The sequence below is a fragment of the Rhodamnia argentea genome, chromosome 9 (genome assembly GCF_020921035.1).
Source record: "Rhodamnia argentea isolate NSW1041297 chromosome 9, ASM2092103v1, whole genome shotgun sequence".
Lineage (NCBI taxonomy): Eukaryota > Viridiplantae > Streptophyta > Magnoliopsida > Myrtales > Myrtaceae > Rhodamnia > Rhodamnia argentea.
This window is the reverse complement of record NC_063158.1, coordinates 21,488,288-21,560,376: the sequence shown is the minus strand read 5'-3', so window position 1 is coordinate 21,560,376 and position 72,089 is coordinate 21,488,288. Positions and strand designations below refer to the sequence as shown.

General features: G+C 38.2%; 5 protein-coding genes across 5 annotated transcripts; 2 read left to right on the top strand and 3 right to left on the bottom strand.

The window, feature by feature from the left end:
- Positions 1-6,109: 6,109 nt before the first annotated feature.
- LOC115752943 (senescence-specific cysteine protease SAG12-like) lies at positions 6,110-7,728 on the bottom strand. The gene is made up of 2 exons (XM_030691382.2): positions 7,177-7,728; positions 6,110-6,951 (listed from the first exon to the last, which is right to left on the bottom strand). The coding sequence occupies exons 1-2, from the start codon at positions 7,616-7,618 to the stop codon at positions 6,359-6,361; spliced, it is 1,035 nt and encodes a 344-aa protein (XP_030547242.1). The 5' UTR covers positions 7,619-7,728; the 3' UTR covers positions 6,110-6,358.
- Positions 7,729-24,104: 16,376 nt separating this feature from the next.
- LOC115752975 (senescence-specific cysteine protease SAG39-like) lies at positions 24,105-25,738 on the bottom strand. Its single transcript, XM_030691416.2, has 3 exons — positions 25,645-25,738; positions 24,876-25,352; positions 24,105-24,760 (listed from the first exon to the last, which is right to left on the bottom strand). The coding sequence occupies exons 1-3, from the start codon at positions 25,736-25,738 to the stop codon at positions 24,171-24,173; spliced, it is 1,161 nt and encodes a 386-aa protein (XP_030547276.2). The 3' UTR covers positions 24,105-24,170.
- A 6,618-nt stretch (positions 25,739-32,356) lies between these two features.
- LOC115752955 lies at positions 32,357-34,954 on the bottom strand. The gene is made up of 2 exons (XM_030691389.2): positions 34,874-34,954; positions 32,357-32,776 (listed from the first exon to the last, which is right to left on the bottom strand). Exons 1-2 carry the CDS (start codon positions 34,952-34,954, stop codon positions 32,357-32,359), a joined length of 501 nt encoding a protein of 166 aa, XP_030547249.2.
- Positions 34,955-49,530: 14,576 nt separating this feature from the next.
- Positions 49,531-53,724, top strand: LOC115752954 (heavy metal-associated isoprenylated plant protein 31-like). The gene is made up of 4 exons (XM_030691388.2): positions 49,531-49,820; positions 50,939-50,951; positions 52,347-52,422; positions 53,399-53,724. The coding sequence occupies exons 1-4, from the start codon at positions 49,531-49,533 to the stop codon at positions 53,722-53,724; spliced, it is 705 nt and encodes a 234-aa protein (XP_030547248.2).
- A 14,357-nt stretch (positions 53,725-68,081) lies between these two features.
- Positions 68,082-68,900, top strand: LOC115752960 (heavy metal-associated isoprenylated plant protein 28-like). Its single transcript, XM_030691394.1, has 3 exons — positions 68,082-68,139; positions 68,268-68,343; positions 68,440-68,900. The coding sequence occupies exons 1-3, from the start codon at positions 68,134-68,136 to the stop codon at positions 68,814-68,816; spliced, it is 459 nt and encodes a 152-aa protein (XP_030547254.1). The 5' UTR covers positions 68,082-68,133; the 3' UTR covers positions 68,817-68,900.
- Positions 68,901-72,089: the final 3,189 nt, after the last annotated feature.

Sequence of the window (72,089 nt, the reverse complement as noted above, 5' to 3'; positions counted from 1 at the left end):
TAAATTTATACTACTTCAGCTAACACAAGGACTAGTTCTTCATCTATTTTCATCTACTAAAGCAGTAAACATAAGTTCATCGAATTCTTTCCTATAGATGCCCTCACTCGGAATCAAATCTTGAACCCCATCAAACGCCAAGCTTGTTGATCTAGAGAAATTACTAACAATAATAATATTAGTCACTTCAACTCGGACAAGCCTAATCGTAGTACTGATTATTGTGGAAACAAGCATTGGAACAATAAAATAAACATAACAAGCAAACAAATCTATAACAGATTTCAGTGGTTCGGTTAGGGTGACCAATATCCAAGGGAAGAGCATAAAAAAATCTCGCTATAGATCATGCGATACAATGAAGATTACAAACACACTCTAATAAATTATTTTAAAATAAACTAATGCATAGAAGGAAAGTGGATATGCGAATTTGATACGCCCTATATAAATATGTAATAGATCAATTATTCTCCTAAAATAAGCTATTAATAAATAAGAAAAATTTAAATTGATGTAATCTATAATAAAATGCAATCCTAAGAGGGCAAATCTATGTGTATCGAGAAAATACGCAAACAAATCTAAATTTCCCTAAATGCACCCCGAGAAATGTTTTTGGTTTCTTTAATGAAGATGTAACCCGGAATGCGTGATCCGATTATTTATATTTTTCATTTTATCACATTTGATTTGTGAAAGTATATGTGCAAATATGTCAATTAAATAATAATGCAAAGGAAATGTCCTAAAGGTGCACTAAAACAATTAGTAATGGGATTTTTAATTATTATAACATGTCAAAAGTAATTATTCGAATAAAATGTGAAATCCTATCATAATATGTAAAGATATATGTCGCGACCTAAAAATTGGTATTTTCAGGTTAACGGATTATTAGGTTAATTAGATTAACTAACCTAATTCAGACTCTCCCAAGTCCTACCGAATCGCAACTTAGGTTCAATTACATGCCAAGATTTTAAATTGGAGCCGCCACTAATCTTTTATGGTAGGTAGATTAGAAACCTAAATAAAGTATTAGGGAGAAAATACTTTATTTCATACGAACTAGAGATTAAATGGATTCGGGGACTTGGTTACATTAACTTTTCGATTAATGCCCTTTCGGTACCCGATTTTCATGAAAAATCCTTAGTTTGATGATTTGAATTAATTTTTTTTGGGGTTTTCTTTTATTAAATGCAATGCTAATGCAACCTACCTATATGACATGTGAGATGTAATGACATGGCAAAAATACGTGACATGGCATAATGACGTGGCAAATATGCATGACAAGGAAAATATAATAATGCAAACTAAACTATAATGCTATGCAACGTGGATGGTATTTTTTTGGTATATTTTTGTGTATTTTCGGATTCATGAAAAAATAAAGGTAAAAACTATTCTAATGTGAAGTAACATCTAATTTAACTTAAGAAATTGATTTCTCAAAGCCCAATTTTATTAGACATTATTTTCATGCAAAAAGTGAATAGAAATGTGATTTAGCTTAAGAAAACGTGACATCTTTTTTTGGGATTTTTTAGGAATTTATTTAAACCATGAAAACAATGAAATTTGAACAAAAATAAACAATATTGCCCATAAAACACCTTTAAATCCGAAATTCCGATTTTTATTCACAACATCCCCCGAGATTAGGGTTAGCATGTGAATATATTATAGAATTACCATCGTCCCTATATACATAGGGCAAATCTTGAAATTCTATTTAGGAATTAGCGATCCGCTCCTCGAGATTGAGGATTTGATATCTAATTCACACGTACGGGCACGATCGTACTTCGAGATCGAAGTCATATGTTGCCTTTAATGTACGTTTTCCGAGGGACAAGGCACAATTGGGGAGCATGTGTTATGGGCAGTTTTGTTTAAAGATGTGCAAATATTTGTTGAATTTTTAAAATCCTTAAGGGATTCTGAAATTTTCAAGGAGATAAGCTCCTATCCAAAAAGGATCCACATCTTTTAAAAATTAGAAAGATTATCTTCTGAAATTTTTCAAAGTATATCAGATAATTTCCCGAATTTTAAAGATGCGTTCAATATCTAAAAAAAAAAAAATCAGATTGAATCTTGAGTTATTTGAATATTCCGAAAATATATCAATATTCTACAAGATATGATTGCCTCAAAATCCAGTGTGTTCTTATCCCTAAATGCTCTAATTTTCGAATTTTCCAAGGATCATCAGATTATACGTAAATGCTCAAGATAAAGATTGTGGTTAAGATCCTTCGAAATCCGAACCGCAAGATAATTAAAATCCAGAAATATATATCGACCGAAGATAACATGCTCAATATATTCTCAATTTCGAAAAAAAAGTTAAGTGATCAGATTCACCAAATAAACAAATCAAACAAGCAATCTTCAGCATATCGACGAATCAAGCAAAAGGTCGCATATGATCAGAAAATCAAGTGCCAAAAAAGTGATCATCAGCAAACAAACGACACGAGGGACGGCCAAATCGAACGCTAAACGGCAGCGAACCTCAACCCTAAACAGCGGCTGATTTTAACCATGAATAGCAACAAGTTTTTACATTTAACAGTTGTGGCTTCCGTCATTAAACTGCAGCAAGTTCCAGTACTTAACAGCATGCAAAAACATCCTAAACAGCAGGAATTCCTCCCTAAAACAGTAGCCAAAAAAGTGCTAAAACAACGGTGATTTCAACGTGAAAACAACAATGATTTCAGCAAGAAAATTGCAGCGAAACAGCATGCGAATAAAGCGAACAGCAACATTGAACAGAGGCAAAAACAGCAGCAATTTTGTATTGTTAATGGCAATAAAAATCAAACATCAAACCATGGCGAATTTAGCATTAAACAGCATGAAACAGCGATGGTTTTTAGTGTGAAACAACAGCAAAAACAAGATAAAAAACATGCTTGAATCAAGGCTGAAAGTATACGAAGATTACCTTAGTTCGCGAGACAAAACTCGGACCAAATCGATGCAAAAACGCCTATGGACAGCAGCTTCGATCGCGCCTCGTTCTCCTCTTCTTACGCTTGCCTTTTCTCAGCCGTGTGTGCCTTTTCCTTGGTCTCCCTCAATCTCACGTGAATCTCAATTTTCTGAATCCAAAAATCCCCCCTTAACCCTAGGCATAAAGATGTATTTATAGAGAAAACTAGGGCTTTGAGTTGTATGGTTTAAATCGTTAGATCAAAAGCTCCAATTAGATATCGATCGTTAGATCGAAAATTCTGATCTTGAAGAGTCCTATTGGACTTAGACTCTTACAATTTTCGGCCAAATGAATGAGGAGGGAGAAATGAGCTATTTTTCAATGTTTTATGGGCTCGTTTTGTGATTCCGGACTCACCTAGACCTTAACTAATAAAATGGGTAATTAATTAAGGCCTTTTTTGCAATTTTAAGATCTCAAACGGGCTGTTTTGAGTCCAAAATCATAGTAAAAAATTCCGCACCCTCCCTAATGACTTTCGGGTCGATTTTAACTCGGTCGTCCATTGGAATCATGCTTAATTGACTCATCTCTGGACCTACCCGACATGACGAAAAATATGCAATGCACGAAAATTTATTTTTTGTGAGAATTATGAATAACTCTCATTTTTATGAATGATTTTCTAAAAATCAAAATTTAGGTGTCAACAATATACAAAATACATTTAAATATGGATATACTTAGATATGACAATATGAAGTTTTCTAGATATCTAAATATTCCTGATGCAATGGGCATGATGTCGGATCTTTCTAAAAAATTTAATTTTATTTGTTGAAATGTCCCATGTCGCTTGATAATGGGGTTCGTATGTTCTTAATATATATGTGATATTCCTTCACCTTTAGTTTAAGCTTTTAGGTTATACTTTCTAACATGATATCAGAGCTAATTCTTGCTTATTTCATGTGTGCACCTACACTGTCAAAAGAGTAATTCCAATCTATCAAAAGGGTAATAATGATTTTGCAAATAATAGTACTCTAAACAGCTTTTATTGCAATTAGATCACTTAACATTCTCTTCAATTACCAAGGGCACTAAACTTTCATTTGTCTTGGTGAAAATCTTATTTTGATTGAAATCCGATTAATGATATGGCATGACATTGAAGTCACGTCCCGCGTGAAACTTATCCCTTCTTTTGCTACAAATAAAATACAAATCCCGTGATTTGTGGACTTTTTGTGACCGTTTTTATCAATTATTTAGTTGCTTGAGGAATAGGATGATTATGGGGAAAAAAAAACGAAAATAATATAGGGATTCGCATGTTAAAGAAATAAAAGTACTACATATGTCTAAACTATTGCGAAAAATTTTAATTTGATCCGATGAATTTTCTTTTAGTGCAATTGGGTCCCAAAATTGTGTAATTTCTTGTTCTTATCGATCCTCCCATCTTGACGGGGAAAAAATATCGATCCGCCCGGTTCCGCAGACGTGGCCGCAGCACATTTACCGACGGATATATCGCAGCACATCTAGCTACGGATGTATGTAGACTGGCTAAGAGGGGCCACGGCCCCAAAACTTGCAGCCCGCACGTCACCGTACTATCAAATTATCAAATACCAGAAGCCATATTTGTTTCTCTTCGGCCCAAAAAAGATGCCATAGTTTTCTCTCCAAGTCAACAACCTAGCTACAGGACAGCAACATTTCGGATCTCTCTCTATCTCAGCCAATTAGCACCCATTAGTATTAGTTCAATGTTGATAGTTCAGCCACCCTCAGCGGCATCTGGGTTGGTCCCAGCCGCAGCGTCTGTCTAGGCGTCTCTCGCAGCCCCCACAAAACAGAGATAGCAAGATCCTCATCATCGTCTGAGCAGTCGTTGAGACGAAGCGAGGCCACCGTGCATGGCCCGCGCCAGACGCAGCGGCATGGGCCTCTGACTCACCGCCGCTGATCTGCGTTAGGGCCTTGCCTAGATACGAGGCAAAGGCCACGGCCTCGCCTGCCTTGGCTTGCTGCCTGCAGAGGTTAACTCTCTCTCTCTCTCTCTCTCTCTCTCTCTCTCTCTCTCTCTCTCTCTCTCTCTGCTCGCTCTTGCTGAAATGAAGGCGCCGATAGCTTCGGGTTCGTGTGAGCCTAGTGACCGATGTTGGATCCTCTCCGATGCCTGGACAACACTTTCTCTGCCTCCCTCCCGCAGCCGCCAACGGTCCCCTTCTTCCTTTGTTCTTTTCTTCCTTCTCTCTTTGCTTCTGCATCTTCTCTTCAGATTTTACATTACTAATCCATAAACATTTTACAATAATTAAGGAATTTTCAATTCTTTTATCCCCCAATTTCCTATAGTTTGTTTACTGCATCCGTATCAAATGCACTAAGATGTTTTATTTTGTCCTAAAATGCACAGCAGAGGGAAAACATATCTTTGATGTGGACCTTGCAACAATGGCTATGTCCATTTAGTCATCAAGTAATATTAGCACCGAAGCAACTCTTAGCGACGAAAAATGAACGAACAAAAATATTCACATTAGCCACGAAAGTAGTTAGGTATAAATTATTGTCAATTATGAGAACATTTTCTGTCAACTAATTTTCCTAAACGATATATTTAATTCAATATCAAAATATATTTTTTTCAGAAATCTTGCATTTTTCGTGAACAAATGCACCCTAAGTGAAATTGAGTGGAGATAGGAATATCTCTTGACTTACTACAACTCCTTTTTATAGACCTCCCGTGGTGAGGTATTAGACTTATGTTGAATCCCTATAGACAATAATAAGAAGTTCTCTGCAATTTTCTTTCATTGAACTTAGTAGAAGAAGGACATAACATGATTGGTAAATTTGATGAATGACTTAAGGATGAGTTATGATATCGTCCAATTTTATAGTAGTGTGCGGATTTTCTTAGAAAGGATTATTGGAATCCTCTAAACTTAGTCCACCATAATATGGTCCCACTCGTGGTGGTCTGAAGTCTATCAAGCAAAACACATCACAGGAGGACATTTCGTTTTCCATCATTTTTCCCCTGAAAAGGTGTTTCCAACTGAGAGATGATTGGCTGACGTAATATATTGTCTCAACTGACGTTTCTTCAGCTTCATGGCATGCTTGGACACAATTCAAGACTTAAAATCACGCTGACTAAACTATTCCATTCATTATACTGTATAGTACAATCATTTGAATACTTAGTACCAAATTTAATTGGCAGGCCCTTAATTTTGCTAACGGTATAACAGTTTTTTTATGTAGGACACACCATCCCCTAGTGATGTATTATCACTTACACTTGCTTCTTTTACAGGGGCCCTAAGACATCATTTCATATTTTTGAGTGAGGCTAAGAACCTGTACGACTTATATAAGCTAGTATCATGCGGTTGGGTAAGAAGCTTCCATGGCAAGACCACAGAGACCGGTCTTAGAGCTCACGTCCCTCAGGATCCTCATGTACCCGCTCTCGCCCCACCCGGGGCCCCACGAATTCTTCAGCAGCCAATACTTGGTCCCGCCAGAGGACGTGCCATACCCGACTGCTGTGACGGCATGGTCAAGGCTAGTCCCGCACGAGCCCGTGAACACCCCACCCGAGTAGAATTGGAAAGAGAACCCACTCCCCTCGATCGCCACCGAGACCGGCTGGTTCGCCACGGCCTGCAAGAGGGCCTTCTCGTTGTTGGCCGGCACGTCCTGGTATCCGGTGATTGAGGCCGCAATGTTCACTGTCTTGGCAGTGCTGCAGGTCCCGTCGACCCCCCGGTAAGGGTAGTTCACCTCACTCGTGAGGCCGCCCTTGCTTCTGATGAACTGGAAGGCGCTGTCCATGAGGCCGCCCTCGCAACCTTGGTTGATACCGTTGACGTCACAGTCCACGAGTTCTTGCTCCGAGAGTGACACCAGTTTCCCCTTCTTGAGCATGGTAATCCCTTCTATAGCCGCCACGGCAGAGAACGCCCAACAACATCCTGCAGAAGTAGAAAGTAAGTTTCCTCCGTCAGGCACGCAGAAGTTGTTCAAGTTACTGTACAAAATCGAAGACATATGAATATGTATGGCATGAAAGGTGGAAAATGAATGTAACAGTGAAATAGAGATTATATAATAGTGTACTGTTGCGCCCTTTTTTTCTCTCTCAGCTCGAGTACGACATGATAATTTTGATATGACAAGTTTCGAATTTTTGCACTCACCACACTTTCTTTGATCCTTGACAGACGTTACAGCCTTCTTGGTCCGCCAGTCCAAGACGGCCGGAGCGGCTGTGAAGTTCGCGTACTTGAACGATTTCGCATCTGCAGAGGACAGGACACTGGTGGACCTCCTCTTGTAGCCGGTGTAGGAAGCGCGGAACTCCTCGTTGGTTAGGTCCGCGAACTTGTTCACAGCCAATTTATACCCCACTTCCTTATCGTTATTAAAGGCGTTGATGCGATTAACGTTCTGTTTGAATATCTCGTACCGTTTCGCCTTTTCGTCGGAGTCCTTGTAGACGCGCCCGTGGACCGACATCCACTCCTCATGTTGCTTTAACAAGTGTTCCCCTCCGAGAGGGCGACAAAGCGTTTCCGAAACATGGACTATGATGACCAAAAGAGCGGCTATGAGGAATGAGAGTTGGTTTTGTTTGGCCATAGTACTGGTTGGGTTCTGTCTAGGACACAATTGGACTGACTTAGTGAACGTGTCTTTCAATTTGTGCACATCTCCAAAGGGGTGTGATGGGTTTTTATAGACAAAATTGTTGCTCAATTGTTGTCACCCTCACTCTCCCTTGATAATGCCTCAGTGGACCTTGTGCTGCTCCTGCGTGCCTTGAAAGATGTTCTGACTTAGACCCCGCAAGTTGGAATTAGCTTGCTATTGCACGCTCATCATGAATAGCACATATGCAATTGCTCATTGACTGGTGGGTGAGTAATCAAATTATCCGATTCAACATTGTTACGTAGTGCAAAAATATATGGTGCTAAGAGGCTTGTTGGTTTTGTGGTGGTCTCAACTCCTATCCAAAGGGAATCCACCAGTTCTTTCATCCCGTCAATGTTAAGGTACTTGGGCCGATACATGTTAGGATTAGACGCACGAACACAACGAAATAGAAAATAAATCTGAAAAAGAGAAATTGAGTCACAATGTTTATCTCGATTTACTCATAAATTAGGACTACATCCATCATAGGTTTCGACTATAATTAGCATCCCCACCTCTTTATAACCATACTCAATTACAAGAGAAAAATATTATATAGTCACAAGCCCAAACCAAAACTATAAATAAGATACGGGCTCAAACAATAAAAACTATTTGGCGTCCCAAGTGCACTACCCCTTATAACTCCTACTAGGACAGTATGAACTACACCCTAACAATACATACGTATGTGCCTTCATACATGTGTACGTATTGCTGCTTTCGGCTTTTCATAAAATATAATAGCTTGTCGATATACGTAGATATACCTTAGTATCTATGTTTGTCTTCCGATCGTGAGTAAGTCGTTGGGATACATTTTCCTATTGGAAAGAATCGGTTTTTCTTCGGTGAAACAACTAGCTTAGGTCAACATCTGCTAATAAATTTATTATGGATCTGAAGAGTGTGGTTAACTTGAGCATAAAATGGCGCCACGTAAATAATGATACATAACTGAGTGGCTGGTGGTGTGCAACACGGAAGCTATACTTCAACCTGCAAAATCATATTCTATGACTAACATCAACTTTAGACGGCAAGGGGTTGAGTTCCCATTTTGCCTTAAGGATTTTCTTAGCTTGGGAAGAAGTTGTATACACTTCCTCTTGAGCTATTATGTTCAAATGGCTCAAATACTAATTAGTCCGGCTCAAGCTCGAAAATGCTTGACTTGCATAGCTCACAAGCCTAATCGGGTGATTGAATCTTTTCGTATTCTAATTATATCTACGCATTTACAACAATGAAAGAATCGAATGTGATTATTAACTATTTTAGTTTTAGCATATTTCCCTGGTTCGAGGTTCGAGTTCAATTCGAGTTTTAAGCTAGAACTGTTGGCTACTTGAGTCATGGTCGAGCTTGTTGACAACTTATTTAAATCAAGCGTCGAGTCTTGGCTATCCAGTTGAGTCAAGCTCGAGTGTTGAACTGTTGGTGACTCAACCCGATTACATATATGATATCTTTAAAAAAAATTTAACGAAAAGGTCAAAAATCTATTATAGTTGTGTTTATTCAATCTTAAATATTTTAATTAGGCCAATTTAGTTATAAATCTTTTGACGATTTATTAATATAATCCATCTAGCCAATATTGGCTTGAAATTATTGACGTGGATGCCTTCTATCGTATGTGGCAAAACTAGCATAACCGGCATTGATTTCGATAATTTTTATTATTTTTAATAATTCTTCTGAATTTTGTTCCTTTATTTCTTTTTTTCCTCTTTTCTTTTTTTTTCACTTTTCTTTCATATTTTTCTCTTATTTGCCTCTACCGATCTCAAGGGAGGGCTTCATCGCCTCAGCCAAATCTAGAGAGGGCTCGCATACTCCCACTCACCGGCCGCGACATCCTCTCCCTAGTGTTGGTGAGGGTCATCGGGCTTGGCTTATGGTCAGGGAGGGTCAGCTGGCAACTCTTGTCGGCCTCGTTTAAAAATAAAAAATAAAAATGGAAAAAGTTAAAATTCAGAAAAAAAATTTAAAAATTTGTAAAAATTATCCATATTAGCGCCCACATCAGTAATTTCCGATGAAAATTGGCTGGATGACTACATTAACAAATTATCAAAAAATTTAAGACTAAATTGGTCAAATTAAAATGTTTATGATTGAATTGGCACATGTACAATAGGTTTAGAAATTTTTGTTAATTATCCCGATATCTTTCTCTTATTAGTTAGCCCAAAAAGGAAGGAAAAATAGATATGTTGACTAGGGAAAACAACATGGCAATATGCATTAATATTTTGGCCCAATAAATGCTAACGTGGCAGTCTACGTTTAAAATGCAGGTGACGTGTCGATATATTAAATGGAACCAATATCTAGTGGATCTTTAAAAGTTCATAGATTAAATTGGACAAAAAAATGTTCAATGACAATTTTGAAAATTGAAAAAAAGTTCAACAATCACCCGTGTCATTACTACTTTTTTAATCCTCGTAGTATTTTAATGAGGACAAAAGCCCAACTTGAATTGGGAAACGTTGGTCTCGTCAAAATACACCAATAATCTCAATGGCCTAGTGAGACGAAATTCGTATAAGTTGAAATTGGATACCAGTTTCTTCATTCATAGACTGTTGTTACATTTCTGTGTTGGCGTGAGCTGGAATCTCCTAATTTGTAGGGAATTTCATTTTCCCTACTGATTTGTAGAGGATTCTATTTTTCTAATTTGTAAAAACTTGACTTGTAGAATAAGTCCGTCTCATTGTATATACGTGGGTCTGCACATACTTGATGAAATAAGAAGAAAAGAAAAGAAAAAAAGAAGATGAGATACGATGAGGTGTTTGATCGAAGACGTAGACATATTGTCGAACCTCGATAAATTGTGTGTTCTTTATATTCTTTATCTGCTTTCAACTAAAGTAGTAACTTTTGGTCAATGGTGAATTATTATCTCCTGTAGTTTGGTTAAAGGTAAGAATAGTTTCACGCCTTTTGTTTTCTTATCTAAAACTTCTCTAGAAGGGTCTCCAATATTATATCCAAAACGTGCAAGTTAAAGTCGGATTTTGAGGGTGTTTGGTTGGAGAAAAACTCTATAAAAAAGAAAAATTATTTTCGGGAAATCATTTTCTAGGAAAGTAGTTAGTTTTCTTATGTTTGGTGATATGTGACTGAAAACATTTTCTAATGTTTGTATCACATTTGAAAAATGATTTCAATCTCATTACTTTATCTCATGCTAAAAAGGAAGAAATTCGAATTTTAAAATTATTTTTTCACTTTTTTTTCTTTTTTTTTTCTTTCTCCATCCACCACGACCTATTGGCGGTAGCCACGGGAGAGCTTGAGCTCGCCCGTTGCTAGCGTGCATGAGGTCATTGGCTGCTAGCGAGCTCAAGCTCGCCTACCCACATCGGTGGTCGGTTGCCGGCTATCGCTAAGGCCCGACGATCAGTGGAGGAAGAAGAAAAAGAAAAAAAGAAACATAATATTAAAGAATAACGAAACATAAAATTATATATATTATGAAATATAGTAAAATATAAAATAAATTAAAATATTAAAAAATTAGAGATGAGCAGTTCTGGAAAATGTTTTCACATATTTAGATTTAGGAATTTACTTTCCTAATTTTATTCATAAATTATCCATACATCGGAAAGTGTTTTCTATTGACTAAATCATTTTTGGAGAACCAAATGAGTGAAAGTTCGAAAACCAATTTCCGGAAAACAGTCCCTTGATGTAATTCGTAATTGATAGTCAAGGACATGTAATTGATACACTAGCAGATTGGGGTGGAATGTGAATTCTACTTTTTCTTCTTTTTATCGATAGATTGGATGCCTCTCCTCATGAGGAGGGCGTTATATTTTCAATGATCTAAGGGAATTTTATAGAGATCCAGCTATTTAAAGACTCATGAAACATCTCCTAAGCTTCATAAATTAAGCTCAACTCTAGTCGATTAGTCAAATTTTACATTATTCGTCTTTTTATGAACTCAGATAATTTCAAAGTGCAGAACAGTGTAGATGGCATCCTTCCCTTCTGTACGGCATTTCTTACCTAGAGTAACTCATGCCCCCCCGGCTCTACACGTGAAGTCTTACATATTACACGCGAAAGGATTTTTTTTTTCCCTACATTTAACTTTTCTCTCTCTTACTTTTGCTCTACCTTTTTACAGAGCACGGGAATCGAACCATGCACCTACGATACTAGCATCCTCATCTCCCAAATCCATTTATCAGTAAGGCCGTATTGTCCACATGCCTATTGGCGTGAAAGGTGTTTACTCACCTTTAAAGAGTCCATTCTCCTCAACCTAGCTGATAACATAAATAAAATGGAAGTTACTCTCTCTCTCTCTCTCTCTCTCTCTCTCGTGTCACACATTGATGATCTATGTTGGCGTGATTGTGCTATGTGAGGGAGATGTATTCTTCAAATTAAGGGCAAATAAGGCCGTTTTTACAGTTTACTTTAATTAATTGAGAAGGTCTCGAGTTTTGATCAATATTGGCTGAGGATAAATCGGGTAGAATCAGATCTTGGCATTAAGAGAGACATAGTTTCAAGCTTGAAATCTCCTTATTCATAGTTCATTTATCACTCCCGCCCTCTCCGAGGTAGGTCCCAAGTAGGACCTAACCAGGTAAATCCTACCGTGTTTTTCTGTTAATCTCGCATTGCGGTGGATTGCATGATCTTATTGTGCAACAACACATACTCTACTTTCCCTTAATGTTACATGATCATTTAGTTTTGTCACTAATCAAGACTATACAAAAAAGACTAAAATGATCATTCACGATATATTTTTGAGGGGCTAGGATCGTCCATCAGTGTTACTTTACTATCATCTCCGGTGAAAAAAATTGCAAGTCTAACTTCTCATAATCTAAGTGCATCGTAAATCTCCATATTGAGGTGCATACGTGAGTACGTGAAACGAATCCCACATAAGAGATGTTACAAGGTGGGTCAGTTTATATGTTATAGTTGATCCATAATGCATTGGTTTAAACTTTTGAGTGAAGGATGGGCTCAAATTTAGACTATCTATTGAAGATTTCCCCGAATGACGTATTGGGCTACTTCTTGTGTATCCCATATGTGTGGCATTAGAGTCAATGATATTGATTGAATTAGCTAGGTCCAACATGTGTAGAACTGGCTGTCGATGAATATCTGAAAGAAAGAATGTTGGATGTGAATCTTATATCAAGGTGGTAGATGATGTGTTTCTACCGAGTTTGTCTGGGCCAAGGTGATCAACGGGGGAGTCAGGAGGGAAAACTTTTGCTTCTTGTCAAACTCGGCTAGGTCAAGAAGCATATACTAGTTGAGACAATGTTCGTATGGAAGAATACATAAATTAAGGGAAAAAACCTAACATAGGAGACTCACGAGTGAAAGGAAGATTGTTTGAGGTACAAGTGGAGCAATTGACATATTTTAGTTAACCCATAGTTTATTGACGTAGAACTTTCAATGAATGTTGCTAGATGATATTGAGGAATTCAAATTTGATCTCTCCCCCGAAGATCTCTCCGAACGAGTTCCATGGGTCCTTGGTACATCTAGCCAACACTCCCACACGTCAAAACGTTTCACTGCTTCAGGATATTCACATTTCATCCCTTCTAGATGTTGCCGTTGGGCTTCAAATCTCACTTCTTTGTGGAAGAAGGTAGTGGGTAGGGTTGCTTTTAACCCCATATTAGAGCAAAGTTCCTGAAATAATCTATTCACTTGAAACTCGTTTGATAAAATTGAAAACTAAGTGCTGAATAAGTAGAAATAGAACGTTTTCTAATGGGCAATAGAAAATTGATTACTGAATATTGGTAATAATTAGTATTCTTACCATGCATGAAATTCTCATAATTTATTGATAGGTTTTAGTAATATAATTGGCAATATTCTCATTGTCATCAATTCTTTTTTACTCAATGAATTAAGTAACCCTTCTTTACTTATGGTATTACATAAGTTTGTTTTACCCAATTAAGTCTTTTGCGTCTAAATTTTCAAATTAGATTTAACCAAACTAAGTGCTGCATTTTTTTTAAATTCAGAACTTAATTGTATTATCCCGCAGGCCTATCCCTTAAAGACATAGAAAAAAAATTCTAGACCTCAATGACCAGCTAGAGGAGAAGGCCGGCGAGGGTCGCTGGGTGAGGTCGGCCTTGCCATGGCTAGGCGAGCCCCCGCCAGCTAGAGGATAAAGGAAGGTAGAAAAAAGAGAAAGAAAAAGTAAGAAAAGAAAAAGGAAAAATAAATAAGAATTTGAAAAATTACTAAAAAAAATTACAAAAAATTGTCCACATTAAAATGTTATTAAAAATTATTCACGTTAATGCTGGCATCTATGTCAATGATCTCTAGCCAAAATTGATAGGATGGACCAAATTGTAACAAGTGCAAAAGATTTAGAACTCAATTGGCCCAAAAAAAAGAAAGGTATATGATTGAATCGGCATACAGTATGACTCACAACAAGCTTCTAGAGTAGTGGAGGGTGCATGAATTGACTGAACCATACATTGAACATAATAAGTTTCTTTAGGCGTTACAAGTCAACATTAACGAGAATGTCAAGATTTTAACCGGGGGTTTGTGATATCATAAATCGCACATGGTTGGAGAGAGACCATGTTCAATGATTCGTAAGTCAACGCACGTTTCAGCTGATCACCTCTTTGTTTCAGGTGGTTACTCAGATTACACCTTTTAGGGGCATAGTCCTAGGGAATTGGTTTGGTGTCTTTGAGTGGTAATCTGAACGGTTCATCTTCTTCTGCCAACATCCCCCGACTCTGATCCGTCTAATCGACTAGACCGTTCCCATGGTTCGTTCCTTCCCAGTAAAACGCGGCAACTATGCGGAGAAGATCTATTTTCAGTTAACCTGGAGCATTTGGCATTTCGTCGACGAGGCCATTGCAGTCCACGTGAAATGGACAAGAAAAGTTTTAACATCGCTGATAAAATTGTTTATTTTAAATTGAATGGAAGGCTGAACATGGGGATTCTAAAGATGTCATCTATTCAAAATAGGAGATCTTCTTCAGACATGTGGTTGATGATGCATCCATATATCGAGCAATGGTCCTCATTAAACAATGCCCGAAAGACTTCAATGACCACACACTTCTTACACTTCGTATTCATGATGCCCCCTGACGAACGACCGTCTTCTCAGCCATGTCTCTTTTTATTTGGTATTTGTATTTTTTATTTTAACCGTCCTCAATTATTCAATAATGTTACCACATTTCAAGCTGGACAAGAGGCGAAGGAGGATGTCTACTTTTATATTTGTTCATTTGCTTTATTAATAATATGTATGAATAGCTGGAAAAATAGAAATAGAAACACCAGAGTTTGCAAGGGACTTTTAACAAAAAACTCTTTGTTAGCAAGTTCAAAACATGCTGCGGCATACGTTTAGCCGTGAAAAAATTGGCGTACGGACTTACTCTATTCGCAACGAAATATTTTCACGGTGACAAGCCGCAAACATTTTCACATGGATTCTTAGCCACGAAAAGGTTGGTTGCAGTATATAACGATATCTCTCCTAATTTTTCGTGGCGAAAACATATTGGACTTTTAGCCACGGAATATTTTGTCACTACAATTCCGTTTGTTTCGTGAAAAATAACTTTTAGAATAATATTTTTCGAATTTTCTGGCTTTTGGTTTACATAAAATAAACTAGTCAATGAAAATATTTTTCATCAATGAAAAAACACCTTCAAAAGTGGGGAAAATGATATTCTCTCTTTGAAGAAAGGAAATCATTTTCCCTTATCTTTCCTTATGCACCCCTTCATCTTCCTTTTCTTTGTTTGTTTTTAAAAAAGCCACGATTTCAAAACGACATGTCTGAAAGTATGGATTTTTCCAACCTTCAGCCACGAACATTTTTGTGGGCTTATGTCATTCGCCCCGAAATTTTGAGTCGCCAAAATTACGACCATCCACGAAATTTTCGTCGCAAAAGGTTGTTGTCTTAGCCGCAAAACAAAATTCGTCTCTGTTGAACGGTTTTTCGTGTATCTTGTCAGACGTTTCACACCTTTCACCAAGGCCTAACACGGCGGATTTTCAGCCACGATCTATAGGCCACGAAAATTTTCTTGGCAAGAAGACCTTCCCCGTGACAAAATGTCGATCTTCTCGTACAAGACAAATAACCCAAAATCTTAAGCTATAGATGGAGGGAGACCACTTGAATATAAATAGCATTTGAACCCGTTATCATGTGATGTTTGATAATATTTCAACACCCCCTCTCATGTGCAAACCGGATTACAAGCCACATGTGAAATTTAATACAGAAAATTAATATGATAGTCATCTAATAATGGCTCGTATATTCTTCTTCAACCAAAAAATTATACAAAAAGCAAAAAAATACCACAATTATTCTATCTTTTGCTATATTTGTTTTAACTGTCCACACCATCCTTATACCATGGAAAAAATCGCAATTCGAAAATTTATGAGACGATCAAATGGTTATATTAGTAATCCTACGCATATCAAAATTCCATCTTTCCAATTTTAATGCAATACAAGATTCATGATGTCCAAACTATATGAATCTTCAAAGTTTATTTCTGTTTTAACTCGTTCAAAAATGTTATTCACTACTTTTATCACGGGCAACGCGTCTGCTCTTTTGCTGGCACATCAAAATATTCTATTCAGTGCTCTCAGAGTACAACTGTACGATAATGATGTTTTGACGTATATTGGAAGAATCTTTGATTTGAGTCTGAAAATGAAGAAGATAAGAGCAAATAAACTATTTCAAGCGCTTCACTCCTACCACAGAATACACAGATCCTCTCCATTTTCATTTCTCATTGGACACCTATGGCACCTTACCTTTCAAAGATCCCATCAATCGTTTTAAAATGATAGCTTCATGCAGATACCACCAAGGAAGATTCCTCTTATTTTATTTGTCATTTCAAGCGGGAAATAAGATTCCTGGATCAGCAAACTTGGACTTGACCGGCGGGTCCGAATCAAATCATCACTGTTGCTTCATCCGTGCAAGCTTTAGGGAAAGCTCTCGGCCAATGAGACAGAAGAACATCGTCATCCACAGATGAAGAAGGACGCTTTGCTACGTTAAGAAGTTTCACAGAGTTTTGGTTAGCACGTCATTTTTTATGGGGAGGTTCGATAAGTCACTATTTCTTGCCAAATTATTGGTGGCTGCAGGCGTGTGGTGCAGCATTTAGATGTTTGCTTGCTTGCTGCGCTTTTCCTTAGTGCCTGTCCTTTGAGAAGGGCACGGATGGCCTTATCTACTCTTCTGGACCCATCTTAATTTGTTTCATTTCGAGGGTAAAAAAGTCTTCGCTCGAGCCCTCAAGGCTGGCACAGCTTTTATGGCGTCAGGGAATTTTCAGCTTAAAAACCGTATATCAAATTTTTGAAACACGCACGAGCCACGTGCAAACTGGTCTGGATTAGAGCTATTTGCGTATGTCCAAAGCCCGAACTTAACCGTTGAATGAGTTCTGCAAAAAGTTTCGAGAAGAAGAGGAAGAAGTCTTGTTTCGAGAAAGTAAGCTGTGTTAAAAGGATAAAGAGGTCTCCATTTGGAAGTCTTATGTTAATGGTTGTGTGGCATGTACCCTCGTTCCACGATTACTAAAATTGGGAACTTTTGGGAATCGATGCCTTAAGATCTGCATGCATCCTCATCTTCCTCGGATTTACCATGACGTAATGAGGACGTATCATGTACGTCATATATCTATCCACGTTCACATTAAGAACCTATTCTGCAGAATCTAAGGGCCATGGATCTAATGAACCTCTCGCGAATCTTGAGGAGAACCAAGATCAATGTCAGCGACAGCGATCTATCGAAGAGTCGAAGTCTCTACTTGAAAAAAGCGACGACACTCCGATTACGAGAAGAGCCTTGTCACTCTGAAAGATTCCGTTCACAAAATCAGAATACATTTGTCTCCTATGCCATGTTTCGGCTTGCCATACCTGATTATTTATTTAGGTCCCACATATTTCGCGAAAATGAGTTATTTGGTGAAATATTTTTCCTAAAAATATTCGTATGTATCACTTCAAAGAAGTATTCAATAAGATATATTTTCAATACCAACAACAATTTATGTCTAAACATTTGCGTAGACCATAGAAATAATTTTCGTTCACTCATAGAAATACTTTTTTTGGTCTATCCTATATCTAATTCTCCTTTCTTTGACTTTTGGTTTGTCTTATTGTAGAGAGTGGGAGTCGAACCCTACACCTATGATACTAACGTCCTCACCCCCAATCCCTTTACCAGTGGGCCGCACACCTATTGGCAAACCCAAGACATAGGGTGAAGTACACTACAAGTGTCACAAGTTGTGTATGATGCGTACTTTAATGCCAAAATTTTCAAAACTATCACTTAAATGCTAATCCTTTTGAAAAATGCTTACTTGAGTGCCAACTCTAATTTGAAACCTACGTGGCTCACCGGAAATCCAACGTGGCCTTTTTTACTAATAACCGAGCCAATGTGGCTTGTCGGAAGTATAGGTGGACTCTCACGTGGACTTAACGTAAAAATTAGCTAAAAAATTTAACAATTAAATTAAATAGATGGAAAAATGAGCTGAAAATTAAAAAGAAAAAAGAAAAGGGGTTGCTTAGGCGGTGAGGGCTGCCTTTGCCGCCACCACCCCACCATCGCCGGCCTAGTGGGGGATGGCCGACGGGGGTCGCCGAGCCTCAGCCAGTGGCTGGTTACCCCCACCAAAAGCTAGCGAGGCTGGGCCTTGCAGATTTGGGAGAGGTCAAACCTTGCCATCTCTAGATGAGGCCAACCACGGCGATCTGGCCAACCTTAGCCAATTGGTCAAACCTCCACTTCCATCTGGAAATTTTCCAAGCAGACGAGTATTGCATTTTGGGCCAAAGCAGGCCGTTGGTGTCGGACCATTTCTGGCGGACAGCGAGTTCAACATAATCAAAGGACCCATGACTGCCAGTAATTGTTTAACCAATAAACAATCTGCTTCTCTCTCTCTAAATGAGCTTTACTACCTCTTTATTCATTCCAGATTAGCAACGGTGAGGCCTTGACCTTGCCTAGATCCGTGAGGTTGAGCTCGCTGAGGCTGGGCGAGGCCCCGCTTGCTGTTGGCGGGGGCCGCCGACCATTGGCTGGAGCTAGGCAACCCCGATGGCTAACCCCCACCCTCGCCAGCCTTTACCGATGATGGTGGAGCGACGGCGGCAAGGGCTATGCACCTAAACAAACCCTAACCCTTGTTTTTTTTTTTGTAAAAAAATTCAGCTTATTTTTATTTTCTTTTTTTAATGTATTTTATTTAATTTTTTATTTTAGAAGTCCACGTGGTGAGAATTTTATAAAAAAAATTTCCACGTCAGATAATAAATTTAAATATAAAAGCCACGTAATTAATTTGGTCGGAATTTTTCTAATTTCGCACTTAAGTGATTATTTTTCTCCGATTTTGATACTTAAGTGATCATTTTAAAAGTTTTAGCACTAAAATGATCATCGTACACAACTTATGACGCTTGTAGAGTACTTCTACTCTAGACGACACGAGTTAAAAGTTGGGTCTTTGACCCATTTTTCCATATCTAGAGGATCTTAATACGTTACTAGAACTAGAATATCGATTTCAAATAAAACAATCAAATCTCAAACCTATGATAGTGAAAGTATGCTTGAGAAGTTGAAAGCATGCCGTTCCCAAACCACTTCGTTAACGGGATTATTATGCCAAATAATGGAAAAATGAAAACCAAGTTTACCTTGTTTTAATGAGTCATGATCTTTATTTTAAATTGATTAAGGTCCAATCTTTCTAACTGTAACTAATAATTTAAAATTTTGATTCAATTATTTCTTTTTTCGGAACGCTTGTTTTGTGCGTGCACGCACTCTTTGGACAAGTGACATTAGTCACGGGTTTCAGTCAAGAATGGACAATTGACGCCACTGGTTGAATTACACTTTCGGTGTTGCTAATTTACGTATTGTGTGTATTGTATATATCGGTGTGAACGTTTGGACAAGTGGCAAAACGGATGAATGTACAAATGGAGCAGCCACCCAACTTGATCGGACGACTCTCTTAATTCGTTTTCACATTTCGTATTTTGGAAGAGTTTGTAAGTCTCAGAAATTTACTAATAAAATTAATTGTAATAACAAGCGAGAGAGGATTACCAAAAAGTCATCGACATGTTGCACTTATGTCAATTCAGTCATAAACCTTTTAAGTTTTGCCAGCCCCGGGCGAGGGCATTGCAGCCCTAAGCCAAGTGAAAAAGTGGAAAAAGTAAAAAAAATCCAAATATTACTAAAAAAAAATTACATCAACGTCGTGCCACGTAGAACGGTTGGAGATTTTCAATTAAAATTAATTGGATGAATACAATTGGCAAAAAATGAAAATGTTTCGAAGTCAATTCGCACAATTGAAAGGTTTAGGACTGAATTGACACATATACGATAAGTTTAGAAATAAATTTTTTAAGCCTGTTTTTGCATTTTCCCCGAAGATCTACTTTTGGAACTAATATTTTTGTGCCAATTTGGCAATATAAATAATAGAAGTTTGGTTAAATAGTGTAAATATAATTAGTACATTTTGTTTAATTCTCTATATCTCTCATGATCATGCAAATATGTCTCTTGATTGTCCATGTACTCGATCGATTATAATTGGTATCACATTGATCTTGTTACCATACATTGCCGTATAATAAACTCATGCACGTTTCATCAAAATGTACGAAGATATATACAAAATTAGATGATTCTCGTTTCCGCATATATTGTATTTTGGTATCAAAGTTAGAGGAAAAATTACGAAAAGAGTATTAAATATATTGCAATTGTGCTAATTCAGTTCTAAATCTTTTTTTGTTTGCCAATTCAATACTAAACATTTTGCATTTGTGCCAATTTAGTCTTTACAAATAATTTTGCCTGGAAATTATTAATGTGGCTAGGTTAATGCTGCCATGGTGTACCCGGCGCCTAAGTAGCACCGACACGTGACACGCAACACGAAACAATACTATGGCACATCATTTCTTAAAAATAGAGACTTCTGACATGTTGGGACTCGTTGTATAGTAATTACATATTTGCATGATAAATTTTATTTCTATTTTTTTTTTATAAAAATAGAGAATTTACAAAAGGAGCTCTTATAATAAAAAAGAAATTTCCAACCATGTGTACTCCCCTAATTTGACCACAGCCAGCCTGGAAAAAAATAAAGTAAAAAGAAAATTAAACCACTTGACCTTCCTTTTCTCTTTCTCTGGGGTTTTATTCCATCGTTCTCCATCCTGCCTTTCCTTCCACCTGCGACTTTGCACTCCGTCTTCTTCTTCTAGAGGCTCGTTTCTTTCCAATGAGTTCTACCACTGTACCGTCTAGCTCTGGAGCCCTCGATCCACCGATTCTTCTGCCATTTGCAGTAATTCCAAGCGTGTATGTTCTGATTTCCCCTTCCCCTTCTTCCTTTTCCTTTTTCTTCTCATTTCTCTCGCTCCCCCTCCCTCATCTCTCTCATGGCCCGAGATACAGACGCCCTTCTCCCCTCTCCCACACGATCTCTGTGCTCCCTGTCTGCGCTTTCCCTACCCTCCTTCCTCATTGACTCGCGCTTCCCCGGTTCTCTCCCTCATCTCTCTCATGGCCCTTGCGCGTCACCAGTGAGGCTCGCCCTCGTGCGCCCCTGGCAAGGTCGGCCTTACCATCGCTAGGCGAGGTGGAGCCTTGTCTAGATCTAGCAAGGTCTAACCTTGCTCAGTAATGGCAAGATCGGCCTCGCCATCGCTAGGTGAGGTCGTGCCTTGCCATCGCCGAGTGAGGTCACTCCATGCCAGATTCGGGCAAGGCCAACTTGGTGCGAGGTTTACCCTCACTGGTGGTTGGCGGTGGCGGACTTTACAACCCTCACCTCTGGCAGGTCGCTGGGCTCGGCCGCCTGACGAAGAGGAAGAAAAAAAGAAGAAGGAAAATTAAAAATAAATTAATAACTACAAATTCAAAAAAATATTAAAATATTAATAAAATTGGCCAAGTAAGCGCCGGTCATGCCATGTCAACAATTTTTGATTGAAATTGATTGGAAGGAATAAATTGGTACGAATACAAAAGGTTTAGAATTGAATTGACAAAAAAAAAATATTTAGAACTTAATTGGTACAATCGTAATAGGTTTAGGAACTCTTTGGTAATTTTTCCCAATGCTACATGATCCTGAATAAATTTTGAGTACCGACCTCGCCATTGCTAGGTGAGGTCGTGCCTCGCCATGGCCGGGAGAGGTCGCTCCACACTAGATTCGTGCAAGGCCAACCTCGCCTAGGGTAGGTGGTTGGCGAGGGCGAACTTTGCAACCCTCACCTTTGGCCTGTCGCCGGGCTCGGTGGCTGATTGGACAAAGAAGAAGAAGAAGAGAAAAAAATAAATTAAAAATTAAAAAATATTAGTAAAATTGGCCAAGTAAGCGTCAGTCATGTCACATCAGCAATTTTCGAATTCAAAAAGTTTAGAACTGAATTGACAAAAAAAACATATTTACCACTTAATTGGCACAATCACAATAAATTTAGGAATTTTTTGGTAATTTTCCCCAATGTTACACGATCCTGAATAAATTTTGACTACACCAGGGGCACATCACACGCGGTAAACACCGTCAGTGCACACCCGAGTGCACAATCGGAGCACACTTGATGTCTCGTGTCATTCTCTTTTTTCCAATTACTACTAATATCTCTCTCTTAATATCAACTCTCAATGTTATTCAGCACGTCTGCAGCCATGTCAACATGTGCCATGTCAACACGCAATAGCCACGTCAGCCTGTTGCCGCATAGCCCACACATGTCGGCCTATTTTCTCTTGGATACACCGAACAGTTTAGGCGTCCCGTCCAGGCATTTTTTGGATCTTTTCTCCAAACTTCAATTAAATTTTTCTAAGTCACTTTAAGTTTGAGGGGATATTTTAAATAATTAGATATTTCCTTCGATTCTCCATATCTATTAAGATTATGCATTTGTCTCCCTTGATTGCGGCATATTCCTGATTAATTATAATTGATATCATGTGTTTCTTGTTACCTTAAATAATCATCTCATAAAGTTTATAAATAAACTAATGTACTTTTCATTATGACACATCATAATATACAGAAATTACACAATTTCCCATTCCGCATTTAATATTTATGTTTTATGAAGAGCATATGAACCTATTTGTAAACTTCATCGGATGTCTAACTAAGGAAACAAGATCAACATAATATCAATTATAATCAATTAGGGATATGTACAATCAAAGGAGATATATGCATAATCCTAAGAGATATGGAGAATAAAAGGAAATATCCTAAGTATCTCTACATTTCCCTCAAACTCAAGGTGACATAGAAGAATTCAGCTAGACTTTGGAGAAAAAATAAACCACAAAAAAAAAAAAAAAAAGTGCATGGCTACTCGGCTAGAAATTTATGTGGGTGTTGTGTAGGCTATACGGCAGGAGACTGTCATGGCTGTTGTACAGACAACTCAATGACAGAATAGGCTAACATGTCTGTAGATGTAACGAACGCTGTTGAGGATCGGGGTTGAAAGAGGGATATTAGTATTAATTGGACAAAAGAAGATGAGGGAGAATGACATGAGATACGAGGCGTGCTCAGTTGTGCACTCGAGTATGAACTCGGATCACTCAAAATTTTCTCAAGATCGTCAAGATAAGAAATATCCAAACCAAAGAATTTTGTAATTTCTATATTTCTCTGTATGTATTGATGAATATTGGCTTATTTATAGGCTTTTTTAGATGACTATTTAAGATAATTAAATCAATATTGTAGTAATCAAATCAATTGAGGATATGCATAATCAAGGGTGATATATGCATAATCCAGCGAGATAGGGAGCATCAAATGAAATATCTTAATTCTTTTGCTCTATCTATATATATATATATATATATATATATATATATATATCATTTATACTACAATATGAGGAATTCAGTATCCATTACAATCCGAAACAAACACAACTTACAACCTGAGGACATCATCAAAGATCTCCAAATGTTGCAGTTGGGATCTGTCCATTCTTGCGAGTGCTTAACCATATTTAATGAGCTTCTCCAAGTCATATGTCAGATCAAACTACGTAAATTATGTGCGCTTATTTTAATGTTTACATTGATACTTCACGACATCTCTTTATCGAGCTTTGTTAAAGCTATCTCGTGTTAGTAAAGTAGATTGGGCCTAAACTGTATCTATCAAACCTAGCACGACCCATTTTCCTTGTCGCGCATGACAGTAGCTTGTTTGTTTACCCAATCATAATGGAATATAGTTACTGATTTAATGTAATCACATTACAATTTCAAGTCAATCAACAAGGATCGATCTTGATGCAATTCATCTAGTGTACTTAAGTTAATACTTCATGCAACGGGATAGGAAGCAAGTACGGCGATCCCGCAAAGTCCTTCCTTAGTGTCGACCTCTCTCTGAATCCTCACGTACCCTTCCTCGCCCCATCCCGTGCCCCACGAGTTCTTCACCAACCAATACTTTATCCCATTGGCGCTCGTCCCATACCCCACAATCGTCACGGCATGATCAAAGTCAGTCCCGCATCCGCCAGTGAACACACCACTCGAGTAGAACTGGAAGTCTCCATCGGAATCGACCGCGACCGACACTGGTTGGTTCGCCACCGCTTTCAGAAGGGCACCCTCATCATTCATGGGCACGTCCTCATAGCCGCCGATCTTGACTGTATGGTCAAGGGAAGTCACGGCTCTACACGCGCCTCTTGAACCGTTATAGGGATATTCGGCTTCCGTTGCAAGCCCGTTGTTTTGTTGGATGAACTCAAAGGCATTGTCCATCAAACCATACTCGCACCCATGGTTATTTCCGCCCACGTCGCAATCCACAAGTTCTTGCTCCGACAGCGAAATTAATTTCCCTGTCGTGATCTTAATAAGCCCCTCCACAGCGGCAACAGCTGAAAATGCCCAACAACTAGCTGCATACATGTTAGGAACGACCAAAAAATGAGAGGATATGAGTTGAACTCAAATAAAACATTAACATAAGTATTTCTTGCTGGTAATTCATGATAAAAAGTGATAATTTCTTACAACAATGGCCTTGGGATTTGACCGGGGTGACCGCTCCCTTCTCTCTCCAATCCATGAAAGATGGCACATCGGTAAAATTCTCATACCTAAAAGAAGTGTCATCTTTGGTAGACCCCATTTTGGCCTTTGTCCGTCTAAAGCCATTACGGAAAGCTCTGAACTCTTCGTTGGTCAAATCTGCAAACTCATTGATTTTCAATTTGTAATCTTTGCCCAACGCACTGTTGAAGGACTCGACATGCTCCACATTGCTCTTGAATATCGCAAAGCGCCTGTCTTTTTCCTTAGCGTCCTTGTAAGTGCGTCCATGTTGAGCCATCCACCGCTCGTGCCTCGCCAGCAAAATGGACTCTCGATGGAGAGATCTGCACTCGGCTCGCGAAGCCCAAAGCTCTAAAATGAAAAAGACGAGCAAGAGAATCAGTGGGGATTTCCCTGGGAAATCCATGAAGTTGATTGTGTGGGGACGATGTATATCTAAAATCTCTTAGGGTTTATATAAACACCAAAAAGTATCTAGTTAGGTCTTGAGGGGAAGAGAGTGTTTGGTTAGGTCTTGAGGGGAAGAGAGTGTTTGGACGGTGCCTCGTCGGAACCCATTAAAAGAGAGTCGACAGTAATTTGCATGAAAAGTGAAAACGATGTTCACTTGAGCAACTTGCAACGAAAACATGCACGCGGTGACTGGTTTTTGCGGCTATGGCGATGATAAATTGTGAAGATAACGTTAACGATGACACATAGTGGAAGAATCTGTCGGATTGTTTACCTTGATTAAGCAAGATATATCGATGGTGGAGGGACCACTTTGCCCATCTGACACCAGATGATAAAACTCGCGAACAAAAGTAGTATATTACCATGTTTGCTCATTCGACTTCGTTCATGACAATCGTCGACATGTTATTTCAAATATTGCCTACCGTCTTTTATCGTTTAAGTTGCTTGATTAAGATATTTATTTTGACATGTATCCAATTATCTCAACTAATACCCAAAACTCAACTACCAAAATTTGTTGTCGACATGGATCGTCCAACTTGCCGCTAGCTGAAGAGCTTAAAAACGATTTGGAATGAATGGATGAGTAACCAAAACTCAGCGAGTAGTTCATATCTCTCCTAATTAGATTGAGAATCCACTATGCATAATTATAAAGTAATACGATAATGTAACATACAATACAAAAAAAGAGTTATACCTTTCTCGAAAGAGAAGTCATACATATATTGTCATACTAAATAGTAAAGTACAGTCAACCTAAATAGTGAAATGTAAAGATGCTCTTTCAATACATAATCACAGATCAAACGTCAATAGTCAAACCCATTAATCAATTTCCAGCAAACCAAACATCAATGATGCATTCCATTGACCAGTCTCATATGCCCAATATCCAACTCAACCTCTAGAGTTGGCTCTCACGAAATTCACATTATCGTGTAATACTTAGTCTTCACAACAAGGTCCTAGAGGTGACTCACACTATATACTCATTTATCGTGTAGCACTTTGTTCTTGACCAACGTATATCAATCATATTGGTTCTAAAGGTGGCTCCCATGATATTCACGTCACCATGCAGCACTTTAGTCCTTGATAACAAGGTTCTAGAGGTGCCCTCCCACGAGATTCATATCACTATGTACCATTTAGTCGTTAAACAGCGTCTATCAATAGTACAAGGTTCTATAGGTGGCTTTCATAAGACTCTCATCGCCGTATAGTACTTAGTCATTGACTATTATGTATACCTAGAAATCAAACCCTGTTCACAGCGATAATGAACATCAAACCATCATCTTCCAATCCACAAAACCAATCCAGAATCCATATCGTAAATCAGAATACGTTTTTACAAACCAAACATATATCTTTCCATAACATAATGCTTTTCATAAACCAAGATCACAGAATCAGTACCGCGCCTCATGGCTATGTTATAATAGATCCAAGCACTTGTCCCGGATCGACTTGCAGATTATAATTATTCTAGCAAATAACTAAATTAAATAGACAAGTGATAGAAGAAAGCAAAAGAAACTAATTATAAACATATCCAATAGGTTCACTAATTACTTAAATATCAATCCTTTTCATATTGCATTTTCTAAACCAACTCACCATAATTTAACTCACAACCATTTTGTTGAATTGTTTTACCACACCATTTAAAATAATCAAAAGGATAGTAAATGCCCAATCAAGATTTATACAACAATAATGCTCTAAACGTTATGATTTCCCTTTATATATAAATATATATCGTGCCGTGCATATCTTCCATACTCATTATATACAATTTCTATCACTTTCAAATATGAGTTTACATTTGATTAGAAAAAAAAAATGAGTTTACAATTTCAGAAAAGAGAAAAGACTAGTCACCTGAGAATGTCTAAACCAAACCAAGAAAGCTATATCAAGTAGATGAACTTGCAATCCTATCAATTAAACGGTAAACAATATCAAAGCCATCTAATCGACTAAACCATCTTTAATCGCTAACAAAATGACTCCTATGTGCTAATAGAAAACACTTGCCAAAGCAATTATTTAAAGTTGTTCATTGCGCGGAGTTCGAGCGCAAAACTTATAAAATTCATTTGACAGTAACTACAAATCGATTTTCGTCAAACCTCGTAGCTCCACAAGGTCCTAAATTACTCTGAAATTTACTCCGATTAGACGAACAAAGGGCTTGAATTTATCGGGCGTTGCAAAACGAAATTTATCTGGGTTGACGAGATCCCTGTGACGTGTACTCTTTTTCCTTTCTTCCTTTCTTTTCGTCTTCCTCTTCTCTCTCTCTCTCTCTCTCTCTCTCTCTCTCTCTTCGGGTGTCCCTTTCTTTTCCTTTGATAATGAGGGTCCACTTTCCTTCTTTTGTTGACCGATCAAAGTTTTTTGAACTTTTTGCTGCCTACAATTTTGACCAAGTCAAAACGGCACTATTACAAGTTGTGGCGACTAAAATACTTAGGCAAAATGACATCAATAATAATTGAACTTGATCCACCATGTAATATGGCTATTGATCCTTTAATTTGTTCAATATAATTCATGATCTATCGGTTAACGCTAAGTACAATCCTTCCGTTTACTTAAACGATAAATCAAATAATATTTTATAATTGAGTTGAATTTTTAAAAATGATGATTTAACATATCCAGGATCGAGAACTTATTCTTAACCTAGGTCGCTTGAAGTGCATTCCAGTAATTTCAAAGAGAGTAGCTAGTCAAATAATTACTCTCATTCTTTCCTCCACTCAAAAGATAATTGCCCTTTTCTTTTGCAACTTGCCCGATCAACTTTAGTGCTATTTGATAGAGCATAAAGTGATGGATGGATAGAAGACAACCTTTGTGGGGGATGATTCCAATGGTCTTTATCTAATTGTACAATTCCACTATACAATATTCATAGTGGAAGGCCTATCACCACAATAGTTGAATGAACCCTTTACAGCTAGACGCAGATTTATCAGTACCCTAAAATGCAAGATTGACGCCTCCTTCATCGTGATACCATAGGGTTGGTGGCGGGAGCCCTTCGCGACTCCACAAGTACCCTACTAGATGGTTTTGTAGAAAAGGTTGGAGCTTTCTCGCCGATTCAGTCGGAAGCAAGAGCCATGGTGGTAGCGCTTCAATTGTTGAGCTCGAGGAGAGAGAAGTATCTGGAGATAGAAGCCTTCAGCTAGTGCAAGCAGTGAATCAAGAAGACTATATACTTTGGGAGATTGAGGCCCTAGCTTTGGAAATACGAGCCTTAAAAACCTAATTCAAGCACCTCTTCATAGCTCACTGCAGCAGATCATCAAATAGAGTAGCTGATTTTATTGCTAAGTCCTATTGCCTAAATAATTTTCCTTTTTTTTGGCTTGCAAATCCTCCCCAAACTCTTTGGAACCTCCTTTGTTTCTATGCCCCTCAGTAATGAAGACTTTGGTTTACGACCAAAAAAAAAAAAAATCGTACGTAGAATTGGGCCAATTCTAGCTATACCTAAAAAGGCCCATAAAATCGTTGACCTAAATTACGGGGCTAGAATTGAGAAATCGACTTTTTAGTTATCCAATTAGCTCGTTGGAGCAATCATTCAAATAATTCGAAAGACAAATTTCAAACCCGGTTCATGAATACGTTCACTTTCATTGAGTATGTTGGAGCGAGTTTTGTTAAATAGCTTTGCGTTGTGTTTGTCCCTCTCCTCGTGGTGAGACATTCCAAGAATAAAGTTTGAATGTGTCGTGCAAATATGAGAGAGTGCGCCTTTAAAATTGCCCGGGGACGTATAATAGTCGAGGTGTGCGAAAACAAACCCCTGGACATTACCTGATTGCTACTAAAAATAAGCTTTGCCTTATGACAAAAACAATCGTAGCTTTTGTGTAGTTTTCGAATTATCGTAATGAATGCATGTAACCTCACTCAGTCCCTTTTTCTTTTAGGTGGGAAAAATTACTTAAAAGTTCATAAACCTATTGTACGGATTCTACTTCAGTTATAAATTATTGATCAATTTAGTCATAAACATTCCAATTTGGCCAATTTCGCTATGAACTTTTGACAATTTGCCAATGCGGTTTTGTCGATCAATTTTGATAGGAAATAGCTAATGTGGATACCAGTTATAGTATATGGTACAACCAGCACTAACATGCATAATTTTTATAAGTTTTTGAAAATTACTTTGAATTTTTTTAATTTTTTATTTCATTTTTTTGTTGTGGTTAACGAGAGCCGCCAAGGCCTTGACGATAGTCAGCGAGGATTGTCGATCGCCAAAGAAGTCTTAAGCATTATTTTAGGGATGCAAATTCAATCATAAACCTTTTCATTTTGTCAATTTAGTCCTAAACCTTGTGACAAATTGTTAATAGTTTCTTTCTTGCCAATTTGAGCCAAAAATCACTTTCGTTTTTGTTTTTTTTCCTTTTTCCAATTGCGGCTAGCGAAGGTTGCCGGGTGGTTATTCACCAACTATTATCAACTTTTCTCTGAAGTCATCAATTTTTGTTCGTCTTGCTTAACAATGTCCTTAATATAATACCAACTCTTCATATAGGAACTTACTATCTTAATTTACTTATAGGTCAGCAACTTTCCTTTGAGTTACTTACCAACCATTTATACTTACAAACTTGCAAAATTTTTTTGGTGAACTTCCATTTGCCCGGTTTATGAAAATTTTGAACTTACCAGCTTCTTAAAAATTTTGTCATTCATAGTTAGAGTGATTTCCGATTGAGCTACCAACAAGTTTTGCCTCATCAGCTTTATTTAATTGAGTTGCCAACGTTGATTTGGTCATTTTAAATTCACCTTTTGCCTGACGAACTTCTCTTATCTTTTATTTACCTATGCTTTTGAAACTTTATATATGTGAATAACTAACCTTTCTCCGATTCAGTTGCCAACTATTTAGGTTACCAACTTTCATTTGATTCTCTACGATGTTTCTATGAAAATAGTTTCTTTTCATTTATAGACTTTTCTTTACCTTACAAGCAGCTTAAATCTTCAACCTATTACATGAAATTACTACCTTTTACTTGTGTCTCGATTGAATTACCAACTAGTTTTGGGTTACCAACTCTCATTTGAGTCGCTTACTAGTGTTTTTTTTGTCTTTTATTAAAATTTTCTAGTTTTCTATTGAGTAACAACTTTTATTTGCCTTACTTACCATTTTCATGTTTATCAACTATTATCAACTTTCCTCCTAAGTCACCAATTTTTATTTGTCTTGCTTACCAATGTCCTTAATATATTACCAACTCTTCACATAGGAACGTACTATCTTAATTTACTTATAGGTTAGCAACTTTCCTTTGAGTTACTTTCCAACCATTTGTAGTTACCAACTTTCATATTTTTTATGAACTTTCATTTGCTTGGCTTATGAAAAATTTGAACATACCGTCTCCTTAAGAATTTATCATGCATTGTTCAAGTGATTTCCAATTGAGCTACCAACAAATTTTGCCTCGCCGGCTTTTATTTGAGTGAGTTGCCAATGTTGATTTGGTCATTTTAAATTTACCTTTTGTCTGACAAACTTCCCTTATCTTTTATTTACCTATGCTCTCCAAGCTTAATAAATGTGAGTTACTAACCTTTCTCCAATTCAGTTGCTAATTACTTTTGGGTTACCAACTTTCATTTGATTCTTTGCAATGTTTCTTTGAAAATAGTTTTCTTTTCATTTACAAACTTTTCTTTACCTTACAAGCGGCTTAAATCAACAACCTATTACATGAAATTACTAACTTTTTTTTTTGTGTCTCAATTGAATTACCAATTAGTTTTGGGTTACCAACTCTCATTTGAGTTGTTTACTAAAGTTTGTTTATTTTTTTATTAAATTATTATAGTTTTCTATTGTGTTACCACTTTTATTACCTTACTTACCATTTTCATGTTTTTAGTTGCTCACCAACTATTACCAACTTTTCTCCTAAGTCACCAATAAATTTGGCAATTACAAGATAAAAAAATCTTACTAAGTATCTCGAACGAGAATATGTAATCCAACACTAAGTACTTAATTGTAGAAAAGTTGGTAAATTAATCAATTAATGGTTGCAATTTCAACAAAGAGTTGGTAAATTTAAAGCATTGCTATGAGATGTAGGCAAATTAAATAAGAACCAGATTGCCATTGGCATGTTACTTAAATGAGAGTTGGTAACCTCTAATGTAACGGGAGTAAATTTGATGATCCATGCTAATTCATGTTAGTATACTTTGGAAAGGGTTAGTAAAAAGTAAGGGGCAACCTAGGCAATTAAAAGTTGGTAACCACTAGACTAATTGGTAAACTGAATAAAAATAATTCAAAGTGGGTAAGTAATTTAAATACAAGATACTAACACAAAACTACTGAGTAATTTCATTTGACAAAAGTTGGTAGGTAACTCTAATTTAGTTTGGTAATTCCATACAATTGGTGGTAAATTTGAAGTCTTAATAAATTATGCAAATAGAAGTTATTGACAATTCCACAAAGTGCTGATAAGTAACGAATAAGTTACCCCAAAAAAAGTCACCTGTAATTTTTAACCATGGAAACAAATAGAATTCTGTTCATATTTGAGATAAGAAATGTATTTGTTGAAGAAAGCCCTAGCTCCCCACGAAACATGGACTAGAGCACAAGACTTTTTCGGTAGATTTGGTCGTTGATATTAACATATAGACACCATCTTCAGGAACTGATAAATAGACATAAGTAGCGGCACCATCGTTTCTACCAATCTAATTAACTGAAATGAGAACGTGCATTAACCAAAGTCGTTACGAACACTAATCAAAGTCCTTGATAAGAGAAATAGGCAGAACATAACAGAAACCAAACTTGAAACAGTTATAGGAAATATATGGCCTCCCATGGGCTCGTGCTTGTCTCTTTCTTCTTCTATGACAATGAGTTGTGTGATGCAACTCCGTGCTCGAAACTCGAACCGATCTCTTCACTGCCCGGCAGCAAATGCCTCGACTGGGAAGGTCTTGGTGATCCCAGCCAGGCTCTTGAAGTGGACTTTCCCGGTTGGCGGGTCATCGACAGTGATCTCGTTCACAGGGGGCCAGAGCATGAGCTCCTTGGCCTTGACGCCCTTGAGCTTCTTGATCCTCTTCTTCTCGACATAGCCGGTGATTTCGGAGTCGTAGCTCACGAGCTTGCTCACCATCTTGAACGTGTGCTCCACTTTCTTCCTCTGCACAATCCACATGTACCCCGTGCTGCGCACAAACCCGACCTCAACTACTTCGGCAAGGGGGAGAAGGCCGAGTGGTAGCTCGAACTCGGCGAGGATCGAGACCGCCATCTTCATGCCTTCCTCGTGGCCTTTCTTGACGATTCCTCCTTCTTTCTCCGCCATGGATGGATTCTTAAAGGTTAGAAAATAGGTTTTGCTGGGTGTTAAATGTGAGGGAATGAGAGGCTTGTGTGCATTCGAATGGATGGGATAGGGTTTATATGGTGGTTGAGTTTTGCGTATGCGACAAATGTAGGGGAGAAACCAAAGGAGTGTGCTTCGTATTCACCACCAAGGCTAGGGTTTGGCTTTAATTAACGGGCCTCTTGTTCACTTCCTAAAATGACATGATTGTTTTAACTAAATAGTGCATAACGTGGACATGAATATAGGAGTGCAGGAATAGGTAAGCAAACGAAAAAAAATAATGAAAGCGGAAGAATCGAGCTTCTTAAGATAGATCAATTCGTGCGCCAATGGTGTTCAAAACTATGACATTGAACATTGGAGACTATGACAAGAAGGTAGGGCGTTTGCTATAATTATCGCCGCAATAAAATACTTACTACACATGCAAATATATTATGGGACTTTTGACTTGCAAATGAAATGAACGCATTTCCTAATATTGACAAGTACATATGTGTGCCGGTACAACAATTTACACTGTCAACTAGACCTATCAAACGGGTGTGTCGGGTCGGGTTGGTCCTGCCAATTTCCATGTAAAGTAAATCCAGTGACCCATACCCGATTGGATCTATGTTTCTAAAACACTTTCACATTTAACCCAATTTAGGAAAGCCCATACTCAAATTAAGGTGAGAGCGCAGAGTGAATGAGTGCGAGATTGAGCGAGGATGAGAGAGAATGAAAAGATAGTCATGGATTGATTTAAGTAAGTCGTAAATCGTTTATGTCTCATTCATGGTGCATTTAGTGCCTATAATTTTTTTAAATCAATTTATGACTCATTTATGGCTCTATCTTTAGCCCTAAGTCTCTTATCCCTAGGAGGTCTTCCTCCACCAGCAGGTTTAGCTGATCGTATATATGTTAAGAAATATGATTATGTCCCATTTTGACATGTCTACTTCCAACCAACGTACCAAATGAAGATCTATCAGTGTATGCGTGCAAAGGGTTGGGTGTTCCTACATGAGACCCGTAAGAGATCTTTCACTATCAGTTCACAACTAATCGCCCTGACTAAAATCAACCCTATCTATGGACCGCTCTATCTCTCTCCCTCTTCCGTCGATACAATTGCAGAAGGGTTAATAGGCAAAAATTGACCAGACGTCCTTGAAGCAAGAATTCGAGTATCATTATTTTGTCGGATCATCGCTTTAGATTGAAAAGGCCTCCTCATTGAGGCACAATGGTTTTTGGGCCCATGCCCATTGTCGACGACACGCGTCTGTTTCACGTGATCCAAGCCTCTAAAATGAGCATTTTGAGTTGGCATTTCAATATGATGACTACTTGGGAATGAATCTTACTCATGAATAACATCATAACGTGTCTCTATCTTGGATGTTCAATCTTAAAAACCCACTTTTTTCCCCATAAGTTTGGGGCACTTTTCTCAATTTGCTTCAATTTAGAGCATTGGTTTTGCCCCCATAATTCTTTATCTAATTACTTTGAGTTGTTATATCTTTCTTCGGGTGCTTCAGAGTTATGTACGATTTTGAGACAATGTATATGTCACTTATGTTTTTCAGTTCTTGCTCGTCTCATTTACAAGTCATAAATTTTGGAGTTTCTCTTTGTTCTTGTGCTTCGAGATCTCTCTCTCTCTCTCTCTCTCTCTCTCTCTCTCTCTCTCTCTCTCTCTCTCTCTCTCTCTCTCTCTCTCTCTCTCCTATTGAGGAGATAGCAAGAGGGAGATGATGTTATGATGAGAAGGAGATGACATGACTTCAAGTTCAGGACAAGAACAACATGAGTGCTATAATTTTTATGCAGCGCTCATTCAAGTGCCATAACTTTCTTTTCGTTTACTTTTTCTTTTCATTTAAGTGTTACATCGGAGTACAATCGATTATTTGAGTGCCCTCTCTAGTAAATAGTACTTCGTGAATGTATTACGTAATTTTTCATCCAAGGTGGAATATTTTATAATAAACAAAAGTGCCATATGGATTATTACTATTATTTGATTGTTATTTTGAATTTTGCATTCTTTTTTTTTCTTTATTATTTTTCTATACCGGTGAGAGTCACCTTGTCGACCGCGACGGCCTCATCCACGGCTGGTGACCCCGCGAAGCTCTCGTCCAAGGCCTCCGCGGCCTCGCCGGCCATGGCCGTTGCCGCGATGGCCTCACCCGGGGCCTTCGCGGCCTCGGCGGCCACCTCTCCTAGTCTAGACAAGGCCTTTGCGGCCGAGGTGGGATGCCGGTGACCCTCATCAACCGAAGAAAAAAAAAAAAGAAAACTTAAATAAAAAATTCAAAAAAATTAATAAAATTGTCTATGTTAGATTTTTTGGCATCCACGTTGAATTTCTAGCAAGGCAAATCACCAATGGCACTTAAGTGATTGATCTTTTAAATTTGTGGCACTTAAAAAAAAAGTTATGGCACTTAAGTGAGTGTCGTATGAAAGTAATGGTACTCTTGTTGTTCTTGTCCCCTTTAAGTTCAGCTTGTTCCATGCCCAAACAAATCAAAATATTTCCACGCCGAGGGTAGATTTGGTAAGTATCTGGTAAAAAAAATTGATCGATGACCATTTTCTTGCAAATTATTGATACTTATCAATGATTTTATGAAACTAACTTATTTAAAATATACAAATTAGTAATTTTCGCACAATTTTACCTACTTTTATTTACATAACTGAAACTAATGCCTGAAGTTTATAAACTCTTATACTGAAAACCAACATAAGCCAGAGTGATTAACCCACTTCAGTTAGATTAAACTACGAATTTTTTTATCATCAACTCAAATATGAGTGATTCACTAACATTTAGTTGGTTTTTTTAATGTTTTATCATCCTTCATGCTAAATTATCAACTTTTACTTGTCTTGATTTGCAACTCCTTGCATTTATTAATTCTTTTGGAGATTACCAACCTAAATTAGTTCGACTCACGAACTTCTCTACATCAGCACGTAAAATTTGAATAACAAACTCTAGTTTGAGTTATTCACTGTTTATTTTACTCTTTTAATTTTCCAACTTGTTTATTGTTCGTAAACTTTTTTTTGCATTTCTTAGCAACACATTAAATTTATCAACATTTTAAACTTATACACCTTAATTAGAGTGACTGACCAATTTTTCTCCAGTTCATTTATCAACAATTTTTCCCCTTAGGAGGTCTCGTTTGAGTTACATAATTAAGTTTATTTGTTCTTTTAATAACTGTCGTGACCTAAAAGTTCATTTAGGTTAATGGATTATTAGGTTAATTAGATGAATTAACTAACCTAATATGAACTCTCCCAAGCCCTACCAATTCGCAACTTAGGTTTAATTTTTCATTTAGGAGCCACCACTAATCTTTTTTGGTAGGTAGATTAGATACCTAAATAAAGTACGGGAGAATACTTTATTTTCCGCCAACCAAAGATTTAGGGTTCGGGGACTTGATTATGTTAATTTTTAATTAACACCCTTTCGGTACCAAATTTCATGGAAATGCCTTTTCCTGATTGATGATTTGTGATTTTGATTTCCATTTTTTTTATTTTCGGATTTTTTCATTTTTTTTTATTTTTTTGGATTTTCCATTTTTTTTATTTTTTCGAATTTTTGAATTGAACCAGATGAATTTGAACAAAATTAAACAAAAATGCCCATAATATATCTTTAAATCCGATTTTCCGATAAATCTTCCCATTCCCGAAGATCCGGGCTCAGACAAAATTTTATTCGCTACATTCTCGGGGATTCGAGCTAGTATGCGGATAGTGGTATAAGATAACAACGTCCCTTCTCGCCAAAGGGCAGAATACGAAATCTTATACTAAATTGCCATCCCACCCCATAAGATCATGGTTAAGACTTGCAATTTAATATTCCGAAGGGTCGGGCACAATGGAGCATATATTATAGGCAATTTTGTTTAAAAATGTTCAAATATTTATTGAATTTTCGGAAATCCTTAGAGGATTCCGGAATTTTCAAGGAAATAAGCTCCTATCCACAAAGGATTGATATCTTTTAATTCAAAAAAAATTATCTCTCGAGATCTGAAATTTTTTAGATAATTCCTCGAATTTTAAAGATATATTCAGAATTCCCAAGCGAGATACGGATCTTATCCAATATGCTTAGGATTCGGAAATTTTAAATAGAGCAACCAAAGATGTCAAATATTCTAGAGATAGGCATAATATCCACAAGATTTGCTCAAGATTCCAATTTTCCAATTTAAGCAAAAATCCTTACGGGTAATATCAAGTAATCCGGACAAATTCAAACAAGATAACTTTGATATCTAAGAGTAGAATTTTACCTTATCTTGCGAATTGGAATTTCCTAATTCAAACCTTGCTTGAAAATTGCGCACCAAGCTCAGATGATTGGCTTGATCTAGAGAATTCCGCACGCGTTAAGGACTTCGGCAAAGGCAATTTTTGTGGCTTCAACAAGGCTCAATTTGCATCAATAATTTGATCACCAATTGGCTGAAAAACTAAAAAGGAAATCTTCCACAAAACAATAGGTAGATCACCGTAAATCCTGCAGAAGAAAAACTGCACTGTTTAATAAGCAAAATCGTCCAAAAACGGGGTTGTTTTGGATTCCAAACAGCAGCAAAATGCCTCTGGACAGCAGTTAAATCGACAACAATCAGTAGCAAAAATAAACACCAAACTGCAGCTCGAACAACAGCAAACAGCAGCCTGAACAGCCCCAAACAGCAGCTCGATCGGCGCCAAACATCAGCGAAATCAGCCTCCAAAGTAGCAGCAACTCAGGGACCAAACAGCACGTGAAACAATACCAAACAGCGATGGATCAGGGGGTGGAACAGCTGCAAAACCAGATCGAATTGGCCAACAAAAACTTGGACGAACAGCAAAGCAAACTCGGACCGAGCAGCGACAGAACGTGAGCTTGAATCGGCAGGGCTGAGCTAGAATGTGAGACGGCGGCAGCTGAAGCAAGGACTCTTCAGTGTGGGTTTGATTTAATCTGTGGAAAAAAGAACGAGAAAAGGACGAGAACCAAACGCAACAGCTGGGAGAGAAATAAGAAGCATAAATTCTGGAATTTCCTTCACTAATCATGCTCCTCTGTTGCCACGCACTTGTCTTATTTCCTCTTCATGTTTTGGTTCTCTTTTGCCGTGTCTGATGTTGTCCATGGATGGCCTAAGAACCTGCAAAAAAAGAAAAAACGTGGAAAGAAATCTTGCTTCTCACCCTCTCCAGCAGCTTCTCTCGTTTTCTATCTTTTTGGTGTCGACCTCCTAGTGAAGCTCTCTGGCCATGTATCAATTGGCCCCCTATTCTGCCGTGTATGTAAAATTATGTGGCCTCCCCTTAAACCCTAGGCTTAGCACTCTATTTATAGACTAAGGGTTTTCTAGTCCTAGTTGAAGTAGGACTCATCATCGACCGTCGGATTAAAAATTCTGATTTTCGAGAGTCCGATCTCATTAAAACTCCTCAATAATTTTGGCCACAAGAGGGGTTGTCATGGGCTAGCCCAATTTCATGCTCTTGTGGGCTTGATTATGCATTCTCGGACTCAAATTGGGCTTTAATTAATTAAATGAATAATTAATTAAAAGCCTTTAACAATTAGGCGAGCAAAGTGAGCTGAATTAAACTTGAAAATAGGCTCAAGCCCTCTTAGAATTTTCGGCACACTCTCTAGCCTTAGTCGAAAATTTCAGACTAAGTTTGGTCCAGTTGCTATGTTCAATTAAGCTCTACATGACTGATAAATATGCAATGCATGGGGAATTAATTTTTGGTGAGAACTATAACTAATTCTCATTTTATGCTTGAAATGAATAATTTAATAAAAAATCAAAATTTAGGTGTCAACAATAACCAACTTTTCTAATGATATACCCATATTTATTTGCCTTGCTCAACGAGGCCTTTGATTTACTAACCCCTTATATGAAATTACTAAGTTTTAGCCTAATTACCAATTCTAGTACACCTAAATGCGAAATCCTAAATATGGAATCTTGAACTAAATGCAATGCAATCTTTGGGCCGCGCTTTTTCCACCCCTCTTTCACTAATACACTCCATTTTGCAGTATTTTGGTGATTTTATCTTTTGAGGATCTCACAATTTAGGCATCAAATGCAGTGCCTCACCTTTTGTTTGTTCTTTTTTTTTTTCGAAAAGTTGTCAAAAAAGTCTTAAACCTTTCGCACTTTTGCAATTCAGTCCTATACGTTTGTCGATTCAATCCTATTGCCCGAAAAATGCTAACGTGGAACCGTTGGCGCTGACGTGGATAAATTATAATAATTCTTTAATAATTTTATAGAAGAAATTCTAATTTTTATTTTTTCCTCCTTTCCAGATTCGGGGTTCAAGGCTGGCGGCCTCGCCATTTCAGAGCCAGCTAGGGCCGCTTGCCTTGCCCGGGGGCCGCCCAAGGGCGGACAACCCCCGCTAGCCCTAAACCGAGGGAGGGGCCGCGCGGCCTTGAACCCCGAATCAGAAAAAAAAAATAAAAAGGAAAAAATAAAAAAAAAATTAGAATTTCTTCTATAAAATTATTAAAGAATAATTAAAATTTCTCCACGCTAACGCCGGTCGTGCCGCGTAAGACGACCGGCTTCCATGTCGGTGATTCCCTACTAATAGGACTGAATCGGCAAAAGGTAAAAAAGTTTAGGACTAAATCAGCAAACTTAAAAGGTTTAGGAATGAATTGGCAAAAGTGCGAAAGGTTTAGGACTTTTTTGACAATGCCCGATTTTTTTCCTTGTGGATCCCGATCCTTCTTCGTAGTTACTTCTCTATGGTATCTCACATGCATTCATAGTCTTTTTCCTTGTTGCTAGGCAACAATGAGAAACAAACTGAATGGATGCATCGAGAGCAACACATGACACTTTGGATATGCCATCATTCATTGCACCCAGTTTTAGTTTAAATACAGCCCAAGAGACGACTACCGAGACAGACACAAACCACCCCTCCTTTGTTTTCACCTCATTCTCTATTTCCCTAATTAATTGAAGAACTAACAACAACAACAACAACAATAATAGAAACCATCCAAGTCTAAATTGGATTAGCATACTCTAATTGCTTCATTGGTGATGGTGAGAATTGTTGTGGAGAGCGGTGACAGAGCTCCAAATTTGAGAGAGAGGGAGCTCAGCATGTGAGGCATGAGGCTCCCCCATTGAGGGCAGCCCCCGAAGCCAGCCCAACGGGGAAAGCCTCTCCACCCGCGAGCACGACGACCTGACCATTCACGGTGTCAGCGAGGACCGGGGAGAGAGGGTGGGCTGTGGGTCGAAAAGGTGGGCGTCGAGGTGGTGGAGGAGAGTGGTAGCGGCATAGCTTGCTACAAAGGAAGCTGGTGGATGGATGGCCATGGTGGCATTGATTGATTGGAGGTGCTGATGCTCCAATTGGTTCGATGCGGCATATTGTCTTCTTTTTCTTGGCCATTGTTAGGGGTGAGCAGTTCCAGGTTCCTTACGGGTTCCACTTGGAACCCGGAACCTACCCGTCGGAACGCATTCCTCATTTTTTGGAACCCGGAACCTACCCGTCACACCTTGGAACCTGGAACCTACCCGTCATACCTTAGAACCCGGAACCTACCCTATGACAGGTTCTAGGGTCGGTTCCAAGGTACCCGAGAACTTATCAATTTCTTTTATTTTTTCATTTTTAGTTAAGCAAAATAAGAGTGAACGCTACAACATCTAAGAGAAAGTAGATGAGTGATTTTAGGCTCTGTACAGGTTACATTTAGAACCCGAAACCAATCCATTTGAACACGTTTATCAATTTTTGAAACCCGAAACCTAAAAAATTGTTTGGCTCCAAATTATACACTCATCATCGGATGCCATAGAACATTGTATGATTGTGTAAAAATATATACCAAGAAAAATATAAAAATTTATTTCAGAATCCAGGTTCTAGGTTCTAGGTTTAGGTAGTGGAACCCGAAACCTACCCATTGGAACAGGTTCCTTAATTTTTGGAACCTAGAACCTACCCCGCATACCTTGGAACCTGGAACCAAAGCGGATCCTATAGGTTCCAATTCCAGATTCTCGGTTCTATCCTAGAACCATGCTCACCCCTAGCCATTGTGGTTTACCATTGCCATTTCCGTTGTCTTGTGCCAAAAAGCGCTACTAGGCACAAAGAGAAGAGAAAGGAGTGGGACCTGTAAGAAAAATAAAAAAGAAACCAAATAAAAGGAGGGGCACCACATTTGAACCTTTGGATGCCAAAAACATAGAACCCACGAAGGATAAAATCTTCAAAATATAGTGAAACGGAGTGTATTATGAAATAGAGTGAAAAAAGCACGACCCACCATTTTTTGTATTTTAATGACTTGGCAAATTGGACATAGCGGCGCGGCTGCCGGCAGATCGACGAAAATGCCAGTCGCGGTGGGAAGATGGCTTGATTGTGGCTTGGCTGATGTAGACGAGCGGCAAGCCGCCACCAGGCACAACGTTTTCCCTTAAAATTCTTATAGAAAATCTCCTCGATTCACCAGACTTCTTTTGATTTAAACTTCCCATGTTTTTTCCTCTTAAGCTTGTCGGCCTAATCTGCTGTCACTTTCAAATTCAAACTCCATCTTGACCGAGTCTTTCGATCCCTTGTTACCAACTCACGCCGGTCAAATTGCTCCAAAATCTTTTTTAAAGCGGTTGAAAAACTCGCCGTCCCTCCCATTAATGTATGTCAATCACCTAGCTTCTACGTGCAATGCAAATGTCAACCATGTAAATGATATTTTTGTCCAGGGTCGGAGTCGATATCTGATTTTCTTACGGAATTGATGACCAGATGGAATAGCTAAAATTTAGGTATCAAGAAAATATGAGTGAAAAACCTGTCCCTAACTTTAGTTGCAACACATTTTGTAAAATCAATAATCTTGTGCCGACAAGCTAAAACCATAGTGTCATTTGATGGAATTACATTAGTTATCTCAAAAGTGACCTACAAAATTCATTATAAAATGATGTAACAAACTGCAAATGAGTGATAGTATGGTCTATTGACCCAAAAAAAAAAAAAGAACGGGTGACTCACATTTGAAACCCAATGTTTAAGAATCCTTACTATTACTTCGTGAGTCAGATTTTGCAAACTTGGCTTAAACTACTTTACATTTTTATTGACAATATTCAGGCGTATATGGTAACTATTGACTTCCTGCCGGGGTCAATCTACATTTCCTACTCCAAAAATCATCAAATTCCATGAAAAAAAAATTGAAAATAAAGCCTTGTGCCCTAAATATTTGTACCACAGGGCCATGGAGAGAGAGGGAGAGAGAGATGGAATCGTGTTATCGTGCTAATTATTCAGTTTCAACGCATCGGCACAACGTGGATTGACGGTAGGATTCATTTCCAAGCACTCATTTGCCAAGAAAAGAGATTAGTTTAACAGTCAAAACGTTATATTTCCAATAATCATGCAAAATTATTAGCATCACTTAATGAAATAGTAAAATTAAAAACATAGCAGATGTGATACATCTTATAAACACTCTTGTTAGAAAGGCCGAAAATGAAGATGGATTTTGCTAGTGAGTTACTACAAAGGAGAATTACATGTATAGTTTTATCTCCGGCCACTTGTATCTCTGACTTCTGACTTATGAGCTTGTATTCGATTATGTAAATCTACTTAACAGGGCCAAAATGGCATTTAGGTAGTCACGGCCGGTTCGGTGGAACCGCCGGTTCTGGTTCGAGAACCGGCGGTTCCGGTTCCACGAAAAGGTGGAACCGGCGGTTCCGAGCCGGTTCCGGTTCCGGTTCATTCCGATTCATTTTTAATAATAATTTTTAAAATAATAAATAATAAAATAAATATAATAAATTATAAATTATAAAATACAATTAAATTGTACATTGTAATAAAATATGGGAAAAAAAAAAAAAAGGAATGGGCTTGAACTTAATGAATTATCATTAAGCGGCCTACATATCTTCTTGGGGATAGAAGAATCAAAGCCCATGTAGTTCTTTTTACCTTTGAGAACCCCAACTTACCTCATCGTCAATCGTCGCTACCCGTTGTGGTACCCGTGGCGGTGGTATCTCCAACATCATCGCTAAAAAATTCGTGTTCACGATCTAACTCTTGGTGTCGATATTTCGCCCTCGTCCAATCGCCGACACAAGCTTGAGCTTCCACAGAATCCGGGCTTAATCTTGAACGGCGAGAGTCCAAAATTAATCCTCCAGAACTAAATGTTTGTTCAACTGCAACCGTTGAAGAAGGGGTTGCTAATATTTGACGAGCGATGAGGGCGAGAACTGGATACTCGATTTGGTGACTCTTCCACCACTTCAGGATTTCGAAATCTGTACTATGTTCCGCATCACGAAACTCAAATTGAGTGGTTAAATATTTTTCTAATTCAGAAATATTACATGTTGCCCCTTTTTGTTTTTTTTGCCTACTCTTAAGCATATTATACCCTCTACTAAGTGAACTACCACCTTCGCTACGTGAGGCAGTAGATTGTAAAGATCCAGAATCACTTAAACCATATCTACTACAAAATTCTCCATATAATGCTACTATAGATTCTTTAACATGTCCTAATATATTTGAAATATCTATTGAATCATCCAAATGTAAACAATCATGATAATACACATTCAAATAATCTTGTAAACCGTCTAATTTAATACGTGGATCAAAAACAATACCAACTAAATAGACAAGAGGAATTTGCAAATAATAATGCAACCATTTTTCTCGCATTACTAAAATAGTTTGACCTAATTCGGTATCTTTTTCATATTCACTAAAAACACTACTAATATTAACACACTCTATTAAAAATAAATGCGTTGTAGGATAATAAATACCAGATAAAGTCTTAGTAGCATCATTAAAAATTTTCAAAATATCTAAAATTTTCTTGCAAACGTCCCAATGTTGAGGAAGTAAAGTAATTTCGGGAATATTTTGTGAAATAAACATACATAATAAATCTTTATATTCAAAAGTTTGCCGAAGCAACTCGTACGTAGAATTCCAACGAGTCGGAATATCTTTTGGAAATCTTCTTGGCCTTCTCCCATTTTGTTTATAAAATTTTCCCCACGATTTCATACATTGGGGACGACTCCATAAAAATTTAATTGCACTTTTTATTGGGGCGAGAGAAGTGTCAAGAGTTCATAAACCATTTTGTACACATAAATTTAAAACATGACGAGCACATCTAATGTGAAAAAATTGTCCGCCAAAAGTGGGTTTGCAAATATTTTCTAATTCGGGAATAGAAGCGGTATTTGCGGCGGCATTATCAAAACCAATTGAAAATACTTTATTTATTAAATTATATTCTTCTAAAACTTGCCTAATTATTCTATAAATATTATGAGCCGAATGGCTTTCATCAAAAACTCGGAATGCAATAAGTCTTTTTTGAATCATCCAATTGTCATCTATCCAATGACACGTGACACCCATATAAGAATGAATTTGCCAAGGATCACTCCAAATATCGCTACCTATATGCACACGTCCATTGAATTCCGCAAAAAATTTTCCTAAAAATTTTTTTCCTTTTTTATAAAGATGAAAAACTTCACGTTTAAGAGTATTTTTTGGAATAGTTGGCGCTTGCGGAACCAACGCAGTATTTATCAAATATTTCATATTAAAATTTTCACCAGTATTAAACGGAGCATGATCAAGGGCAACATATTCACCTAATATTTGTTTATAAAGTGCTTCAATGAAACGAAATAAAGGATGAGGCTTAGAAATGGCGTACCCGGAAATTTGTTGTTGCGTATTGTCGATCCCCGCTTGCGTTGGATGTTTTTTCGTCAAATGCCGACGGAATGTTCTGTAGCCGTCTCCTTTCGTGAATTTATAAGTTTGCGAACAATATTTACATTTTACATTATACTTACCTTCGACTTCATCACGTACCTTGTCGAAGTGTAGCCACAAGTCCGATGTATTATCTTGGCCCTTCCGTTCCGGCTCATTTGCCGTTGACGTTTCTTCGACACCAGTGGGAGGATGAAGACTTTCTTGTGTTGGGATGTGCTCGACGTTCGGAATCGGGACATAGTTGATATTATCGTCGTCGTCGTCTTCCCAACTTGCATACTCACGAGGATCGTATTCATGAAAGGGATACTCGGAATCTCCCATAGCCATCTTGCCCTTGTCGGCATTTCTGCTTCCACTTGCCATTTTTGAGAGAATTGATCGGAAATCCGATTGAGAGAATTGAGTCGGGATTGAGAGAATTGGGAGAATTTGAGCGATTTGAGAGGATTTCGGAGAGAATTCGAGAGATTGTTCAGAGAATTTGTGACAAAAATGAAAGGGGAAGCATATGCATTTATAGGCTAGAATCATTCTTTTTTTATTATTTTTTTTTTTAAATTAGAAAGCAACGGCCAAATTGGCCGTTGCACGTTGGCAACGGCCCAAAGCCGCGGGGGGAGGGGGAGGGGGGCCCGGGCGCAGAGCCGTGGGCTCTCTCCCCCGGGGCCCACTTTTATTTTATTTTATTTTTTTTGCGGCCCGAACCGGCCGGTTCGAACCGGCCGGTTCCGGGCCGTGGGCCCGTCAACGGGCGGTTCCCGTTTCGGAACCGTGGGCCCGGTCAACGGGCCGGTTCCGGGCCGGTTCCGGGCCCACGGGCCCAAATGGCCCCCTCTACATTTAGGCTCCATTCATTTCGTAGAAAATAAGGTGTGTTTGGAAAATATTTTTTATGAAGTTATTTTTCAGGAAAATAACAATATTTTCCAGCATTTGAGTGAAACCGGAAAATGAACTAGAAAATATTTTCCGTCGTTTGATATGAAAAATCGGGCTTGATTTTCCTCCATGCACTCCCTTTAATAGTTTTTAATTTTAGCTTTTTTATTTTTTTATTTTGCTTTTCTCTTTTTCATTTTTTTAAATTGAAAATTTCTCTTTTCTTTTTATTTTTTTTCCTTTTCCCTTCTTCTTCGGCCAATTGCTGGTTATCGATTGCGGGTCGGGCCAAGCCTTGCCACATGGTGGTGAGCTCGAGCCTTCCGGCCTCAAGTGAGGCCTCGCCTTGCCAAGCTAGATTTGGGGAGGCTCTATAAGGACCCGGGGGGCTACCACCGTGTAATATTGTCCACTTTGGGTCGGAGCCCTCATTGCTTTAAGACGCATTTTAAAGCCGTGAGGGCTCCGGCCCAAAGTGGATAATATTACACAATGGTAGCCCTCTCGATACCAAAAGGAGCGGAAGCAAGAACTTGACCTAAGACAGGTATGCTATCCCACACGGGCTCTCTGGCCACTCAAGGGACTGCCTGTTAGTCTCTAGATCTTGCTCTTGGAACTAATCCTTTAAGACATCGATTTCTGATCCACAGGATCCACTATCCATTACCACCATAGGTTTATCCCGATCAAACATTGGATAGATCCAGCGCTCACTTGCGAAGTTAATCAACAAGTGGAGAGAGGCCCCGCGGGACTCTACGCGCGCTTTAATCCAATATTGGATCTAACAAACTTTCCGGATGATTACGTAATTTGTGGCAAGTGGAGAGCATACTAAACCAACCATCATAATAGAGAAGTAGAGACATTTTAGCATAGAAGTATCTCGTCGAAGAGAAAAGAGGAAGTCTTTAGAAACTCATTATGAAGCAAAATCTTACTTGGATTTCACAAAGGAAGTCCTCCTCTCAATACAGAGGTAAACACGCCTTTTATAGGCGAACACACAAAGGAACCTCTATAATTGAGGTTCGATAATCACGCGCAACCAACATTGACTTCGGTGGAAGCCATTATTACAGACAAACACAAACAAACAAACTCTGCTGCCTTGTTTGACCACTTTTACAAAGTGGAGCGGGAGAGTAGGTAAACACACGACGTCTTCTTCTTAGATTTCTGATGGAGCACATGGCCTTGTCTGGAGGAGCAGGTGGTGTCGGATGGAGAAAATGGATGGGCAGGTGGCCATGTCCGATGGAGCAGGTGGCATTATCGTCTCCCGTCCGGGTCGGGATGATAATTGGCGTCGTCCGAGTTAGAGCTGTCCGGTCCATCATAATCGGAAGGGCCATCTTTCTGACTTCCGTAGGCTCGCAATAACTGCTCTTTTTCATAGTCCGAAATGATCCGGTCCAAGTGCGGATCATGTGGAACGCCCGAGGTGCTTCTGGATGAGGACGGGACGTCCGGCATGACGGGTTGTGGGTAGCAGTATGGATCTTGTGACAACTGTCCGCCCCATGGGTCAAAGGACCGAGTATCTGTGTCCATGGAAGAGCTTGGTTGATTGCTTTTGTACTCTTGGGGCTTCGAATACATGAGGATGGGTCCTGGGTATATCCCAAGAGTAACTTGCTGAGCTGTAAGGCCATATCTCGGGTGGTATAACCTTATTCTCTTGACATAGTATTCGCTGGAGTTCTCTGTATTCATGGGGAATATCAAATACAGTTATGGAGTACGTCTTGTGGATCTTGAAGACTTGATCTTGGAGGACAGGCTTGAAGGTGGTAGTGCCTTTTTTCGCAGCATTGGATCTTTTATCTCCCGAGGGTCCGATGAATGACCAGGGATGGTGAAAAAGGACAACCGTGTGTCTACAAGGTTCCGGTCGACCAACTTGTCTTTGAAGAATGAACAAGTGTTTCCATGCTTGAAGGGGTTGGAACCAAGTGAGAATATCAAGGAAGAACTTCTGGGGATGGTTCCGATAATTTCCAAAAAGAGAATCAGACAAAACCTTAATGATTTCGTCTAAAGGGAACTCTATGGCAACTTGGTAGAGATGAAACATGAACCAAAACATCCATTTTAAATCAGAAGGGAAAGGGATGGTAGAAGACCATCTTAGTGGATGTATGAACGGATAATCACAATTGAGACCTGGTTTGAGGAACAATCCGCCATAATCTTTAAAGATGACATAGTGATAATTCCAAAATAATCTGTGAAAATTATCAGAGAGGGAATTCTGTTTGAGGAGTGGAGGAATATCAGGTGGATACTGGTGTGATGGCCACCGGTGTTCACGCATATTCTGGGTTTTGAAGGATCCCGAAAACTCTTTTCGGATAAACATGTTTATGGATTCGAATGGTTCTTTTGTCCTAGAAAAGAAATCAGCCAAAATATTTTTCTTTCCGTAAATGTGTTTTGAATCGAAAGAGTATTTAGAAAACCATTCCGCCCAACGCAAGAGTTGAGGATGAGGAACTTGCTTCTGCTTGAATTTGAGCATCCGAGGAAAAGAGGACATGTCCATTTCGACTAGAAAATGATGACCAATGAGATGAAATTCAAATTTTTTGATTCCATTTTTGACTGCAAGAATTTCTTTGAAAGTGGAGTGATAGTGCATTTCTGTTGCTGAAAACTTTCCACTTTTGTATGCACAAATTCTTCGCTTACCTTGATTTTCTTCAAGGAGGATGGCTGCCCAATGTTTGTCACCGGCATCCGTCCGAAGGATTCGGGTTCCAGTGGAAGGGATTTGGAGAGGGGGCAAATTTTGCAGTATTTCCTTCAAAGTTTTAATGGAAGTGGTTTGTTTTTGTGACCAAGGAGGAGGATTCTTTTTCAACATCTTTTGCAGAGGAGAAAGGATCCGGGAAATTTTTGGAATGAAATCTCCGAGATAATTGACAATTCCTAAAAAGGATTGAATCTCGTGAATTGAGAGGTTTTCATCCGGGAATTTCTGGAGATCTTCCGCAATATGTGGACCTGGGCAATAGGTTCCATTTTTCAAACGCATGCCGAGAAATTCAATTTCTCGTTGAGCTATGATCATCTTCTTACGTGACAACATGATGCCATGAGTATGCACAATTTCAGCAAATTGCTGAAGGAGTTTGGCATGAGAATGTTCATCATGGGAAAACAAGAGGATATCATCAATGTAGATCCGGGCATTAGCAAGGATGGGTTGGAAAATTTTGCACATGGCTTTTTGGAATAAGGACGGAGCAGTTTTAAGTCCAAAGGGAAGGACTTTCCATTGGAAGTGCTGGTTAGGAATGCAGAAACCAGTTTTGAATCAGTCCGAAGGATGAATTCCTAATTGCCAGAAGCCCGCCTTAAGATCAAATTTGGAATAGATCTTGGCCTGGGCGAGGCTAGAGAACAAAGAGTTCTTATGGGGCAAAGGGAATTTGTCATCTTGGATGAACAGATTGAGAGGCTGGTAATTTATGACTAACCGCAGTTTTCCACGATTTTGTTCTGCTCTTTTATTGACATAGAAGGCTTCACATGCCCAAGGGGAATCGGAGGGCTCAATGAGTCCCCGAGAAAGAAGCTGAGCGCATTCTACTTGTGCTAAAGCAAGGTGGTCCGGGTTCATGCCCGAATGACTTGCTTTGGTAGGGTTGATTTCTCCATTTTTCTTAAAGGGAATTTGGACAAAAAAGTCAGAATTTTGCCAAAGAGGGTTGGAGCAAATCTGAGCAAACTGCTGATGAGATTCTGAACAATGAGAAAGAAGAGATTGATAAATGGGATCAAGGATTTCTGGTTGAATGAGAAAGAGTCTCTGGATTTCAACAAACTCCTGGAACTTCTTTTGAAATTTTAACCCCTTAGGGTTAATCTTGAGCTGTGGAAGTTTAGAGAGAATATCCCAACCAATGATGAGATCTTTATCATGAGATGGACATCCAAGGATTTGGGTGGTGATTTCACAGCCAGGAAGAATATGAATGGTGAGAGGTTTACTACGCAGTTTGGTAGTAAAAGTTTCTCCTGAAGCCGCTTGGAAATATCTGGTATATGGTGTCCAGTATTCTTCCGGGAGGATTTTGGTATCTAGCGGGGATGCAGCTGCGCCAGTATCAATTAAGGCAATGACTTGGATGGATTTGGTGATTTACGGAAGGTGGAGCTGGACTGGAAAATGTGGGGGATGGAATGTTGGGGAGTGGATTCTCAAAGAATCAGCAAGAGGAAAAAAGGAGAGAATATCTCCGGGGGCCGAGTCCGAATCAGAAGAGTAAGTTTCAATGGCACACAAGGTGTCTGGAGACGGTTCTTCTTCAATGGAGAAGATGGATTCAACGTCTTCATCACCGAGAGAAATCCCAGTGTTTTGAGAGATCTTCCGGATCATGTAACCGCCTGTTTTTTTTGCTTGGGGGCATTTCTTTGCAAAGTGACCCTTCTTGTTGCAAATATAGCATCCGTCAGATTTGGGTTTTTTGCGGTGCTTTGCGGAATGACTTCGTGATTTCTTTCTGAGGAATTTCCACTTGCTTCTGCGTGGCTTCGCAAATGAAAATTTCTTGAAATGAACTTTCTTCTTGTGACCCGAACAAGACGGATCATTGCGCTCTCTGGTGCACTTGATCTTCCATTCTGGCCTTTCACGGTTCTTGTCATATTTGCGGTTTTCTTTTAAGAACTGGTCGAACTGTCTTTTTCTTCTGCATTTTTCTTCAGTCCTTAGAAACTTGACCCGACTCGAGGTTGGTGAAGCTCCAACTTGCCGACCTCGAGCAAGGTTTAGCCTCGCCAAATCTGGCAAGGTGACGTGAGGCCTTGCTCGAGGCCGGTGAGGATCGGCCTCGCTCGTTTCCGAGAAATATAGTATATGTCCGTGACTGGCCTTTCACGTGTTGTTGTCGATATGGGTGAGTATGGTTCCAAGGTAGAATCGAGAACCTAGAATAGAAACTTGTGGGAACCTGTCCGATTCTAGGTTCCCAAACATGTAGGGCTGGTTCTATGTTCCAAAAAATGACAAACTTATTCCAACACAAGTTTTAGGTGCCACCACCTAGAACCTAGAACTTGGACCATGAATCCTAAAATAGATTTTTTGTGTTTTTCTTGGTATATGTCTTCATGCGATCCTGCTATACTTTATGGCGTACGATAATGAGTGTATAATTTGGAGCTACTAGTTTAAATTCTATTTCCGACTATATTTATGACTAATACTTTTATTTGTTCAATGTTTTATATTCTTCTAGTTTATAAATTTGAGTTGTGGTCGATGGATTGTAGCGCCAAGTGATTGTCATTAAATATGATGATTCATTATAATCATTCAATCAAGAATACAGACGAAAACTAGGTAGACCCTAGAAATGACTCTGGAACTTATGACAGGGTGGGTTCCAAGGTATGCAGCATAAGTTCCAGGTTCCAAAAAATGAGAAGCCTATTCAAACAGGTAGGCTCCAAGTTCTAAGAAGAACCCGTAAAGAACTTAAAACCGCTCACTCATAGTTGTAGAGCATCACTTCTTTATGCATCTTTCTCCCATTCTTTTTGTTGGTCAATAACCAACCCAAATTCTTTCTACTTTAGAACTAGTCCTACCGGAAGGAATCTTCCTTTCTAGGAATCGCCCAAAGAAGAAGGGGAAAGAAAAAAAAAAGAAGAAGGAAAATTAGAGTTAAAAAATTGAATTTAAAAAATAAAAAGAAAATAAAAAAAAACAACTTAAAAGAAAAAGGAATGCAAAATATTGGATGAAGGAAAGATGAGAGAAAATATTTTCCTTTTCTCAAAAAGAGGAAATCATTTTTCCCGCTTTGATTTGATTGTATTTTTTTCCATGAGTTGGAACTTTTTTTACTTTATTCATTTATGTTCCATGAACCGAATACTGAAAATCCAAAAAAAAAAAAATTGAAATTTATTTTCCACAAAACGAACAAAGCCTTATATATGATCTACAAACAAATTAATTAAATCAACCTAAATGATACGGTAGCCAGAGTCAATACAATCCAAAAATTTTGTAAAATTCTGTAATTTTTTTAGTGGAGTTCAACGTGGACCTCAGTGTTTCCTAATGCATGATTAACTAAAACTAAGTGGTTGTTCGATACAGCTAATATGAAAGGCGGTTTTCTCCATAGTTGTAGCAATAGCTTTTGGGAAGTGATCTCACCCGGCTTCTGAGGGATTAAATGTACCAGAGCATTAAACTATGTGGACAACCAAATTGAACCGGGATAGTGACTCGAGGACAACGTTGGTTATGGACTGAACAAACGCCGGTCCAAGACCTCTACTTACCATATAAAATTATATCAATACCTACGAGCTTATATCAGCAATCCACCAAAACAAATTATATAAGAATTGTATGTCATCAGTATTAGATATTCCCACTCCAGCCGAGTCGACGAGTAATGTGGATCTCACCATCCGTGATAATCGGTCTTGACGCAAGTTGAAAGAAAATAAATAGCCCAAAAAGAGAGTTCTGCCTATCAAAAATGTCGTGATGATGGAAAAAATAATATTGTTCGATATCAACCTCTGTGACTTTCTCTCGTCCCACATATATTCTCCCCGATATAAGTAACAATTTGCATACCCCCGCAAAACTCCTATAAATAGAGGAGGAGTCGTATATCAATTTCAATAGCGGCTCCTAGAACAGGAGTTGCTTCCATACTCCCCAAAAAATGACTGTACGATGAGAAAAATCTCTCTCTCTCTCTCTCTCTGTAAAAGGTACAGACACGTTGATCAAAAGCATTTCCTTTCACGCATGATACAGATTGTAGAGACGCATGTGAACATGGATTTCCAAGGATGCGGGGAGAATATAAGGAGTGCTCTCAACAAGCTTGAAGGCAAGTCTCCGGGCACTCGACAATCTCTTCCACATGCTTGTTCATTGCTATTTTACTCTGCATAGAATAATTAAATATGCATTCATCTAACAACTAAAGCTTTAGAATAGTTGGTAGTAGTTGTACAAAATCTCACAAGGCATTAAAGTTGAAGGTCCTGAGTTTAGATTTTTCCAGGCTCTATTTGCCTTCTCAATTTAATATTTCCACACTTAGCACTAGGTAAAAAGATCACGCTAAGCGTGAGCGGGAGTAATAGAATAATTTAATATACTATGTCTTTACCTAACAACTTAAACTTTTAGATCTCATACTAGCTAGGGTTGTCGTCTTCTGTCCGCCCAACTAGTCACAGAATACCGAAAATACTAAGTGTTTTATCATTCATCATTCCAACAAAAGCATCCTAGTTATTTTAAGCTGAATAAACAACTAATAATAGGTGACAGACTATCTACATTTTGTTCGGTCAATGGAGTCAGAGACCTGGAACAATCCTATAAAATTCCTTTCATCTTTCTTCAACGGTAAACACAAGCAGGAAACTCCACCCTCCGTTGCTCTGATTAGAGAAAAGGTTTTCCTGCGCCAAAATTTAAATCTTACAGGGCCTTCAAATAGTTTTTTTTTCCTTTTCATAATAATCGGGATATCCGGCACCAATTAGCAATCGAATTCATCCCCCGACGCCATAGTTACAGAAAACTGCAGTGTCGAACAGGTCCTCAACACTTGAGAATAGCCCAAAAGGCCGGCAACAGAGGGGTCCGAACTCGAGACTTCTTGCCTCCCCAGACCGAACACTATGCCGCTTCACCAACTGCTCTTACCTACTTGGGTTAAATCATTTAAGTTGTCGACCAACATATCTGTTATGCACACTTGTTTGAGGTTCTGGAGTAAGCTAGGGAATCAAATTTTCTTCTCATTCAATCATTTACACGGAAACTAATAACTGTGCTTGAATTGTGCGCAGGAGTGCAGGATGTAGACATAAACTTGGACATGCAGAAAGTGACCGTGGCAGGTTTTGTGGACGAGCGCAAAGTCCTCCTGGCGGAGAAGGACACCGGCAAATCAGCTCAAACCTGGCAGCACCAAACCACCCATCTTTACTGCAACAGTTTCGACCATTACCAGTATGATCAGATGAGCCATGGCCGTTCACCACCGCCGAACTCGCACTATGCACAACCCACTTACATGACCCGCCACTACAAGCACGGCGAGTTAATGGGGAAAGCTAGTTACGACGTGTATATGTATAGTGATGATACAGGCAGTTCTTGCTCGATCATGTGATGGGGACGCAAAATGAAAAAAAAAATGTTTCTTAGGTGTACCGTGCCAATTGAGTCCTAAATATTTTAATCGTGCCAATTGAGTCCTAAATCTTGTGACGAGCTAATTTAGTCTTTCAGGCTAATTTTGATCGGAAACTACCGATAAGGATGCTAGCAGTTCGCATGACACAGTCAACGCTGAGTAGAAATTTTTTGAATTTCTCTAAATTTCTTAGTAATTATTTTTCTTTTTTTTCTTGTTATTTTGTGAAAGGCTGGCCACTGGCTGAGGGCTGACAAAGGGTAGGCGAAGACCTTTCAAATTAGGTCCAAAACCCATTTAACAACCCACAAACATTCAAATGAGTCATAACAAACTTAGCAAACCAGCATAATGGGTTTACAAAATAAAGAGACCAAAATATGTAAATTGTACAATGAACCCATTTACAATCCACTTACAACCCATTTAAGAGACCTCCACCTTTTTTTACATTTTTCTTTTTTTAATATGATTTTTTTTATTTTTCTTCAGAGAATCGAATTTTTTAAAAGAAATAAAATGAAAATTTCATATATTTTGTAAATTATAAAAAATATATAAAATCATTTTTAAATTATAAAAAATTGTATAAATTGTCTGCAATGATTTGTAATATAAAAAAAAATATTGGAATAAGTTTTCTTAGATTTGCTTAAATATAGAAGTGTTTTCGTTATATGAGTCGGGTTGGTATGGATCAAGAAGTTCGTACTACGCACAAATAGATTATAAATGGATAAATGAGTCAATTTGGGTCGGATCATTTATGACCCAACTCACCTGTTTGATAAGTCTAGACGAGGCCTACAAAGCCCCTATTGATAGCTGGCAAGGGTTGCGGCCCTTGCTCATAATTGGGTGAGGGCTTGTTACTCTTGCTAACATTTGGGCTAAGGCTTGCAATCCTCGTCGGCCGCTAACGAGGGTACTAGGCCCTCGCCTTGTGGCTAGCGAGGGTCGTAACACATGCCCAAGAGCTAGCGCGAAGCACCGAGCCTTGGCCAATGGCCCCCTTGCCCGCCTTTCATAATAATAATAATAATAATAATAATAAATTCAAAATTTTAATTTGAAAATATTTTCACGTTAACGTCGATCATACCACGTAGGATGATCGGCATCCACGTTAGCGAATTCAAGCCAAAATTGGCTAGAATGACTAAATTGGCAAATTGTCAAAATGTTAAATATCTATTAGTATAATTAAAAAGTTTAAAACTCAGCTGGCCAAAATATAATATGTTTAGAATTTGTGGACAATTTTTCGGATTAAATTATAGGCGGATGGGAAGAAGACTTGATTTGCTTTTGTTTATCTTCAGTACATTTAATACATGAGTACAAAAATATATAAAGAAACCAATCACAATTGATCCTTACTGATTCTGATCGTGATCTAGAATGATAGGCGTCGCTTGATTGTAGCAAAGACAATCCCCGTATACCTAGGTTGTTCATAAAGATTGAATCGTTAACATATACGATGCAAATTTTCATTTCATACATTTGGCAAATTCACTGATGATCCTAGATTGAGGAAACTATCCCGAAAAAACAATCATAAATCTATTGTACGAACACCAATTTAGCCATAAATTTTTCATTTTAACCAATTTAGCCCCAAATATTTTGACAATTTGCCAATTTGGCATTTCCAACCAATTGTCGGAAACCATTGGCATGGATATCAACCATACTGTGTGGCACCTTGACAACGACATGAATAAATTTTGAATTTTATTTTTTTATGCTTTTCTTTTCTTTTCTTTTCTTTTCTTTTTTCCTTCATTGATTTTCAGCAAGGGCCTTGCAACCCCTCACCTAGTTTGGGCGAAGGCGTCGCGGCCCATGGCTGTATCTTGGCAAGGGCTAACGCCCTCGTTTGTGGCCAGCAAGGTCACGAGAGGCCCTCACCTATGACTGTGAGGGTTGCCGACCATTGCCCGGGCGCCCAATCCGATCATGAAGGAAAAGGAAATAAAGCAAAGATAAAGGAAAAAGGAAAAAACATAATATTGAAAAAAATTAAAAAATTATAGAAATTGTCCGCATCGGCGCTATCTGACCATACTACATAAGACAGCTAACATTCGCCTTTCTAGTCAAAATTGGTCGGAAAGACTACATTGAAAATTATCAAAAATATTTATCACTAAATTAATCAAATTAAAAGGTTTAGAACTAAATTGATATTTTATGATATATTGATGACTTTTTTTTGGTAATTATTCCTCCTAGATTTGTGGGCTTGATATATCAAGATGACCGAGACCTCGGCAATGACTTGGTAAACGAATCGGCATTATGATCACGAGTAGAAACACGGCATACCGACAAAAGTCATTTATCCCAAACAAAATGATAGTCAATCGCGACATACTTCATCTTAGAATGATTCGCAGGTTTAGCACCATCATATATGGCATCAATGTTATTATAGTAGACCAAAATCCAAGATCTGGCCTCATCTTATAGAGTTCCTCCAATTTATCCCACGCATTTAGCCATCGCTCTCTTGCTATAGTTTGTTAGAATTTCGGCTGATTCGCGGTGTCGAAATTTCAATGAGAAATAAATAAACCAATCGACGAAGACTACTGTGAAACTCCATTAATATGGATATACATACATACATATATATATATATATGTGTGTGTGTGTGTGTGTAAATGGACCGGAAACTACACTCGTGGCCCTTACCCATTTAATAATCACAAAGCCCAACAGATTTCAACCAATATAGCCCATCTCAAAGCCGAACCCTAAGAAATACCAAACTTATTATTATTATTATTATTATTATTATTATTATTATTATTATTATCCGAAGATACCAAACTTATTAGAGAAGTCAATTATGCTCCAGAAAGGTATCTTGCAACAATTAAAATTAGAAGCATGGAAAAGTTGAAGCACTTATATGTTGATTTGCAAGTAGAGGTGCCAAACGGGTGGGTCGGGTCGGGTCGGGTTAAGGTCGATTAGAATATGATCCGACTCATATTGATCTATTTAACTATTTTTAACCTATTTTCTTATATTACAAATTTAATGACCCATATCCGATCAAACACACACTCAACTCATACCCGACCCGACTAATATTACTTATATACTTCTATATTTAACTATCATGGAATATTTATTTCCTATAATTTATTAAGAAAAATGATATTGCTAAAATACTTTCATTCAATTAAATTTTTTTAATTTCTGCAAAATACTTTTTATTATTAAGAAGTATTTTTTAAAAGAAATTAATTATTTATTATTAAATTTTATATTTTGTTATTAAAAAGTTAATATTTATTTTTTAGGAAAGTATTTTTTATTATTTTCTTTTCCTTTTTCTCTAGCAATTGGAGACCTAGCAGGGGCGGTCAAAGGTGACGGCGTTCCAAAATGGTTTTTGTGTTTTTGTTATTTCTTTTACTTATAAAAATAAATAAAAATAAAAATTATGAAATATAAACTAATATACTTGAGGCCCATTTAGAAGTGATGCTTGGGAAGCTGTAGGTCACAGGCCAAAAATGGATCGAAAATAGGTTGAGTTAAAACCAATATTTGAATAGGTTTTATAAGCACAAACCCATTTTTTACCTATTTTTTAAATTTGTTGAACCCATATATGACCCAAGTAAATAAAAGTGGGTTAAAAAGTGGATAAAAACCCAAATTGACACCTCTATTTGCAAGAAACAACCAAACTCAATTTTTTTTTTAATTTTATTTTTATGTTCTAGCTTCTAAATTGAAATTCCTAATGTAAAGTTAGAAAATAATTGTGAAATTAATTTCCACCTCATGAAAAAGCTAATCCACTCTTATTCATATATTTCGTATTTCCTATAAATTCTTTTAACGTGTTGAAATATAGCTAGTTTGCGACACATCAATTTCTACGTAACGTTGAGAATCTCGTGCTAACGAGCTAAAACCATGGTGTCTGTTGATGGAGTAAATTTAGGTGCATCAAGAGTGGTTTACAAAATTTATCTGGAGAGTGACGGAACAAATTGTAAGTGGGCAATCAAACAGGTGGCTCATATTCAAAACCCAATAAATAGAAATCCTATATCATTTTTTTTTTTTTTTGGTCATAAAAATCCTATATCATTTCGGGAGTTGAATTTTGCAAACTTGTCTAGAACTATTTTACATAATTGTTGACAGAATGCGTGTATAGTAACGATTGACTTCCTGTCGTGGTCAACCTACATTTCCAACGCCAACAATCATTAAATTCAACGAAAAGATACAAGACCTTGGCCCCCAAGTTTTTGCACCCTTGTGGCCGTTTCATTTGAATCTTCTGTGTCTGCACTAAATGGCAAATTGGACAAAATGCTGGGTTAGCCAGTCGAGAGATCGAGAAGGAGAGAGACAGATGGAGTCGCTGTCATGGAAATTACCCAACGCCCGCATAGAGATCATTTCAACGCGTCGCCTTTTAACGTGGATTGGTGATCATAGATGGATTCATTTCCAAGCAATCGTTTGCTAACCCAAAAAAAGAAAGAAATAGTTTAATAATCAAAAGATTGTGTTTTGAATAGTTGCTCGTAAAGTGGTCAGTTAACCATGGTTCTTAGCTTGTTCTACTTTTAAAAAATAATTACCAAAACATATAATATTAGAGATCTAACTAACGAGTACTAAAGTGATTAGGTCTATGCAGTATGGGCAACATTTGCTTTAGAGAAGTTAATCGTGCTCCAGGTACCTTGCAATCTGCGCCTAAGTAAAAGGACACCTCAAATACCAATATTTATATCCGGCACTCACTTTGATGCCAATAATTTTTTTTGGATCTCTTAAGTACCAACTCCGGTGAGGTCACCAGAATCTCTTGCCCTTGGCACTAAAATAATTGTTTTATCTCCAATTTAATACTAAAGTGATCATTTTTTAGATCACTCAAGTGCCAATTTTTTTGAAAAACGATTATTTAAGTGTCAATTTCGGTGAGGTTGCTGGAATTTCTCTCCGTTGGCACTAAAGTGATTGTTTTTTCTTCGATTTGGCACTTAAGTGATCTAAAAATAATAATAACACCAAAGTGAGCGTTGTATACAAATATTGGCACTTGAGATGTCCTTATGCCATGCTCCTAAAACTTGCCCAAATGCATGCTCAAAAATTCCGAATGAGGATCGAACTCTTCGTCCTTCAAAGGCAGCATCAACTTTTGGCCCCATTGCCTCCAAGACTCGTCCTCCTCATCTACAGTGGCGGGACGGGATGGACAAACTTCATACTTTGGGAAGAGAGGAGGAGGAGGAGGAGGTGGTGGTGGTGGTGGTGGTGGTGGCGGCGGTGGTGGTGGAGGAGGAAGATGAAGAGACGTGGAAGTGGAAGTGAAAGTGGAACCATTTTGTACATGTGCTTTTTCCTGACAGAGTAATCCTCCGGGGCTAGAGGAAAAAGGGAAAGAAAAAAAAGAAAAAAAATGGAAAAAGCCAAATAAAAGAACCATTTTCCTTTTTTTTCTTTTTTTTCTTTTTCTTTCTTTCTTTTTTTTTCCCCTTCTTTGATTTTCAGCGAGGGGCTTGCAACCCCTCACCTAGTTTGGGCAAAGGCGTCGCGGCCCATGGTTGTATCTTGGTAAGGGCCGACGCCCTCGCTTGTGGCCCGCAAGGGCGCGAGAGGCCCTCACCTATGACTGTGAGGGTTGCCGACCGTTGCCTGCGCGCCCAATCCGATCATGAAGGAAAAGGAAATAAAGCAAAGATAAAGGAAAAAGGAAAAAAACATAATATTAAAAAAAATTAAAAAATTGTAGAAATTGTCCGCATCAGCGCTCACTGACCGTACTACATAAGACAGCTAACATTCGCCTTTCCGGTCAAAATTGGTTGAAAAGACTACATTGAAAATTTATCAAAAATATTTATTACTAAATTGATCAAATTAAAAGGTTTAGAACTAAATTGATATTTTATGATATATTGATGACTTTTTTTTTGGTAATTATTCCTCCTAGATTTGTGGGCTTGATATATCATGATGACCGAGACCTCGGCAATGACTTGGTAAACGAATCGGCATTCTGATCACGAGTAGAAACACGGCATACCGACAAAAGTCATTTATCCCAAACAAAATGATAGTCAATCGCAACATACTTCATCTTAGAATGATTCGCAGGTTTAGCACCATCATATATGGCATCAATGTTATTATAGTAGACCAAAATCCAAGATCTGGCCTCATCTTATAGAGTTCCTCCAATTTATCCCACGCATTTAGCCATTGCTCTCTTGCTATAGCTTGTCAGAATTTCGGCTGATTCGCGGTGTCGAAATTTCAATGAGAAATAAATAAACCAATCGACGAAGACTAGTGTGAAACTTCATTAATATGGATATACATAACATATATACATATATATATATATATATATATATATATATATAAATGGCCCTTACCCATTTAATAAGCACAGGCCCAACAGATTTCAACCAATATAGCCCATCTCAAAGCCGAACCCTAAGAAATACCAAACTTATTATTATTATTATTATTATTATTATTATTATTATTATTATCATCATATACCAAACTTATTAGAGAAGTCAATTATGCTCCAGAAAGGTATCTTGCAACAATTAAAATTAGAAGCATGGAAAAGTTGAAGCACTTATCTGTTGATTTGCAAGTAGAGATGCCAAACGGGTGGGTCGGGTCGGGTCGGGTTAGGGTCGAGTCGAATATGATCCGACCCATATTGATCTATTTAACCCGTTTTGAACTATTTTCACATATTGCAAATTTAACGACCCATACCCGACTAAACCCACACCCAACTCATATTACTTAAATACTTTTATATTTAACTATCATGGAATATTTATTTCCTATAATTTATTAAGAAAAATAATATTGCTAAAACACTTTCATGCAAGTAATATTTTTTAATTATACTAAAAATATTTTTTTATTTTTTAAAAAATTAATTATTATTAAAAATTATATTTTATTATTAAAAAGTTAATATTTTTTTAGAAAATTATTTTTTATTATTTTCTTTTCCTTTTTCTCCGGCTATTGGAGACCTAGCGGGGGTGGTCAGTGGTGGCGAAATTCCAAAACAGTTTTTATATTTTTTAATTATATTTTTGTTCTTTCTTTTACTTATAAAAATAAATAAAAATAAAAATTGTGAAATATAAACTAATATACTTGAGGCCCATTTAGAAGTGATTCTTGGGAAGCTGCAGGTCACGGGCCAAAAATGGATCAAAAATAGGTTGAGTTAAAACCTATATTTGAATAGGCTTTATAAGCTCAAACCCATTTTTTACCTATTTTTTAAATTTGCTGAACCCATATATGACCCAAGTAGATAAAAGTGGGTGAAAAATGGATAAAAAACCCAAATTGACATCTCTATTTGCAAGAAACAACCAAACTCAATTTTTTTTAATTTTATTTTTATGTTCTAGCTTTTAAATTGAAATTCCTCATGTAAAGTTTGAAAATAATTGTGAAATTAATTTCCACCTCATGAAAAAGCTAATCCAGTCTTATTCATATACTTCGTATTTCCTATAAAAAATTTTAACGTGTTGAAATATGGCTAGTTGCATCACATCAATTTCTATGTAACATTTAGAATCTCGTGCTGACGAGCTAACACCGCGGTGTCTGTTGATGGAGTAAATTCAGGTGCATCAAGAGTGGTTTACAAAATTTATCTGGAGAGTGGTGGAACAAATTGTAAGTGGGCAATTAGAACGGGTGGCTCATATTCAAAACTTAATAAATAAAAATCCTATATCACTTCGGGAGTTAAATTTCGCAAACTTGTCCAGAACTATTTTACGTAATTGCTGACAAAATGCGTGTATAGTAACGATTGACTTCCTGCCGTGGTCAACCTACATTTTCAACGCCAACAATCATTAAATTCAACGAAAAGATACAAAACCTTGGCCCCCAAGTTTTTGCACCCTTGTGGCCGTTTCATTTGAATCGCCTGTGTCTACACTAAATGGCAAATTGGACAAAATGCGGGGTTAGGCAGTCGAGAGATCGAGAGATCGTGAGAGAGAGAGAGAGAGAGAGAGTCGCTGTCATGGAAATTACCCAACGCCCGCATAGAGATCATTTTCAACGCGTCGCCTTTTAACGTGGATTGGTGATCATAGATGGATTCATTTCCAAGCAATCGTTTGCCAACCCAAAAAAAGAAAGAAATAGTTTAATAATCAAAAGATTGTGTTTTTGATGAGTTGCTCGTAAAGTGGTTAGTTATCCATGGTTCTTAGCTTGTTCTACTTTTAAAAAATAATTACCAAAACATAAAATATTAGAGATCTAACTAATGAGTACTAAAGTGATCAAGTCTATACAGTATGGGCAACATTTGCTTTAGAGAAGTTAATCATGCTCCAGTCAGGTACCTTGCAATATATTCATGAGCAAAAGGGCACCTCAAATGTTAATATTTATATACGACGCTCACTTTAAAATCAATAGTCTTTTTTGGATCACTTAAGTACCAATTTTTTTGAAAAACGATTATTTAAGTATTAACTCCGATGAGGTCACCGGAATCTCTTGTCGTTGGCACTAAAGTGATCATTTTTTCTCTGATTTGACACTAAAGTGATCGTTTTTGGATTACTTAAGTGTCAATTTTTTTTTAAAAACGATTATTTAAGTGACAATTCTAGTAAAGTTGCCGGAATTTCTCTCCTTTGGCACTAAAGTGATTGTTTTTTTCTTCGATTTGGCACTTAAGCGATAAAAAAATATATATTAGTACCAAAGTGAGCACCGTACGCAAATATTGATACTTGAGGTGTCCTTATGCCCTACTCCTGAAATTGGCCCACATGCATGCTCAAAAAATCCGATGGAGGATCGAACTCTTTGTCATTCGAAGGCAGCGCCAACTCCTGGCCCCATTGCCTCTAGGACTCGTCCTCCTCATCTACGGTGGCATGGGGGTGTGGATAAACTTCGTACTTTGGGAAGAGAGCAGGAGGAGGAGGAGGAGGAGGTGGTAGATGTAGTGGAGGAAGATGAAGAGACGTGGAAGTGGAAGTGAAAGTGGAAGTGGAACCATTTTTATATGTGCTTTTTCCTAACGGAGTATTCCTCCATGGCTGGAGGAAGAAGAGAAACGAAAAAAAATGGAAAGAACAAATAAAAGATTAAAAAATTCTAAAAAAATTAAAATATCATGTCACTCGATGGCTAGCTCCAGCCTGCGTCTATGTCGATCTTGACCGATCAAAATTGGTTGGATGGACTAAATTGATATAATTAGAAAATGTTTAGAATTGAATCGACAAAAAAAAAGTTTATGACTAAATTAGCACAATTGTAATAGATTTAGGATTTTTTTTTTTTTTTTTTTGGTAATTCTTTCTATGAACATCTAATAACAGATAAATGAAAACCTCATCCTCCAATCTCTTAAAGTAAAAATGATTATCCAACTGACTTTTCGAGTAGTCATAACTAGCCATGAAAGCATAAAAATGCTCAACCATTACTTGGTACACTGTTTCAACCCATACAAAGATATCTTTAATAGGCAAACATGGTATTCCTTATTTAGAATAGCATATCGCTCTAGCAAGCTTGTGTAAATCCACTCCTCTAACTCACTGTGAAGAAATGTTGTTTTCACATCTGGCTGCTCTAGCATAAAGACTTGTGTAGCAACTAAATCAAGAAATACTCAAATATAAGTATGCCTTACCACAGAAGAGAACATCTCGTTTAGTTTATGCCTTCTCACTATGTATATCCCTTCGCAATAAGTCTTGCATTATATCTCTCTGCCTCAACACCGGAGTTGCCCTCTTTACTTTCATAGAACTATTTGCTTCCCATAATCTTCTATACTTTGATCAGCTCCCCTATTTGATTTTGGTCGAGTGATTTTATCTCTTTGCTCATAGCCGCTAGCCACTAAAGTGAATGTTCATCTATATCTATGTCATCACCTATAGTCCATGCATATGCAATATATGCATGACCATAACGCACCAATGATTTGATTTGTCTGCTCTATATACCTATGATGTGTATTACTAACTTCAAGAACTAGTACCTCATCTATAGTTTCAACCTATGTTATCTCCGAGGTTTTCAAAGTGTCTACCTAAAGCTCTACCTCACTACTAACATGATGATCAATTTGCTCTTCTAGCTGTGTTTCAAGATTCCTTTGTCAAAGCATACTAGTCATGTCAAAGATCATATATATGCTTATGAGAAAACTACATGATCAGGATAGTACATCAAAGTTGGTAGCCTTTCACTCCTTGTGCATAACATACAAATAGGCACTTCTTTGCTATTGGCTCAAACTTATCATCACTTGTACGCGCACACGCAAGACATCCGAATACTTATAATCTGGAGTAATCAATAGGTTTCCTAGACCATACTTCCTCATGAGTCTTCCACTAAATATAGGAGATGAAGATAGATTAACCAAGAAACGAGCCATGTTTACTTCTTCGGATCGAAATTCCTTACCCAGTTCTACATGTGAAAGACCGCACCGAGTGGGCTCAAGTAAAGGTTTGTTCTTTCATTTTGCAACGTCATTCTGTTATGGTGTCCATGACATTATTTAGTGCCTCACCATCCCTTCTTTCGATCAAAGTTTAGTAGAGTTGCTATCATTCGATTCCATGTTGTTTTTTATTCTAAGGCACTTGATGTTTAACTGACTACTTCTCATTAAGTGGCTTAAACCTCTTGGGTTGATCAAATACACTGATTCATGCATCAAAAAGTATACCTATACATTTCTAGAATAGTCATCGATAAATGTCGGCACATACCAGACACTTCCTTACGAAAGAACTGGAGATAAACCCCATATGTCTGAATGAATTTAACCAATTAATTGCTTGGTCAATTAATAGTTGTATTGAATTTAATTTGGCACTACTTTACAAAGATGAAGTGCTCACACAATTCCAGTTTCCCTATCTTCTGATGCTTTAACGACCCCTCCTTACTTAGTATCGTCACAACCGCCTCACTCACGTGTACCAATTGCGTATGCCAAAACTAAGTTAAGTCAAAGTCTAACTCACTAGATGAAACCGCAACAACTCCGCTAACAGTCTCTCCTAGAAGATAATATAGAGTATTTACCTTTTTTCCTTTCATCATTGTCATGGCATCTCAAATATCTTCAACAATCCATCTTTAGCAGTATACTTACACTCGAAGTCGCCGAGTGTCCTCAAAGATATAAGATTCTTCTTGAGCATCGGTACATGTCTCATAGCTGTTAGTGTGCACACTAGTCCATCTTGTATCCAAATCTAAATTGTCCCATACACACAACGTTGGAGGTTACATTATTCCATATCAAAACTCTACCACCATCTATGATCTAGTAAGTAGTAAATCAGTATCTATGAGGCATCTATGATAAGAACACCACGAATTAGCACCCATTCATCTCCTAACAAGCCAGTTGTCATACACAAGATGACCTTTGCATAACTAGTGCTCTCCAAAATGATGTTCGTCACATTGGTTATGGCATTATGCCTATAACATCTATTTCTCAACTTTGGACAATATTTGATGTGCCATTCCCCTAGCACTTAAAGCACTTCATGCACTATTGGAGTGTGACTTCAATTTACCTTTACCTCTACTACTGCTAGGCGCATGACGTTGATCTCTACCTCCAATGGCTAATCCTCGCACCACATCTTCGCTAGACCGTCATCTCACAACTTATTCTCCCACTCCTTAGCAAACAAGGCTGGTTTTACCTCTTTCGAAGAAAAGTAGTATGCCCTTATAATAGTAAATTAGTAAAGTTCTCCTCTGAATCTGGTAGAGAAGTAAACAACGTCATGCCATGTTGTTCATCATCAAAGGTCTCTTCAACATTCTTCAAATCTATCATGAATTTGTTAAACTCATTTAGGTGGGCTATGATGGAAGTATCTTTAGTATATTGGAACTAAAACATCATTTCCAACATGCATAAGTGGTTACTTTAACATTTGCTAAATGAAAGGCCCGAAGTTTTTCCCACAACCATGCATCATCCTTCTATAGCCATTTCTATTTACACCTCATTCGAAAAGGTTCAACAAGATTATGCTCTTTTCTCTCTCTATCAAATCATCTTTATCGGCATCTCCACCGGATGTGGTGACTTAGCTGTGCTATCCAATACCTTGGGCAAACCATGGGTTGTTAATAGCGCACGTATCTTAACTCCTCATAATTCAAAAATTTTCCTCCCATTAAACTTCTCAATTTCTTTTTTTGCTCTAGACATAATTGCAATAATCGAATTTCTAAACAGTGGTCAAACGAGCTAAAGTCCCAAATCAAATCCAGAAAATCCTATATTTAAATCTGATAACAATTGTTGCCAAATACATGGAATTTATAAAGTGATGTAACAAATTGTGAGTGATTAATAAAACGGGTAAAACACATATTCAAAACCCGGTATATGATAATCCTCCATATCACTTTCGGGAGTGATATTTTGCAATTATGAACAACGTGTGTGTGGTAACCTACATTTCCTACTACAATAATCATCCAATTCAACGAAAATATGTAAAACCTTGCCCTAATCTTTTGAACTCCTAGTGGCCTTTTCATAAACCTTGTACGTGTAAACTAAATCGAAAATTTATGCTGGGCTTAGGCGCAGAGAGAGAGAGAGAGAGAGAGAGAGAGAGAGAGAAGATGGAATCGCTGTCATGGAAATTTCTCAACGCTCCCATTGAAGTCATTTTCAAGGCGTCACCCTAATGTGGATTAATGATGGAAGCATTCACTTTCAAGCAGTGGCTTGCTAAGCTGAAGGATTAGTTTAATAAAAAAAAAACTATACTTTCCATAGGCTGTTAGCTTGTTCCACTTCCGTTTCAATGTTATCAGCCTCATTTGCCGGTCGCTTACCTCTGCCTTACTTATGAGCTCGTGTGTGACTCGGCAAACGTACGTCAGAGGGGCGAAATAAACATATATATGATCTACGAACGACTGATTCGGTAGATAGAGTAGATACTGCGTGAAATATATCTTTTAGTGGAATGCGATGTGGAATGCACTTTATGTTAACATATGATTGACTTGATTAAGTGGTTGTTCGATACAATTTTGCTCCACTAATTTCAAGCATGACGAGGGGTTTTCTAACCGTACCCAAATTACCAATAGATAATAAATAAATAAAAAAGATAATCATTTTTAAATGATGCATTTATCAATAAATTGCTATTGTCACTTATATTAATTCCCACTTAGTTTATTTTGTGACAGATCCGATCCTAAACAAACCTCCTCTCATGAGTTTAGGAGAAATATTCGAGTTTCACCTGATTTTGATAGAATATGTTTGCAACTTTATGGATAAATATTTCAATTATTCTCAAATGGTCCATGGTAAACTAATGATAAAAGAACTTACTTTACTTCTAGATATTTGTATAGATTATAGGCAAAAGATAAGAGGACGGTGACGGTGACATTCTGACTTTATACTCAATTGTGACATGATATGCATGGCAATAAAAATTTATCACTTTCTCCAAAACTACGTGCAAATGTATGGCTAGTATTTCTCCGTTATATGACGGTACGGTCATCCTAGCATGGCCCTAAATTAAAAAAGCACTTGAGAAAACAATAGCATGATAATTTCCCCATTGAGCCTCAAGAAATACACTCTCCAATCCATCCCTTTCCAAAGTTAACCATCACTACTTTCCCCTCACACTTTCATAATTTCCAAATCTCTTTTCTTTTCTTTTTTCATTTCATTAGAGCCCAATATATATTTCCATCTATATTTTGACAATAAATACGATATTTATCCCAGGACCAATCAGAAAATTAAACCATATGGACCACCAAATTGAAGCGGTCAAAGACCTCGACTTGACGTGTATAATCCCACGCATACCTGCGTGTACACATCAACATCCACCAAACCCGCATTTATAAATATGTGTGTACATCGATGTAGAATATCCCGACGACTCCATTGGCGTCAACGAGAGAAGTATAGGTTACTTGTAATTGTAAATTTAAGAGGGGGTGCCTCCCCTTTTCATGGCAACGTCCATGCAATTTCCCTCGAGCCGACCGTCCGCGTAATAATTGGTCTTCGTGAAGCAAGTTGAGAGAAAACAAATGGCTAAAGAAAGACTAGTCTGTAACGTCATGGTAATGACATGAGATTAGACAAAAAAGGATATTCTTCGGTATCAACCGTTGCCGGCAATATCTCTCCTTCCACATACTTTCCCCAAGATTGGCGACAATTAGCACGCTCTCGCGAGCTCCTATAAGTAGAGCGGGAGTCACATAACAATTCGGCAGCAGCTCCGGGCAAGACTTGCTTGCATACTCCCCAAAATGACGGTAAGATCGATCTCTCTGCGTAAAAGTACAGACTCGTTGACCTATGTCTTGAGCTTACTCCAATGGCTCTCCGAGGTGCCTTTTGAATTACGTATGACCCTAAACGTTTCTTTTCGCGCATGGTACAGATTGTAGAGATGCACGTGAACATGGATTGCCACGGATGCGAGGAGAATATAAGGAAAGCTCTCAACAAGCTTGAAGGCAAGTCTTCCGGGCACTCAGAAATTCTTTCCGGCGTTCTTTGTTCGACATATATATTTGCACGTGAACTAAGGATTGTACTTGAATTGTGCGCAGGAGTGCACGATGTGCACGTAGACTTCCACATGCAGAAAGTGACCGTGGCCGGTTTCGTCGACGAGCGCAAAGTCCTCAAGGCCGTGAAGAAGACCGGCAAAACAGCTCAGATCTGGCAGCACCAACCCACCAGTCTTTACTACAACAACTTCGACCAATATAATCAGTATGATCAGATGAATTATGGCCATTCATCATCATCGAACTCATACTATGCGCAACCCGCTTACATGACCCGTCACTACAAGCACGGCAAATTGTTTGGGAAGACTAGTTATGAAGTGTATCATCACCAACCACCATACTCTCAGATGGTGGAGGAAAGTCCCATAACCATGTTTAGTGATGACGATGTCCATTCTTGCTCGATCATGTGATGGGAATGAAAAATAAGAAAACCATGAAATTTGATACAGATACAAGACCGGGCCACCGTTCACCCTGAAAAGGAGGTGATCCAGTCGCACTTTTCTGATCTGTATATAGTTTCATATGCGCATGTATACCAAGTGTTCTCCCTTACGGCTTTTTTACCTCAGTCGTGTAATTTTAGTTTTCTATACTATCTGGAATATAAGCTCATGGTGTGTGATGCTCAAGTTACAAGTAGAGCGGCCAAAGGCTTTATTTGCTTTCATTTATTTTCAGTACATATATTACATGAGAAACTCATAACAAACTGGAGAAGAACGAAAAGAGAAGAATAGGTGAAAATATCCAAAGAAATCGGCCATCCGGTGATCCCCGTTTGCATTCGAGCAGTCGTACTCCTCTTTGCTGCCGCCTGAACCACTGTTCAAGCGTCGCATCGTGCAATCACCAGCCACTTAAGCCTGTAACCAGCAACCTAGCTATGGCAATCTTGGCACCGTCTCTGCCGCCCGGCTAGTGGCTGCCATTCCTTGGTGCTCCTTCGACACTTCCGGTCAAACCAGTGAGTTATTTTCCTCCAAAGGGCCTCTTGGTCTGCTGCAACCCAGCAAGTCCTGCAACCTCCTGCGGCTCCGATGTTTTAGCAATACACTTTTGCGCACACATCCTTTCGTCAGACCTATAACAGAATTAGGTAAATACTTATGATGGTGTTGGGGAGGATACGGCTTCGACCGCGAGACTACGGAGTAGAGGTTGCCTCTCAACCTCGAACATTCTTTCTTGGTGTCTAAAGTGTTTATCTTTTTCCGCAAGGCTGCATGAATATAGGATAAACCTTTTGACTGAGCCGGAGTTGAGAGGACCAGACTTTAGTATGCAAGACTGCGACTAGTCGGATCATCCGATTGGCCCCATTTGTTAAGTCATCCAGTTCAGATTTTACACCTCACGTCTTTTGTACATATAAATGTGCTTGCCATTCTTCCTTGGTTAAGTAACATCACAATTCACACGCATTCTAGAGGGAAAATGGCTGACGCGACTGATCAAAATTGTATTACTGCTCTGGAGACCGAGATGAAACAAATACTCAATGTGCTTCAGCAATTGTCAACGCAATTCGACTCTCTCCAGATGAATCTCACTCTTGCGTCCACTCATTTGGAGATTTATCTGGCGAAAATAGCTCAATATGTTGAGAACACATCACTGATGATCCAATGCTTTCATGGAAGTCTGACCAGGCCGGCACTCCAGTGGTAAATTATGAAGAAATCTTCTCGAACTTGGGAAGAGTTGTTTGATGCTTTCCTCAAGCGTTACAAATTTAGCTTCGATATAACTTCGTCTTGTGAGGATCTAGTTCGCACGGAGAAGAAGAAAAATGAATCTTTCAAAGCCTATGCCACAAGGTGGAGAGCTTTGGCCGCCCAAATTAACCCCGAGCTGACGGAAAAGCAGCTAACGGACTTGTTCAGGAAACTCTTCCACATGAAGTATCGAAATTGGAAGCTTGGCTCGACTGCTGAGTCATTTAATCAACTTGTCCCTGTAGGTGAGCATACTGAGGTAGCCTTGAGTGATGGATGGTCTACCAAGCAGACCCCCACTAATTGGAGGTTCACTGCCAATAAAGAGAAAGAGCATGTAGCTAAAGTTAATGTGGTCTACACCCAATTGAATCGGTGTCATTGCTTGAGAATATGCTCCGGCGCTTCCATTTCGGAAAGGGGGAGAAGAACAGGCTATCTTTGATATTGGGAAGGTAGTTCTTTGATCCACCCGAGGAGAAGTGCTTGGTTTGGTTTGTCAGTGTGCCTTTTGGCTTTGTCAATAGAAATATCTCCTGTCTTAAGCAGCAAAGAAAGATTCTCCAATCCTCTTTAAGAATCAATTGAGGAACAACATTTGTTGTTGTATTACTCCACGAGCTTTCTCTCTTCCTACGGCGAATGGCACATCTCCCTGTTGACCACGTAAGCGATTAGCGAAATTGGAATTGGGATAGCCTCGGGTAATTCATCAATTGCTTCAGCTCTCATTCAAACGGCTTCTATTTCGGAGTTAGAGTTTTTAATCAATCTACCAAAAATGATCAGTGAAAACTTCAAAATGAATGAACTTGCACATTAATTAAGCTCCAAGTAGCGATGGGAGGGCTTGAGAGGGCCCGAGCCGAGTCTTTATCAGACTTAGCAATCCCTCAACTTCCAAATTCTCTGAAAGGTCGCGACACTTATTGACAACGGGTTGATTCTAAACATATTTCCTTTGGCAACTCTACAACGCCTTGAGATTGATTTGTCAAAGATACGTGCCGCAAAGACTTTCGTACGAGCATTCAACGGAACGAAGAAAGATGTGGCCAGAGATTGCACGAACGTAGACTATCTCATCTTGAAATTCGACCAAAATCAGGCAACCCCAATTACCCTTGGTCAAATTCGGTCAACCCTAGTCAACCGTGATCAAACTGAGTCAAACTTGCTCAACCTTGGTCAAGATAGGCTTGGACGTCTCTTGCAATGTCTTTGATGCAAATAAGTTTAGTCGTATGTTGAAGTTGCTATCCCATATCGCTTGACAATGGGTTCTACATACTCTTTATACTCATGTGGTCTCGCTCTACATATCGGCTTAGGATTTTGGGTTGGCCTTTCTAATATGGTATAAATTCTACGTGCCGCTTGTAATTTGAAATTCAACGAGATGTGGCTCGTTGGAGCATCCAAGTCAGCAATAGCAAAAAAGCCAAAAGTTAAAAAATAATTAAAAAAATAAAACATGAACTAAAAGAAAATTTAGGAAAAAAAAAAGCAAAATACTTTGTTCCCCACTGCCCCCCAACCATTGCCGGAGCCTCGCCGGCTGTAGGGGAGGTCGGCGGGGCCTCACCGTCACAGATCTCGCCGCCGCTACCCAACATTGCAGGTTCAACCATGGTGGGCGGCGGCAGCGAAGGCTTAGAGCCCTCGCCACTGCAGCAAAGCAATTTTCCTTTTTTATTTTTTTAACTTATTTTTAAAATGTAATTATTACAAAAATAATTTCACGTAGACTGAATTTTTAAAAAAAAATTGCCAAGTGGACTGACTTTTTTAAAAAGAATTTCACAAAGTATCAAAAATTAATTAAAAAAATGCCACGTGTAATGTTTGGCTAGAATTGGCACTTAAGTGATCGTTTTTTCTCCGATTTGGTAATTAAGTGATCCAAAAAATAAATATTGGCACCAAAGTGAGCGCCGTACATAAATATTGATACTCCGGATGTCC

Coding starts and splice junctions, on each gene's coding strand:
- LOC115752943 (XM_030691382.2), bottom strand. CDS start 7,618: ATGGCCAAACAAAACCAACTCTCATTCCTCATAGCCGCTCTTTTGGTC. Junction 6,952..7,176: donor CAAGGATCAAAGAAAGTGTG/GTGAGTGCAAAA, acceptor CTACTTCTGCAG/GATGTTGTTGGGCGTTCTCT.
- LOC115752975 (XM_030691416.2), bottom strand. CDS start 25,738: ATGGTAATATACTACTTTTGTTCGCGAGTTTTATCATCTGGTGTCAGA. Junction 25,353..25,644: donor ATATATCTTGCTTAATCAAG/GTAAACAATCCG, acceptor AAGAGATTTTAG/ATATACATCGTCCCCACACA. Junction 24,761..24,875: donor CAAATCCCAAGGCCATTGTT/GTAAGAAATTAT, acceptor ACATGTATGCAG/CTAGTTGTTGGGCATTTTCA.
- LOC115752955 (XM_030691389.2), bottom strand. CDS start 34,954: ATGGCCGGCGAGGCCGCGGAGGCCTTGGACGAGAGCTTCGCGGGGTCA. Junction 32,777..34,873: donor AGGCCGTCGCGGTCGACAAG/GTGACTCTCACC, acceptor CTAACCTTTAAG/AATCCATCCATGGCGGAGAA.
- LOC115752954 (XM_030691388.2), top strand. CDS start 49,531: ATGGTGAGAGGTTTACTACGCAGTTTGGTAGTAAAAGTTTCTCCTGAA. Junction 52,423..53,398: donor TGCTCTCAACAAGCTTGAAG/GCAAGTCTCCGG, acceptor AATTGTGCGCAG/GAGTGCAGGATGTAGACATA.
- LOC115752960 (XM_030691394.1), top strand. Junction 68,344..68,439: donor AGCTCTCAACAAGCTTGAAG/GCAAGTCTTCCG, acceptor AATTGTGCGCAG/GAGTGCACGATGTGCACGTA.